This window comes from Rhinoderma darwinii, chromosome 3, assembly GCF_050947455.1.
Source record: "Rhinoderma darwinii isolate aRhiDar2 chromosome 3, aRhiDar2.hap1, whole genome shotgun sequence".
In the NCBI taxonomy this organism is placed as follows: domain Eukaryota; kingdom Metazoa; phylum Chordata; class Amphibia; order Anura; family Rhinodermatidae; genus Rhinoderma; species Rhinoderma darwinii.
In genome coordinates, this window is record NC_134689.1 from 221,952,894 (window position 1) to 222,024,982 (window position 72,089).

The following is a 72,089-nucleotide window of genomic DNA, read 5'->3' on the forward strand; positions in this document are numbered from 1 at the left end:
TAAACTGCTGCTTGGATACACCGCAGGGCTCAGAATGGTAGGAGTGCTACTTGGCATGTAGATTTTGGTTGATTGTTTTTTGGGGGCCATGTCGCATTTGCAGAGCCCCTGAGGTACCTGTACAGTAGAAACGCCTGAGAAGTGACTCCATTTTGGAATCTTTACCCCTCAGGGTAATCATCTAGGGGTGTACTGAGCATTTTGATCCCACAGGTGTTTCATAGATTGTATTAGAATGAGGCAGTAAAAATGAAAAATTATTTTTTTTCCCAAAAATATGTAGTTTTGCACCAAATTTTTTTCCCCACAAGGGGTAATAGGAGAAAAAACAACACATAATTTGTTACCCAATTTCTCCCGAGTACGGCAATACCCCGTGTGTGGCCCTAAACTGCTGTTTGGGCACATGGCAGAGCTCAAAATGGAAGGAGTGCCATGTGGCTTTTAGAGCACAGATTTTGCTGGACTGGTGTAGGGGCGCCATGTCGCATTTGCAGAGCATTCTTAGGTACCAGAGTAGAGTGTAAAACCATGAGAAGTGACCCCATTTTGTAAACTACACCCCTCAAGGCATTTATCATTTGCCTGGACATATGACAGGGCTTAGGAGTGACAGGCGCATGTGAGACCTATTTTTGTGATTTTCGCAGCATTAGCCCACAATGGCAGGGCTCTGGGGTCAAATAGTAAAACAAACCCCCAAGTAGTGACCCCCATTTTGGAAACTACACCCCTCAAGGCATTTTGACCACACAGGTTTTTTTTTCTATTAGAAATGAATGCTCAGTGGATGGTGCAAAGTGAAAATTGCAAATTTCCACAGGTATGTGCCATTTTAGTGCACAATATTTTGTGCCCAGTTCGTGCCACTGAAGACAAATACCTCAAACTGTTAAGCGGGTTCTCCCGGGTATGGCGATGCCATATATGTGGACGTACACTGCTGCTTGGGCACGCTGCAGGGCGCACCATTTTGCTTTTGGAGCGTGGATTTTGCTCGCTAGTTGTTCTGTTTGGGGTTTTGCTGGTATTTCAGTTATGATGTGGGGCCATATGTAAGCTGTGCGGAGAACATCAGGGGTATAATAAGAGAGTATAATAATGGGGTAAATAAATAATTATCCACAGATCTGTGGCCAGTGTCACACTGATAAATGGCGCCCGATCTTATCCGCTTTTGGACACTTTGCACATTTTGCATCGCCATATTCTAAGAGCCAAAACGTCTTTCTTTTTTCTCCCCCGGAGCCGTGTGAGGGCTTATTTGTTGCGGGACAATCTGTAGATTTCATTGGTACCATTTTGGGGTACATGCGATTTTTTGATCACTTTGTATTTCATTTTTTTGGCAAGCAAGGTGATCAAAAACCTGCAATTCTGATGTTTTTTATTATTTATTTTTTTACGGCGTTCGCCATGCGCTATGAATGACAATTTTACGTTATTCTGCGGGTCGGTACGATTACGGCGATACCAGATGTATATAGTTTTTCTTATGCTTTGCAGCGTCTGCACGATAAAATCACTTTTGTTTCAAATAATTTATTTTTGGTGTCACCATATTCTGAGAGCCATAACTTTTTTATTTTTACGTCAAAAAAGCGGTGGGAGAGCTTGTTTTTTGCGGGATGGGCTGCGTTTTTGAATGGTATAATTTTGGGGTACATGCAACTTTTACATCCCTTTTTTTATTCTGTTTTGCGAGGGGTTAGCGACTAACAAACAGCGATTCTGGAATTGTTTTTTATTAACATTTTTTACGGTGTTCGCCGTACGGGTAAAATAGCGTGATATTTTTATAGTTTGGGTCGTTAAGGACGCGGGGATACCACATATGTGTACTTTTTTAATGTTTTTTGGTTTTTCCTATAATAATAGACTTATTATAGGAAAAAAGGCTGTTATAGTGTTTTTTAACATGAAACTTATTTTTTTTTACTTTTTTACAACATTTCTATTAACTTGTTTTAACTTTTTTCTTTTGTCCCACTAGGGAACTTGAAGGCATGAAGCCCTGATCGCTATTCTAATACACTGCACTACCTACATAGTGCAGTGTATTAGAGCTGTCAGCTATTCACTGACAGCAAGCCTATTAGGCTTCGCCTCCCGGCGGGGCCTAATAGGCTTCCGTACTAGGAAGCGATTGTTAGGCTATGGTTGCCATAGCAACCATCGGAACACTCGCGGGTGCCGATGGTTGTCATTAGCAACCATAGGGTACGATGTAATCACTTAGATGCAGCGATAGCTGCATCTAAGGGGTTAATCGGCCGGATCGAAGCCTTGCTCCGGTCCTGGCCGTTAGGGCACGATGTCAGCTGTGACAAACAGCTGACACCCGCGCCCGTGGCAACCATCGTGGTTGCCGACAGGCTACAAGCCACTTCGATGCATCGATCACGTTGATCGATGCATCGAAGGGGTTAATCGGCCGGATCGGAGCCTAGCTCCGGTCCTGGCCGTTGCAGAGGGGCGTCGGACAGTGATTTCCCAGCGGTGATAACGCTGGCTCAGCTTCTGAGCCAGCGTCATCACATACACACGTCATAGAGCTGTGATTGGTCAGTCTGTCATAAACAGTTGACGGCACAGTTCTGTCACCTTGTCCTTTGACAGGGTGACAGTTTTTAGCCAGGACGCACCGGTACGTCCCTGTGCCTTAAAGCACTTCAATGCAGGACGTACCGGTGCGTCCTGGTGCGTTAAGGGGTTAAAAACACTAGTGTTTTTGTAAAGTTCTTTTTAAACTACCGGCGCTTTTGACGCGCAATCAGAACTTCCATTGACTATAGAAATTAGGTGCGATTTTCACGCGTTTTACATGCCTAAGAATTGACCTGACATTACTTTTTTTACGTGACACACTTTTTAACAAAACGTGTCGTATGCACTATACCATTGATGTCAATGGGACACTTAAACCAAGCATTTTTTACTTGTTTTTCGGCGTTACAAATGCACAAACAAAAGCACCAAATGCCGACAATACATAACAATGATAAATGGAGTGGGGGGCACCAAAGGGCAATTCCGCACAGGGCACCCTGTAGCCTAAGGCCGGCCCTGCTTATTGTCGATCAGTTTCAACCAAAATGCATTTAATTTCCAGCACCCCTGACCCCGTCCTGTCCTCCCCTCAGTCTCCACCTTTAGTATCATAGGAGAATGGTCCGACAATGCTCTCTGTAAATACTCTATCTGTGCAATAAAGGGTACCGCTGTAGGCGAGCATAATATCATATCTATTCTGGAAAGAGACTGATACGTGGAGGAAGCACATGAGTACTGACACAATCCTGGATGTTTATCTCTCCATATATCCCGCCAGTCTATCTCAGTAATAAGCATTCCAAACGCTATTATCCCTCCCCTCGTACTGCCATCCCCCCTTTGAAATGTATCTGATTCAGCATGGATCACTGCATTAAAATCCCCCATCAATATAAGTGGTACCTCCGGGAATTAAGACAATTCTTCCACAATTTTTCTAATACACACACTGGAAAAGGGAGGGGGAACATAGAGCACCACCTGTACGCATTCCCAATTATATAAGGAACAATGTACTCCCACATGCCGCCCCTCTCCATCAATAAAGGAAGAATGACAAATAAACGGGTAAGTGGTGTAAGTGGTGTGATATGAATGAAAACCATGTCCTATCTAGGCCCTGTGCAGTAAGGACACAGAGTCTCTAGTCACATGCGTCTGCTGCAACTTAACCACCCGCGCATCCTGTTGTCTATTAAATTCAAAAATAGCATGACGTTTCCCGGATTCACGCAGTCCACGAAAATTCCAGGACAAACAGTTAAGTGATCCCATCAAACACCAACATAAACCAATACATCCTACCCAGAATCATGAGTTGTGTAAATCTGGCCGGCTGAAGCGAACCCCCCCCCTTCCTCCCCCTCCCAATCCCCGGTGGTAAACCTAATAAACCTACCCCACCAAAAGGGTCAGGGCAACAGACAGTGTCTGTCTTAGCCCACGTTGGCGAGCATCGGCAGGCAATTACTGCAAACCTCAGAAACATTGATAACATACCAGAGATGTACAAAGCCATAATCATCTGACCGTTACTCCCACTGCCCTGTACGAATATTCATCCATCCCTTCAACACATTATAAACATATAACAGCCAAAAAAAAACTCCCCAAGTTCTTGGAAATCACTGCATGTTGTTCTCTAAAGGATACCAGGAAGTTCAGAAATAAAGCCCAACTAGAAATCATCCAGTCGTGCCAGTTATGCAGAAGTCCGCAACTCCCGCCACAGTCCCGCATCGCCGGCTTCTTCATCCAAGCCCGGGTATGCTGTGATCAACGCCCTCTCTCCTCTTCCTCATGTCGCAGTCAACTTTCATTGCTGTCTAGCCACCGGCTCGCCTCTCTAGGTTTCTCAAAAAAGGAAGTAGTTCCTAGGGCTACCACCCTAAGTCTGGCCGGATACATCATAGAATACTGAACTTGCAATGCCCAAAGGCGTTTCTTTATATTTCCACAAATTGCAACCATTTCCATTGCACTTCAATTGAAAAACCACGAAAGAAGGATACTCTCACCCCATTGAAGGAAATATCTTGACGTTCTCTCGCTTTCCGCAAAATCTTATCTCTATCCTTATAGTGATGGATCTCTATGAGGACTGGTCTCGGCGGTTGCCCTAGAGGGCCAGGTCTGGTTGGCACTCTGTGAGCCCTCTCCACTGCAAATAGAGGGGTCAATTCCTCTCTGCAATCAGCCATTTTTCAAAAAAGTCATCAGGGTTTGTGCCCTCCACTTTTTCCGGCACCCCCCCCTAGGCGGACATTGTTACGTTGCAGCCGATTTTCCATATCGTCCGCCTTCGCTTGTAAGGCAGCCACAGCCTGAGAGTGTGATTGTACATCAAGCCGAATGGCAGGAATAGCACTTTCCATGCCTGACACTCTCCCCTCAATAGCTGTGGTGCGCTCCGCCTCTTCCTGCAGGTAATTTCTCAGCAACAGAATGTCCTCTTTCAAACCCCCCTTCTGGCAGGTTAGTGTAGTGAGGAACAGTGAATTCTGTTTGACTGCCGCCAAAATGTCTGTTAAGGAGGGTTCTCCCTTCCTAGCGCTCATCTTCCCGCCAGTACCTGGCTGACCCAGCGTGATCCTCCGCCTCACTCCCCATGTCTTCCTCCAAGACAGAGTATCGAGACCCGTATGAGGAGCCGCCAGCAGCCTGTTCTCCAGCCGACCGAGATGTCTGTGTAGCCGAGCCTACCGATCTAGGCGTACGGGCGAACCGCTACAGCTTATCAGCTGCATCCTGGCGGAGGTCTCTGTTCTGGCCATCTTTCTCACGGGCGCCACCTTGGGAACCAGACCCGGGACTTGGCGGCGGCCTAATCCTCTGCTTCTTCGAGCGGGTCATCGTGGCAGGGCACTCCAGCACAACCGTCTCCAGTGTCAGACTGTACCTGGGAAGAGGTTTTCCCGGATTCAACGGGACATATAGGTACTGTCAGGATGGGCAAAGCAGGAGCTCCAGCCACACACGTCTCCTCATATTTGCCGCTGGGCCACACCCCCCGCCTATCCTCAAGATTAATTTATATTATTTATTATATGGAGGAGGGCGTAATGGCATCATGTTCTTATGCACCTTCAGGGGGCAGAAAACGACAACAGCGAGCCCCTTGTTTTCCCATTTTACCAGTTTTCTGACACTGGGGTGCTTGCCATAAACCCCCTCATTCATAGTTCTCCAGAAAAATCTCATTGGTGTGTAAATCCATGCATATCTGTGAGGCTGGGTTCACACGACCACATTAATGTCCGTAATGGACGGACGTATTTCGGCCGGAAGTCCCGGACCGAACTCCGTGCAGGGAGCCGGGCTCCTAGCATCATAGTTATGTACGACGCTAGGAGTCCCTGCCTCTCTGCAGGACAACTGTCCCGTACTGTAATCATGTTTTCAGTACGGGACAGTAGTTCCACGGAGAGGCAGGGACTCCTAGCATTGTACATAACTATGATGCTAGGAGCCCGGCTCCCTGCACTGAGTTCGGTCCGGGACTTCCGGCCGAAATACGTCCGTCCATTACGGACGTTAATGTGGTCGTGTGAACCCAGCCTGAGATGTATAGGAATGAACCTAGTCTTTTACATGTGATCAGTAGGCAGTAGGGAGCTCTATTATTTTTCTTAAAAGTAATAGTGGGCATTGCCTTGCAGGACCCGCTTTCACAAGGGCATAGTGCTATTGCATTCTGTACACCAATATTCTGTATCTAGACAAATTACGGAAACAATTCATTCTAAACTTATAACCAACAAATATTCACAAGTCTCAGGTGCTCAATTTATCTTGATTGATCACTAACCTCTAGTACTTTATTTTATTTTTCTTTATCAATACAAAATGAATACAGCAAATTTGTCTTTCTTTAATCTCTTTTCTGAGTGATGCTTCAGTGTTTCCTAAAGGTCCTTTTACACCAGCCAATATGGGCCGTAAAAAACTAGCACGATCAACGAGACAGCTCGTGCTCCTTTCACAAGGAGCAATGATTCGATTTGTATAGGGATGAGCGGTCGTTACTCTGATCTCTCGTCCACGTACATTATTATCATGTCGGCAGCACATCTCCCTACACAAAAGGAGATGTGCTGCCGACAACGATAGTATAGTTTATGCAGCACAAAATATTATCAGCCGATGAACGAGCGCTTCTCCTTCATCCACTGATCATTGCCCTGTTTACACATGGCAAGGATTCGGAACATGCGTTCATATTAACTCTCGTTTGGCCGATAATTGTAAAATGGCCTTACTTTTTTTTGCTCTATATAACTAACTTTTAATCCTTCTCTCCGCAATTCTTTTTTTTAACATGCGCTCTAGTGCTATATTATTGTCCGTGTCTGTCTTGTTTTTTTTTTTATAGAACAATAAATTCTCAAGTGCACAAGCGTATTACATATCTGTACAAGCTTTGAGTTGTACAGAGCCATAATATAACACCCATATTTGGTGTACAGGGCCATAGTGTACCACCACAAGCCTCCAATTTTGTACTGCGGTGTATAAGGACTTTCTTCTTTTGCTGGTTTCTGTCCAACAGAAAAAAAAAGTGCAATATTTAAATTTGAATGCTGTTTTACTAAGATATTCTCCCCTAGCCTCTAGCGCAATGGCCTATAACCTGGTGCCGTACGGACTGTATCTCTTTATGCCTACTATTTCATATGGAGACAAATATAATGGTAGTTTCTCTTGGCTCAAAAACCCACAATATATCTCTCAGACCGGAGCAGGTAAAACTAAATTGGGTATGATCCAACAAATACCCTAAATGACATATATAAAGTACAGTTAAGTTTACCGCTCAGACGGCACTGATAACAGTCCAATATCATTCAGTATGGACTCTCTCTCCCAGAAAAATGCAGTGGACAATCCGCAATCCAATGAGGGTGTGGATGGTAATTCTTATCCCTGTAGTCCCACAGAGCTCCCTATCATCTCTCTCCACATTCAAATAACTCCTGGTAGGAAAAGGATCTTATGTCTCTAATAGATAGAAAAAGGAAGACACAAAGTGCAACAGCCTCTGAAAAAAGATTGCTCCACGCCAAGTTTAATCCATACTCACAGAAGTAACAAGAAATAAAAGCATCAAAGTAAGTAAAAATCGTTAAAGAGGCTCTGTCACCAGATTTTGCAACCCCTATCTGCTATTGCAGCAGATAGACGCTGCAATGTAGATTACAGTAACGTTTTTATTTAAAAAAAACGAGCATTTTTTGCCAAGTTATGACCATTTTTGTAGTTATGCAAATGAGGCTTGCAAAAGTCCAAGTGGGTGTGTTTAAAAGTAAAAGTCCAAGTGGGCGTGTATTATGTGCGTACATCCGGGCGTTTTTAATACTTTTACTAGCTGGGCGCTCTGAAGAGAAGTAACATCCTCTTCTCTTCAGAACGCCCAGCTTCTGACAGTGCAGATCTGTGACGTCACTCACAGGTCCTGCATCGTGACGGCCACATCGGCACCAGAGGCTACAGTTGATTCTGCAGCAGCATCAGCGTTTGCAGGTAAGTCGATCTTACCTGCAAACGCTGATGCTGCTGCAGAATCAACTGTAGCCTCTGGTGCCGATGTGGCCGTCACGATGCAGGACCTGTGAGTGACGTCACAGATCTGCACTGTCAGAAGCTGGGCGTTCTGAAGAGAAGAGGATGTTACTTCTCTTCAGAGCGCCCAGCTAGTGAAAGTATTAAAAACGCCCCGATGTACGCACATAATACACGCCCACTTGGATTTTTACTTTTAAACACATCCACTTGGACTTTTGCAAGCCTCATTTGCATAACTACAAAAACGGTCATAACTTGGCCAAAAATTCTCGTTTTTTTAAAATAAAAACGTTACTGTAATCTACATTGCAGCGCCTATCTGCTGCAATAGCAGATAGGGGTTGCAAAATCTGGTGACAGAGCCTCTTTAACATTTCTAGGCGGCACGCCAAACACTCTCGTCCGACTCTGGGTTTCGCCCTTCTGGCTTCCTCTGGGGCATGTATTGTATTGGCATACCCCAGAGGAAGCCGGCAGGGTAAAACCCAGGGTCCGCCGAGAGTGTTTGGCGTGCCGCCTAGAAATTGTAAAGATTTTTACTGTCTTCCTTTTTCCATGTATTCGAGACATAAGATCCTTTTCCTACTAGGAGTTCTTTGAACGTCAAGAGACGATACGGCGCTCTGTGGGACTACAGGGATAAGAATTACCATCCACACCCTCATTGGATTGTGGATTGTCCACTGCATTTTTCTGTGAGAGAGTGTCCATACTGAATGATATTGGACTGTTACCAGTGTCGTCTAAGCGGTGAACTTAACTGTACTTTCCATTTCATATGGAGGTCTTTTCTTTTAGATTCTGTTTGAATCAAGTAGAAAAAAAATTGTGGTGTGCTCTTCAGATGTCATATTATGAAGCTATTCTACCCTGCTTCTAGGGTAAAGTATCTCCATGATACGGCGGCCTACAGATTACTTGTTACACGATCAACTCCCAACCATGTTAGCTGCTATTGTTTACTGCTGTGCTATTAGGTTGATATACATGTTGTTAGGTCATATATGTAGGTAGGGTCCAACCTAATAAAGGTTTATGTTTATATTTGAGAACTAAAGTTCTATCTACCACACTGCACATGCTCAGCCGGTATAAAAAGAAAACACAAGGCATTTTGTGCTGTCAACTGAGGAAATTAGAGGGGAATGGAGTTCATCTTTCTTAGATCCATAGGATTATCTGACAAATGCTTCAGGCTACACCATCCCAGATACATTCAATAAAGCATGACCATGTGTATTGTGGTGGCAGCAATTAGTAGAGGCGGGCATAAATCTCAGATTTGTGTCATTTCCATCAATATTGATTCATATATATATTATTTTGTTTTTAATCTTGTCCTTTGGAAATGGTTTATTGTAGCAGTAAATGTCATTGGAACTTTCAGCTGTTTAAATGCTTCATGCTGGCTGGCAGTATTGAATATTACTTCTCAGGGTGTTTTGGTAGCATTCTTCTGCTGTGTGCAACCTTTGTGTTTCACAATACAATCAAATCATGCTGGGATTTTGTTCTCCTACAGTGTATGAAATATGGATCTTGGATTTCAGAAAGGAAAAATGGCTTTGTTTTATTTTTTTTATATTATGAGATTACATTTATGATGGTACTTTTACAGAGGGCTAGTCTCAAATTCTTCATTTCCGAACAACTGAGTTGTTCACAACCTAAAGGGTATGAAAACTTTTGCAATTTTTTTGTATTGTTTCAATGCATTCAAATAAAAATGAGCCAACTTTGCAAAATTCCTTGATTTAAAAATAGCCTTCCATTTTGTGTTTACATCTCCTATGCATACCTAGGTGTCCCCATGGTTGCAGACTATAAACCAAACCCTATGAATTTAGAATTTCTCCAACTACCGACCCTTCTGCTATCTGCAGCTTAGCAAGAAGAGGGGGTAAATGGAAGGGAGTAACAAATAATTGCGGGATCAGACCACACATGGGGTTTGTTTTTAGTTTGCAACCATGGGGAACAAGACTGAGCTTTTTGGTCTTTTATAACTCCGTCTTTGGGTAAGTCAAACTCCACACACCACCAAATCACAAAAGCCCTACTATAAAGCATAGTAGCATTGTTAGACAAAACAGTCTCACAGGACATAAATGTAAGGGTGGGGAACAAAAGTAACAACCACCCACTTTATTGGAGATAAAGACTCCAAATTGTAAGTATATAAACAAGAGAAACAAGGAGTCCATAGATATAAAAAGAGAGTTGGAAATATAAAATCTTTATTACAAATCAAAAAACATAAGAATCTAAAACAGGTCTTTATAACTGGATCACAGTATGACACAATATATCACAGCTATAGGTAAACAAAATAGAGTATATCAAAAGACACATCTATCTTTAATCCTAAACTAGCAAGGTATGCACAGATAGAGAATGTGTCAGGTGAAACAGGCAGTAAAGTTAGTCTACACTAAATGAGCGTAAACAGTGTAAATAGAGTATAAATGACTTAACATATCCTCCATATTATGCTTACCCATATTTTCGTAGTGTAGTGGTATGACCCAGTGGATAAGGTATCGCCCCGACGTGCATTTCGCGTGTAGCTTTCTCAAGCATAGTAGCAGTAGCAGCAGTGGTACTTCTCTGCAGTAGGCTCTAGAATTCATGTGAAGATGGAGGGTAAAACTATAGTAAAAGACGGCAATCGCTAGAGGAAAATCTGCTGCATTCTGCAATAGCACTGTGACTAGGGCTAAGATTTATTGACCTTAAACAAAAAAAGCAAACTTGCACAAAAATGACTGAAAACAATGTTCTTGAGTGATCAAATCAGAGTACAAACCTCAATCCTATTGAGAATTCTTGTCTGGACTTTAAAATAGCTTGTGACTGGAAGAAGAATGAGGTATGCCCCATACCATACACTTAGGCCTTATTCAGACGAGCGTATTATGCATCCGTGTGCAGTGTTGGACTAGAGTACCTTGGGCCCACCAGAAGAAATAATTCCCAGGGGCCCACCCAAGCTCTGGGACCTGCACCTATATCTAGAACTGGCCGCAGCATCCAGGCGTAGACCAGTGGAGAGAGGGTTGTGCGTGTGCGCACAGCTCTCTTCATTCTGTTTTTGAGTTGCAGAAACAGCCTTGCAAGAGCTGCTTGAAAGGTTCCATAACAACCATACAACAGAATAGAGAGAGCTGCGTGCACATGCGACCTTCTCTCCACTGGTCTCCACCAAGACTCTGCGGCCAGTTCTTGATATAGGTGCAGGTCCCAGAGCTGGTGACCCACATCTATCAGACATTTTTGGCATTTCCTGTGGATATGCCATGAATGTCTAGGATGGGAAAACTCCTTTAATACAATACAGTGAAATCCAGCGACTTACTGGTGACGTCTTCTCAGATTGGAGTTGCTCACTTTTCCTTTTCTACTTCATCTGGACCAGATTGCCCTGACACCTACTCCCGACTACGAATCGCCTCTGCAGAATTTGCAACACAAACTTTGGTTTCTCGCTTTTCGAACACCTCCCCACCCTCTACAAAAACCTCACCATTTATAGTGCCCCAGATGAAAATAATGCTTTATCGGTGCCACACACTACAATAGTACCCCCTTTGGGCCCCACACAGTATAATAGTGCAACACACAGTCCCCTGTGTTAGATTTTGCCACACACAGCCCCCTGTGGTAGATATTGCCACACACAGCCCCCTCTGGTAGATAGTGCCAAACACAACAAAAAAACGGACAGCAGACGGATGTATGCAATTCAATGGGGCTATTCATAAGTCCGTGGTTTTTCACGAAGCGTGTGTCCGTTACGTGAAACTCATTGCATGTCCGATTTTGGTCAGTTTTTGTGAACCACATTGCCAATTGAAGTCAATGAGTGCGTGAAAAACACGGACAGCACATCGAAAACTGTGTTTTTCACGTACCAGTTGTTAAAGAAGTGATGAGAAATAAATAAAAAAAGAACAGGAACACTGATGCCATACGGAACGGAAACGCATGAAATACGGTCCGTTTTTTGCAGATGAAAAACGGACACGTTCGTCTGAATCAGGAATTAATGCTATAATGCTGGCTAAGATGTCTCGACTAAGTACTGACTGAAAAGAGTGAATAGTTACATAGGTGAAAAAAAGACATGTCCATCAAGTTCAACCCTTGTCAGATCAAATACATGTTATTCAATGCTAAATTAGTTATAACCCTCAATGCCATTTGTCATTAGATAAACATTTAGCCCTTGTTTGAATGTTGTCATTGTATCTGCCATTACTACCTCTCGGGTAGGGAATGACATTTTACTCTAACTTTGAAGAACCCTTTTCTATATTGATGTCTGAAACGCCTTTCCTCCACTTGTTTCCCAACTTCCAGTTTCACTGTGCTATATATGAAATTTTGTGTCAAATTTCATTGCATTTGGAGGAGTGTTGTTATTCTGATTCATAATGCCTTACGGTCAGGTTTTGACCCTAGAAAATCACAGCTGAAACCATTTCATAAACTATGTGCTAACAAAACAAGATGGAGTAGTTTTAAGTGGCATGGAGTGCTAGCATTTTCTCAAAGGAATTGCATTTCTTTTATTTTCTTTAGTAACAAAACATAATAGCACTTTGTAAAAACCTCTTACTTCAATAATGCTTTGTAAAAATGCCAAGCTTACATTCAGATGTGCTTGTGTCTTAATTTTCTTCTAGATATGGCTGTCATCCAAAAGGCACTGAAGAAAAAAAATAACAGCACTTGTCTGCTATACCTCCCTGCATGTGCAAATGTTTTACTTAGATCTGGTGTAATGTGCCGGTGAAAATACAGAATCTTCATGCTGAGGAACAAATTGAACTAGTGGTCTGGTGGCCTTGAATCTGTCAGTTGTTTGAAACCTATTTAAAGGAACACTGGGAAAAACTGATGAACTGTGTTATGCCTTATGCAGGACCTAAGGGGGCAGTGTATGACACCAAGGAGGGAGTCCCTGCATCATGCACTGCCTCTTCATTTTTATATTTTTATTTATTTACTAATAGAGTGAAGGGAGTGTCATCGTTCAGGTGGGTGGAGCGATCTATTTACATGTCCCCTGGCCGATACCACAAAACTGGCAGCCCAGTAGCGTACATGGAGTAGAGTTGTCCCCATAGCAAAAATCAAAATGCTGCCAACTGTTTACAGCATCACATCATGCCATCCCAGGACAGAGTGCTAGTTGTTGATCCTGCCACCTCGTACGTCCTAGGAAAGAAAGGTGGCGTGACTCTCTGGCTGTTTTGCACATGCACATTTTCACACAATCTACGAGAATGTTAGTCTAAATTGGGCCGCTTCCTCTCATGGGCCACAAAGCAGCTGTATGATAAGCCACCATGGCATGTATGGGCATGGGATAACGTATTCTTTAGATCGATATAACCCCTAGTCAAGGAACAAATCTGTTCTATCATCTTTCATGTATCATGATTGATAGATAGTTTAGAGCAAATGGAAGACTGGATGGAAAATGTCTTATTTCGCGAAAATCATGACATTTTCAATCCTAAGCCCTTCCCGCATTATTACGTACATGTATGTCACTGGAAGGATCCCCTTCCTGCCTCCCGACGTACACGATGGTGAATGCGTGGGCATTGTGACTGACAGCGAAGCACCCGCTGCAATGGCCAGGATCGGAGATGACTCAGAGTCCAGCCATTTAAAGGCTATCTAAACCCTTGAAAGGCATTTTTTTTAAATAAAAAGTTCAATCAGTGTGATTGGTGCAATTTGATAGTTTTTATTACAAATTATTTTTACTTTTTGATACAGCTGCCTTGTATCCTGTATAGAGAGCAGCTGGAGCAGCTCCGACACACAGGATCCACCTGTAATCTATCAGATCTAAGTTTATGACTTCATTTCTTCTTCATTACTTTTTTTTTGTCCAAAAGTGATTTTATTGTGCAAAAGCAGTAACCTATATATATATATTTAAAAAAAAACTATACATATTTAATATCGTACTGATCCATAAAATAAAGGTAATGTTATTTACTCTGCACAGTGAATGACGTAAATTGATAAACTTTAATCAATACAGAATATGTACTGCAAAATGGTGCCATTAAAAAATACAACTCATCCCACAACAAACAAGCCCTCATACGGTTATGTCGATAAAAAAAGTTGTGGCTCACCAACTGCCATATATTAGATCCTGGGAATAGGAATTAGATGTTAAGCTCGATCCATCAGTTGTTCTACAAATATATAAATCTAGTTGTGGGCTTTCTAGATGTATAAATCTGCAAGAAACAAGTTATAAACTTGTGAGTAGATGGTACAAAACACCAGTGTTGCTCCAAAAAATGGACAGTTCGATACCTTCAGAATGCTGAAGATGCCATGGACACAGGTACATATGTTCATATATGGTGGGAATGTGACTTAATTAAACCATAATGGCATAAAGTGGGTCAGATTATTGAAAATCTCTGTCTACAAGCCCCCTCCCTCTTGTCGACTGTCATATTTCTCAATATTTTGCAAGACAAGTCTTTTTCTCATAGAACACTATGGTCACATTTATTACTAGCTGCTAAGGCTATGATAGCCTCTTCTTTTCGCAGGTATAAAGGTATCTCAATAGCGCATTGGCTTAAAAAGATAGCCCAGATTTTGAGGTTAGAGGAGTTGAGCTTTCTTGCTCAAAGGAATATGGGCAAATATACACGAATTTGGATTCCTTGGTTTAACTTTCTTTCTGATCCTTCAGGTTATAGTAGCTATTTATCTTCATAAAGATATTTATTACGAGCCACATTCTTTTAGATTTAATATTGCATACCTTATATTGGTTCTTTCATTCCTTCCAACACTTTTAAGACTTTTAACAAGCAGCTGTATGACTCGCAAAGATTTGTATGACGTATTTCAAACTGTTTTTATATATACATATCTTAACCCCTTCAAGGCTGATAACTAACAAAACCTAAAAATTGGAGTCTGACACACCGGAATGAAATATAAAACCATGTAGCTTTATTGAAACATTAAAATAAAACACATTTAAAAACAGAGATGATTTCCACAGTGCGGAAAGACAACCAGATTGATACAATTAATACAAAGGGGATAGGTAATCCTAATGCCACAGTGCAGCCCCAAACAGTAAGATTACAATTACAGCATATACAGATGATAAATGACGAGGTAAGAGAACCTACTCAGCAAGCAAGTAGATAAATCGATAAATTCTCTCAGGGATTACTATACGATCAAACAAATAGTGGAGGGTGAAATGTAAACACTATAATAGTAGAAGAAATATGGCAAATATATGGCAAAGTATGGCTCAAAGGATGAATTAACCTATGAGACACTCAGGATAGTGCCTGTGCTTTTACAACAACATGGTGTCGAAATAGTTGCGCTATATAATCAACTAAGAGAAAAGACATTGTAAAACCTATACCAGGATTTACATGCTAGCAGGTAGTATATCCCATATATTAAATGCTGGAAAAGGAACTCTTACCCATCACTTCAGTCACCGTCTCTGGTGGGGTTGACACCATTTTGGAAACTACACCCCTCAAGGAATCTTTCTCAGGGTAAAGTTAGCATTTTGACCCCACAGTTGTTTTGCTGAATTCATTGGAATTAGTCTGTAATGGTAAAAATCTACTTTTTTTCAGAAAAAACTTCGACATTTTTAATTTTTACAAGGAATAAAGGAGAAAAAGCACCCCAACATTTGTAAAACAATTTCTCCCGATTACTGAAATATGCCATATGTTGTAATAAACTGCTGTTTGGACCCACAGCAGGGCTTAGAAGGGAAGGAGCGCGATTTGGCTTTTGGAGCTCAAATTTAGCTGAAATGGTTTACGGGTGCCATGTAGAATTTGCAAAGCCCCTGAGAGACCAAAACAGTGGAAACCACACAAAAGTGACACTATTTGGGAAACGACACCACTTAAGGAATCTATCTAGGGGTATAGTGAGAATTTTGACCCCCACAGGTCTTTTTCAGAATTTATTAGAATTTGGCTGTGAAAATAAATATCAACATTATTTCCACAAAAATGTTGCATTTTTTTCAATTTCACAAAGGATAATGGAGTAAAAAGCACCCCAACATTTGTTAAGCAATTTCTACCGAGTACGGCAATACCCCACATGTGGTCATAAATGTTTTTCATTAGAAATTAATTAACCCTTTCCAGACTGATCAATTTTTGCTTTTTCTTTTTCATTTTCCAAGAGCCATACATTTTTTATTTTTCCGTCAATAGAGTGGTGTGAGGGCTTATTTTTTGCAGAACGAGCTTTAGGTTTTATTGGTACCATTTTTTGGCACATACAACTTTTTGGCCACTTTTCATTACATTTTTTGCTAGAGCCAAGGTGACCAAAAAACTGCGATTTTGCTGTATTAAATTCTTTATTTTTCACGGCGTTCACCGTGTGAGTTAAATAATGGTATATTGTATTAGTTTGAACTTTTACAGACACAGCCATAATAATTTTGTATATTTTTTTACATTACTTTAGAGAAAAAAATGGAAAAAATGTTTTATTTTTGGACTTTAAATATTCATTTAATTTTTTTCACTAATAATAACTATTTACTTTTGTTTTTTCACATTTTATTGGTCCCCCTAGGGGACTTGAACCAGCAATCAGTAGATAGCTGGTACAATACACTGCAATACTAATGTATTGCAGTATATTGTAATTTTTACAGGCTCCTGTAACAGTTCAATCAATGTTCCTGTCCGCACGTAAGCCCGCTCCCTACATCACCACCCCCCCCACACCACGACATGCTATTAACTCGTGGTGCGCGAAGGGGTTAATGTGCAATGGATGGGGCGGAGTGAAAATTAAAATTTTCCGCTGATATGCCATTTTAGTGCACTATATGGTGTGCCAATGAAGACAAATACCTCATAAAATATTAACCGGTTCTCCCAGGTATGGCGATGTCATATCTGTGGACGTAAACTGCTGTTTCGGCACGCTGTAGGGCTCAGAAGGGAGGGAGTGGCATTTGGCTTTTGGAGTGCAGATTTTGCCTGGGACTAGTTCTGTTTGGGATTTTACTGGTATTTCAGTTTATAATCTAATGTTATATATATAATGCATATGTAATCTGTGCAGAGTTTATCAGGGCATAATAAGAGGGTATAATAATGGGGTAAATAAATAATAATCTGCAGATATGTGGCCAGTGTCGCACTGATAAATGGCACCAGGGGCATAACTAGGAAAGACTGGGCCCATAGCAAACTTTTGACTGGGGCCCCCCCTCCCCTGGGTGTCACACAACCCCCCCTTGTATATAGTGCCTTTTTTACAGCCCCCCTGTAGATAACATCATACATCCCCCTGTAGATAACGCCATACCGCCCCCCCTGTAGATAACGCCATACAGTCCCCCCTGTAGATAACGCCGTACAGCCCCCTCTGTAGATATCTACAAAGGGGGCTGTATGGCGTTATCTACAGGGGTACTGAATAGCGTTATCTACAGGGGGTCTGTATGGCGTTATCTACAGGGGGTGCTGTATGGCGTTATCTACAGGGGGACTGTATGGTGTTATCTACAGGGGGGACTGTACGGTGTTATCTACAGGGGGGACTGTATGGCGTTATCTACAGGGGGGACTGTATGGCGTTATCTACAGGGGGGACTGTATGGCATTATCTACAGGGGGGACTGTATGGCGTTCTCTACAGGGGGGACTGTATGGCGTTATCTACAGGGGGGACTGTATGGCGTTCTCTACAGAGGGGGCTGTATGGTGTCATCTACAGGGGGCTGTATGGCGTTATTTATAGGGGGACTGTATGGCGTTCCCTACAGGGGGGTCTTTTTTTTTACGGCATTCACCCTGGGCTATAAATGACCATTTTACTTTATTCTGTGGGTCGGTACGATTACGGCGATACCATTTGTATATAGTTTTTATATGTTTTGCAGCGTTTGCGCAATAAAATCACTTATTTATAAAATGATATATTTTCTGTGTCACCATATTCTGAGAGCCATAACTTTTTTATTTTTCAGTCAAAAAAAGCTGTGTAAGGGCTTGTTTTTTTTGCGGGACGGGTTATAGTTTTGATTGGTACAGTTTTGGCGTACATGCTACTTCTTGATCACTTTTTATTGTATATTTTGGGATGTGTGGTGACCAAAAAAGGGCATGACCACACGTGGCGGATTTCCTCCGCAACTGTCCGCATCAATGCCGCACAGAATCTGCGTTGCAGATTCTGCTGCGGATCTGCACAAAATGTGCAGTAAATTGATGCGGACTAGCTGCTGCGGACTGCGGGAAAAGTGCTTCCCTTCTCCCTATTCAGTGCAGGATAGAGAGAAGGGACAGCACTTTCCCTAGTGAAAGTAAACGAATTTCATACTTACCGCCCGTTGTCTTGGTGACGCGTCCCTCTTTCGGCATCCAGCCCGACCTCCCTGGATGACGCGCCAGTCCATGTGACCGCTGCAGCCTGTGCTTGGCCTATGATTGGCTGCAGCCGTCACTTAGACTGAAACGTCATCCTGGGAGGCCGGACTGGAGACAGAAGCAGGGAGTTCTCGGTAAGTATGAACTTATATTTTTTGACAGGTTGCTGTATATTGGGATCGGTAGTCACTATCCAGGGTGCAGAAACAGTTACTGCCGTTCGCTTAACTCTTTCAGCACCCTGGACAGTGACTATTTACAGACGTCTCCTAGCAACGCTCCCGTCATTACGGGAGCCCCATTGACTTCCTCAGTCTGGCTGTAGACCTAGAAATACATAGGTCCAGCCAGAATGAAGAAATGTCATGGCAAAAAAGCAAGACGGATCCGCAGCACACATAACATGTGCATGACAGCTGCGGACTTCATTGCGGAACTTAGAATCTCCATTGAAGTCAATGGAGAAATTCCGCCATGAGTCCGCCACTGCTCCGCAACAGACAGAGCATGCTGCGGACACCAAATTCCGCTCCGCAGCCTATGCTCCGCAGCGGAATGTTACGCATCGTCTAAACGAACACTTCTAAATAGAAGTGGAAGTCAATGCAGAAACGGCTCCGCTGCGGATTAACGCTGCGGAGTGTCCGCAGCGGAATTGAAGTGAAATTCCGCCACGTGTGAACCCAGCCAAATAGTGATTCCAGCATTGTTTTTTTACAATTTTTTTTTTGCAGTGTACATCGTGCGGGAAAAATAATATGATGTTTTATAGTTGGGGGTCGTTACGAACGCGGTGATACCAAATATGTGTACTTTTTTAACGAGTTCATTTTTTTCCTATAATAAAATACTTATTATAGGAAAAAAAGCATTTTTTGTTTATGTCACTTATAACATATTTTTACACTTTTTGAAAACATTTTTTTTTTAACTTTTTACACTTGTCCTACTAGGGGACATTTAGACTTGCAGCTCTGATCGCTGCTAGAATACATTACACTACCTACGTAGTGTTATGTGTTTTGTCATTGTGACGGGACAGTCAGTCACGCGCCATCTTGAAGATCCGGATCAGGTATGTAGGGGCGGATGGGGGGTTGATCGGGGGTGTAATAGGGGGGTGCTGGCCCTTAGTTAGACCATTTCTCTCTTCTCTCACAGAATATATTCTGTGAGAAGAGAGAGAACAAACCGCCGCTGTTTTTACAGCGAGCTCCATTATTCGTTGAATAACGGCGACCACGTGACCGGGGACCAGTCAAAACGGTCCTCGGTCTGTGCTCCGAGGCCTCAGCTACCGTGAAAACGCGTATAGACGGTCATTAAGGGGTTAAATTTGATTTCTGATATATGTGTACAACATAGGTGATTTGTTAAATGGATCCGTCATTTCACTGAAGAGTAAGGGTATGTTCACACGCTTAACCAAAAACGTCTGAAAATACGGAGCTGTTTTCAAGGGAAAACTGCTACTGATTTTCAGAGGTTTTTTTAAGCCACTCGCGTTTTTTGCTGCGTTTTTCAAGGCGTTTTTTATGGCCGTTTTTGGAGCGGTTTTCAATAGAGTCTATGAAAAAACAGCTCCAAAAACGTCCCAAGAAGTGACCTGCACTTCTTTTTCGCGGCCGTTTTTTGACGCGGCCGTTTTTCAAAAGGACCGCGTAAAAAAACGGCCCGTCGGAACAGAACGCTGTTTTTCCCATTGAAATCAATGGGCAGATTTTTGGAGACGCTCTGCATCCGCTTTTTCGGCCGTTTACGACCCGAAAAACTTCAGAAAATAAGCTGTGCGAACATACCCTAAGAGAGGTACTGATTTGTTGTATGAAGTATTTTTTTTTTCATTCAACATACTTTACATTATGCATATAATACTGTTTGAAGCGATAACACAAAATAAAAATAAAAAGTTGTAGCTCTTGAAATGCGACAATATAAAAACAAATGTTTGGTCTATAATGCCAAAATAAGCCTGCTTGTTAAGGGGTCTATCATTCCTATGGAGGCATCCACCAGTTCCACTCTTCAATTAACCGGTTAAGGACAAGGCTGTTTTACAGCTAAATGACCAGAGGAAATGTCACAATTTTGCTATGCGCTTATTTAGAGGACTATAACTCTGCAGGTGAATAAAGTTCATCTTTGAATTTTACACTCTTTTTAAAGGACAGATAGGGCTTTGTTTTAGTGGCATTTGTCAGTATATATCATTTAAATTTTTTTCTCTAAAGTGGGCAAAATTGGAAAAAAATACAAGAATTTAGCAATTGCGTTAGTTTATGCTAGCATTTTTCACACATGGTATAGACCACGGACAAAATTCAGCTCCTTTCACATTCTTCCACTTCTCCCGTGCATGGAGATACCAAATATGTGTGCTTTATTCACGGGCATGTGCCAGGGTTTGGCATAAAAGGAGGCTTTTTGGCCTTTTCGGTCCAGGAATTCTGCATTCGATTTTATAGAGGCATACGGTGTTCTGGGGGGTGCTGCTGAAACATTAGAATCACCCCATAAATGACTTCATTCACACAAGTAGACCCCACAAGATTTTCTTCAAGGGGTTAATCATATTTTTAGAAAGTCCAGTTTTCATCTGAAAGTTTCTTGAATAAGATGGAACAAAATATATTTTTTAACAAATGCGTCAGTTTATGCTAGCATTTTTCACACACAGTATAGACCACGGATAAAATTTATCTCCTTTCACATTCTGCCACTTCTCCTGTGCATGGGGATACCAAATATGTGTGCCTTATTTATCACATAGAGATGTAGGAGGGCGGACGATAGAAGAAGCTTATTTCACAAATCGCCTTTTTTCAAAGCTGGTTTTACAAAACTCAACAGAGTTTCTATAACACTTCCAAAATATCTGCTCAGAGATCCCAAAATATTCATCTAGGGGTATAATGGGAATTTATTTATTTGGGCTTTCTAAAATAAGAAATTGCAGGTTTTTACTCAAATGGAGCTCTCCAGCAGATGAACTTTAGAAAATATGCAAACATGACATCCACCCCCCACCCATTCCCTCCCTCACCCTTGGAGAAAAATCAGGGGAAAAATAAAAATGTAATGTAGGGCAAATATATTTTCAACTAATATCTAATAATTCAGAACAGTATGGTATTTTTTTAAAACATGGGTCAATGCACAGGCCTGGTTGCGAGGGACATGAGGGACACAAATATTGGGAATCTTTGCGGTGCCCGTCTTTTCTGCAGACGCGGCACTTTTCTGGGGGTTGCTTCTAGTTAGTGTTGGGGGAATTCGAGTGATGAAATGTCTTTCAGTCAGTCGCGTGACATCCTCAGACTGGGGGCATTCTCGGGTGTCCTGAACGTCAAAAATGAGGCCTTCAATAATTTTCTCCTAGAAATCCAGATATGTGTCTCTGCCTCTCTTTTTTTTTATAGAGCACAAATGAATTGTGGGTTGCCACCTGTAGAAGATAAATGGCCACTTTTTTGTACCAGGTTTTTGTTTTGCGTATTACTAAATACGGCTGTAAAACCTAGTCGCTTAAATCCACCCCCCCATGTACTTATTATATTCGTGCACACTCACTGGTTTGTGCTTGTCCGATGTTGCCCCTCTTTCCCTCATTACTACTGTTCCTGCGGTATGAATCGTGCTTAGCACATATACATCTTTGCAGGGGCGTAGCTAAAGGCTCATGGGCCCCGATGAAAAAGTTCTTATTGGGCCCCCCCCGCAAACTTCTCATGGCCGACGGTCCGCAGCTTTCAGCTGCATCGCTGGCTCTCCTAAGTGACCCAACAATGCAGCACTAGCAGCCGGGGCGTCACTAAGGCTGGGTTCACACACCCTATTTACGGACGTAATTCGGGCGTTTTAGCATTGAATTACGTCCGAAAAATCGGCTCAAAAGCGTCGGCAAACATCTGCCCATTCATTAGAATGGGTCTTACGATGTACTGTGCCGACGGTCATTTTTTTTTACGCGTCGCTGTCAAAAGGCGGCGCGTAAAAAAGACGCCCGTGTCAAAGAAGTGCCTGTCACTTCTTCAGACGTAAATGGAGCCATTTTCCATTGACACCATGGAAAAACAGCTCCAATTACGTCCGTAATGGACGCAGCGAAAGACGCCTGCACATGCCATTACGGCTGAAATTACGGTGCTGTTTTCTCCTGAAAACAGCACCGTAATTTCAGCCGTAATGGACGCTGCCGTGTGAACATACCCTCATGGCTTAAAATGTCAGGGGAAATAACCCCAATACATATGTGTCCGCCCCCAAAAAAATGTGTGTATAGGAGACAGCATAGCATATCTATAGCACTACGACTCTATAAACTATGGATAGGATTAGATACATTGGCTCAGCAGACAGTATCACACATGATAGGATTAGATACAGTGGCTGAGCAGACAGAATCACACATGATAGGATTCGATACAGTGGCTGAGCAGACAGTATCACACATGATAGGATTAGATACAGTGGCCCAGCAGACAGTATCACACATGATAGGATTAGATACAATGACTCAGCAGACAGTATCACACATGATAGGATTAGATGCAGTGGCCCAGCAGACAGTATCACACATGATAGGATTAGATACAATGACTCAGCAGACAGTATCACACATGATAGGATTAGATACAGTGGCTCAGAAGACAGTATCACACATGATCGGATTAGATACAGTGGCTCGGAAGGCAGTATCACACATGATAGGATTAGATACAGCGGCTCCGCAGACAGTATCACACATGATAGGATTAGAGATAGGGCCCAGCAGACAGTATCACACATGATTGGATTAGATCTAGGGCCCAGCAGACAGTATCACACATGATCGGATTAGATACAGTGGCTTGGAAGGCAGTATCACACATGATAGGATTAGATACAGCGGCTCCGCAGACAGTATCACACATGATAGGATTAGAGATAGGGCCCAGCAGACAGTATCACACATGATTGGATTAGATATAGGGCCCAGCAGACAGTATCACACATGATTGGATTAGATCTAGGGCCCAGCAGACAGTATCACACATGATCGGATTAGATACAGTGGCTCGGAAGGCAGTATCACACATGATAGGATTAGATACAGCGGCTCCGCAGACAGTATCACACATGATAGGATTAGAGATAGGGCCCAGCAGACAGTATCACACATGATTGGATTAGATATAGGGCCCAGCAGACAGTATCACACATGATAGGATTAGATACAGTGGCTCAGCAGACAGTATCACACATGATTGGATTAGATATAGGGCCCAGCAGACAGTATCACACATGATAGGATTAGATACAGTGGCTTAGCAGACAGTATCACCCATGATAGGATTAGATACAGCGGCTCAGCAGACAGTATCACACATGATGGGATTAGATACAGGGCTGAGCAGACAGTATCACACATGATGGGATAGATACAGGGCCCAGCAGACAGTATCACACATGATTGGATTAGATGCAGGGCTCAGCTCGCTGACATTGCGGCTCCAGCGCTGGACCCAGGAAAGGTAAGAATAATAGTTTTGCTTCTTTATGTGTTACTGATTTATTTTTGTGTGTTTGTGTTTTTTTTACAGGTTCGGTTGTTGGACTTCGGATTCGAGGACTTCAATGATGCCGTTTTTTTATTCTCAATAAAATGGTTAATGAGGGTTGTGTTTTTTTATTTCAATAAAATATTTTTTCTATGTGCTTGTATCTTTTTAAACTTTATTATCACCGCCTTCGTAATGGCCGCTGGCTGATTGACAACCTCCATTACTAAGGCGGGGCCTAATGTTAGCAGGTGCAGAGGCAAACACTAACCCCCATTATTACCACGGTACCCACCGCCACCAGGGGTGCTGGGAAGAGCCGGGTACGAACCAGTACCTGACCAACTGTAGTGATGGTCGGCCACTGGGGTGGCCGCAGGCTGGTATTATCAGGAGGGGAAAGGCCAGATACAGTGGCCCTTCCCACCCTGGTAATGCTAGGCTGCTGCTGCTTTATTGTATCTGGCTGGTTATGAAAAATGGGGGGGACCCTATTGATAATTAAAAAAAAGCCGTCATCGAAGTAGTCCTGGAATCCGCCGTAGTCCAACGACCGAACCTGTAAGAAAACACACAAGAAAAACGATTAGTAACACATGTGTTAGGCTTAGATACAGGGCCCATGTGTGATACTGTCTGTGGGACCCTGTATCTAAGCCTACCACAACGTAGGCTTAGATACAGGGTCCAGCAGACAGTAATCTTATACAGTATAAGATTACTGTGTGCTGGGGCCCTGTATCTAAACCTACAGTGTGGTAGGCTTATATACAGGGCCCAGCAGACAGGATCACGCATGGGCCATGTATCTAAGCCTACCATGTAATTTGGCTTATATACAGGGCCCAGCAGACAGGATCACGCATGGGCCATGTATCCAAGCCTACCATGTGATTGGCTTAGATACAGGGCCCAGCAGACAGCATCACACAATCTGTGATCCTGTCTCATGGGCCCCCTAAGCCTGCTACATCGTAGGCTTAGGGGTTGTGCAGTCCCTAAACATTGATGGCCTATCCACAGGATAGGCCATCAATAGCTGATGTGTCTCCCGCAAATCAGCTGTTTTGAAGGGGCCGCAGCACTCGTACGAGAGCTGCTTCCCCTTCATTTCACTACTCGCTCACACTGTGAATCGCCGACACCGATTCACAGTGTGACCGGAATGAAGGGGAGCAGCTCTCGTACGAGTGCTGCGGCCCCTTCAAAACAGCTGATTGGCGGGTCCCGGGAGTCGGACCCCGCCAGTCAGGGCTAATCTTACCTTCACCTTCAGCCGCAGCGGTAGTTCTGTCGTCTCGATGCTGTGCGCGGCGCATAGCGCTGTGACGTCATGCACTGCGCACAGCTCCTGACGTCAGGACCTCCGCTGCGATCCAGAACCAGGAAGGTAAGTACAGTCTGTTACTATAGTAACAGGGGCCCGCGGCCTGGGTTACTATAGTAACTTTTTATTGATGTGGTGCGGGGGGCTGTGGGCCCCCTGGCTTTGGAGCCCGGTCGCAATTGCGACCGCTGCGACCCCTATAGCTACGCCAGTGCATCTTTGCGATCCCTTTACTTGACCGCAAGCAATTCCTCAGATGCATAAGCACAGGGTCCCCCTTTACCATGCGCTTCCCCGCTAATTGCTGCAGAAAACCAATTCGGTTTTTGTACAAAATAAATGGAAGTAATCCATTTGGACAAAATTTGTATTGTCCACGGTTATGCCAGGAGTGGCAGTAAATCCGTGGATTCTAGGCCCAAAAGATGGAGCAGGTGCTCATACAAGAACCTGAACTGGAGGGACCAGGCTGTCCCGTGCTACAGCACTACTAGGCCCTGCGCTTCCATGTTCTGCAGTTTCAACTGCGTCAGGGACAACGTCCCCTGAAGATGAACCTGAAGTATCATCGTCACTACCTAAAACAGGTTCCAACTCTGACGCAATCACTGATGTGGTCTCAGACTCAGACCACAGCATGGCGTATGCCTCCTCAGCACTAAAAAACTTCCTCGCCATAACGTCACTAACACTAACTAAACAAACTTTTTTTTTACAAACACACAAATGAACTGGTGTAAATATATATATATATATATATATATATATATATATATATATACACACTACCGCTAACAAAAAAATAAACCGCTATTGCTATATATATTATATACATATTAGTGGATATATATAATTATATTTTCTCTACCTGCCTATTCTAATATAATAAAAGATAGAAAGGTAGATAGATAGATTGTATAGGATGATTGGTTGACACCGTGATCACATGTTCAGGGACCAAAAGATTTGCCTCTGACACTCTGCCCAGTGCCCATGGCTGTTAGCAACAGCCAGGGCACAGGGCTGTGTGCCCTCGATTGCGCGTGCACAGTCTATGAAGTGCCGCCGTAATTAGTCTATACGGCGGACTTCAGAGAGCCTGACCGCTGGCCGTATAAACACAGCCAGCGGTGGGGAACCTGTTAAGCAAAGTTTCAGCATTCAGCATGCCCCTCCCAAATTCCTTGGTGATATCTGGTAATTTGTATGACAAACTATGCGGCACAATATACCTGTAAACATCCCAAAGAACTGCCAACTTGATTTGTCACAACTAGAGATGAGCGAACCGGGACAACCGAACCCGGTTTCGGTCCGAACTTCCGGAAAAGTTCGGTTCGCAGCGAATCCGAACTTCACCGGGTTCGGCCGAACCCGTTTTGACCGAACCCGGTCAAAAATATTATACAAATCGGCAGCTACTTGTCTCTATCAATCACTGATAGAGAAAAGAGGCTGCTGATTAAAAATAAAATAAAAAGCATTTCATACGTACCTGGTCGTTGTCTTGCGGACCAGTCTCTCTTCTTCCTCCAGTCCGACCTTCTTTTCTGACGCGGCAGCCTGTGATTGGCTGCAGAGGCCTCTGCAGCCTGTGATTGGCTGCAGAGGTCTCTGCAGCCCGTGATTGGCTGCAGAGGCCTCTGCAGCCCGTGATTGGCTGCAGCGCTCACATGGGCTGCATCGTCATCAAGGAATGTCGGGCCGGATGTCGCGAGGGACGCGTCACCAAGGCAACGGCCAGGAGACCGGACTGGAGGAAGCAGGGAGTTCCCGGTAAGTGTGAACGTCTTTTTTTTTTTTACAGGTACTCTATATTGTGATCGGTAGTCACTGTCCAGGGTGCTGAAACAGTTACTGCCGATCAGTTAACTCTTTCAGCACCCTGAAGAGTGACTATTTACTGACGTCGCCTAGCAACGCTGCCGTAATGACGGGTGCACACATGTAGCCACCCGTCATTACGGGGCCTCATGCACACGACCGTAAAAACACCCGTTATTAAGGGTCGTAATTACGACCCGAAATAGCGGGCCCATAGACTTGTTAGCCACGGGTACCTTCCCGTTTTCTCACGGGAAGGTGCCCGTGCCGTTAAAAAGATAGAACATGTTCTATTTTTTTATTTTACGGGTCGTGCTCGTAATTACGACTCGTAATTACGAGCACGGCCGGCCGCTTTTACGAGCCGTGCTGTCATTATAAGGGTATGTTCACACGACAGCGTCCGTTACGGCTGAAATTACGGGGATGTTTCCGCCTGAAAACATCCCCGTAATTTCAGCCGTTATGGCATATGCAGGCGCTTGAACGCCGCGTCCATTACGGACGTAATTGGCGCTGCTATTCATTGGAGTCAATGAATAACGGCTCCAATTACGGCCAAAGAAGTGACAGGTCACTTCTTTGACGCGGGCGTCTATTTACGCGCCGTCATTTGACAGCGGCGCGTAAATTACGCCTCGTGTGAACAGACAAACGTCTGCCCATTGCTTTCAATGGGCAGATGTTTGTCAGCGCTATCGAGGCGCTATTTTTGGACGTAATTCGGGGCAAAAACGCCCGATTTACGTCCGTAATTAGTGAGTGTGAACATACCCTGTGTTCACACGCACTAATTACGGATGTAATTCGGGATTTTTTGCCCCGAATTATGCCCGAAAATAGCGCCTCGATAGCGCTGACAAACATCTGCCCATTGAAAGCAATGGGCAGACGTTTGTCTGTTCACGCGAGGCGTATATTTACGCGCCGCTGTCAAATGACGGCGCGTCAAAGAAGTGACCTGTCACTTCTTTGGCCGTAATTGGAGCCGTTATTCATTGACTCCAATGAATAGCAGCGCCAATTACGTCCGTAATGGACGCCGCGTTCAAGCGCCTGCACTTGCCGTTTCGGCTGAAATTACGGGGATGTTTTCAGACGGAAACATCCCCGTAATTTCAGCCGTTACGGACGCTGTCGTGTGAACATACCCTAAATTTTATAGCAGCACGGCCCGTAAAATAGACAAATAGAACATGTTCTATTTTTTTAACGGCACGGGCACCTTCCCGTGAGAAAACGGGAAGGTACCCATGGGTAACAGAAGTCTATGAGCCCGTTATTGCGGGTCGTAATTACGACCCACAATAACAGGTGTTTTTACGGTCGTGTGCATAATGGGAGCACGGCTTGGAAAAACGACCGGCTGCCTGTGGCCGGCCGTGCTCCTCTCCTGAAATACTCTGTGCTGCCTTAAACTCTGTGGACAGGTCAGGATCCTGTTTCTTTTAAATGCTGCTAGGGAACCCGCTCGATCCACTATATAAGGCTGCGCTACAGTGCAGCATTTAAAAGAAACAGGATCCTGACCTGTCCACAGAGTTTAAGGCAGCACAGAGTATTTCAGGAGATGAGCGTGCAGATTCAGTGCTGCTGTGAACTCTGCTCTTACCATTACGTAGCTCTCAGTCTGTTACCTCTCCTCCACTCCTGTCCTCAATAACACCTTCACATGATTGGCAAGTCACCACCCCGCACAAGATCCGCACGCTCATCTCCTGAAATACTCTGTGCAGCTGTGAACTCTACTCTTACCATTACGTGGTGACTTGCCAATCATGTGAAGGTGTTCTTGAGGACAGGAGTGGAGGAGAGGTAACAGACTGAGAGCTACGTAATGGTAGGAGCAGAGTTCACAGCAGCACTGAATCTGCACGCTCATCTCCTGAAATACTCTGTGCTGCCTTAAACTCTATGGACAGGTCAGGATCCTGTTTCTTTTAAATGCTGCACTATAGCGCAGCCTTATATAGTGGATCGAGCGGGTTCCCCAGCAGCATTTAAAAGAAACAGTGTGTGTGTTTGGGTATGTGTCTTTGTCTGTTTTTGTTTTTATATGTGTGTTTGTGTTTATGTGTGTTTGTGTATATATGGGTGTGTTTGTGTATATATATGGGTGTATGTGTATATGTTTGTGTGTAGATGTTTGTGTGTGTGTGTTTTTGTATATGTGTGTGTTTGTGTATATGTGTGTATATGGGTGTGTTTATGTGTGTGTTTGTGTATATATGGGTGTGTTTGTGTATATATATGGGTGTATTTGTATATATGTTTGTGTGTAGATGTTTGTGTGTGTGTGTGTTTATATATGTGTGTGTTTGTGTATATGGGTGTGTGTATATGTGTGTGTTTGTGTATGGTTGTTTGTGTGTGCGTGCGTGTATATATGTGTGTAGGTGAGTAGAAGTATTGTTATTGTTCACATTGATAACTGTTTTTTTATGTTGTTGCAGATTTTGATGTACCGATTGGACTACATCTTCGATTCGTTGGACTACTGCGTAGATCTACGTTTTTTTTAAATTTTAATAAAATGGTTAACGAGGGTTTTGTTGGGGATTTCTTATTTCAATAAAAAAGAATTGTCTTTGTGTTTTTTTTTAAACTTTATTAGTGCCTAGATAATGGCAGTTGGCTGATTGACAGCATCCATTATTAAGGCGGTACTTAGTGTTAGCCGGTGCAGAGGCTAGCACTAACCACCCATTATTACCCCGGTACCCACCACCACCAGGGGTGCCGGGAAGAGCTTGGTACGATCCAGTACCCGACCATCTGTTGTGATGGTCGGGTACTGGGGCGGCCGTAGGCTGGTATTATGAGGCTGGGAAGGGCCAAAAACAGTGGACCTTCCCACCCTTGTAATGCTAGGCTGCTGCTGCTGTGTTGTATCGGGCTGGTTATAAAAATGGGGGGGACCCCACGTCGTTTTTTTTGGGGAATTTAACAAATTTAACAATAGACGTTGGGTCCCCCACATTTTTAATAACCAGCCATATACAAGGCCGCAGCAGTCTGGCATTACATGGGTGGGAAGGGCCACTGGTTTTGTCCATTCCCAGGCTAATAACACTGTGTTGTATGTGGCTGGTTATGATAAATTGGGTGGAACCCCATGTCTTTTTAAAAAAAAATTAAAAATAAATAAATAATAAAAAAAAAATGACGTGGGGTCCCCCCCACTTTTATAACCAGCCAGATACAACACAGCAGCAGCAGCCTAGCATTACAAGGGTGGGAAGGTCCACTGTTTTTGGCCCTTCCCAGCCTCATAATACCAGCCTGCGGCCGCCCCAGAGCCCGACCATCACAACAGATGGTCGGGTACTGGATCGTACCTGGCTCTTCCCGGCACCCCTGGTGGTGGTGGGTACCGGGGTAATAATGGTGGTTAGTGTTAGCCTCTGTACCGGCTAACGCTAAGCCTCGCCTTAGTAATGGATGTTGTCACTCAGACAGCGGCCATTACTAAAGTGGTAGTAATAAAATTTGAAAAGAAAAAGACAAAGATATAGATAAAATATTTTATTGAAATAAAGCACCCCCAACACAACCCTCATTAACCATTTTATTGTAGAAAAAAAAAAACGTAATCGAAGTAGTCCTCGAAACCGACGTAGTCCAAACACCAAACCTGTAAAAAAAAGAAAAAATGAAATAAAACATGTTGTAAGCTTAGATTCAGTTTAATGTGTGATACTGACTGTTATACCATGTATAGAAGCCTGCCGTGAAGTTGACTTAGATACAGGGCGCCAGCAGACAGTATCATACATGGCCATACAGACATGTATACAAACAAACATACATACATGCAAACTATCATACATACATGCATACACACACACATGAAACCATACATACAAACATGCAAAGATACATACATATATACAAGCATGCACAAATATACATGCAAACATAAATAAATGCAAACATAATTACATACATGCACATATATATAAACATACATGCAAAAATAAAAACATGCAAACATACATGACAACATACATACATGCAAACATACATACATACATACAAACATGTATACATACATGACAACATACATACATGACTACATACATACATACATACATGCAAATATACATTCATGCAAACATACATAAATGCAAACATACATACATGCAAATATATACATGCAAATATACATACAAACATGCACATATATACATACATACATGACGACATACATACATATATAAAATGCAAACATACATACATACATTCATGCAAACATACATGCAAATATATACATACATGCCAACATACATACATACATACATACATGACAACATACATACATGCAAACATACATTCATGCAAACATACATTCATGCAAACATACATACATACATGCAAACATACATTCATGCAAACATACATACATGCAAACATACATGCAAATATATACATGCAAATATACATACACATATATACATACATGCCAACATACATGCACATATATACATACATACATGACAACATACATACATACATACATACATACATGCCAACATACATACATGCCAAAAAAAATAATAATACGTTCATACTTACTTTCCTCCTGTCCGGGCTCCAGCGATGACGTTTCATCCATGTCGCCGCTGCAGCCTGTGATTGGCTGCAGAGGCGGTCACGTGGGATGAAGCGTCATCCTGACGTGCGTGACCGCCACTACAGCCTGTGATTGGCTGCAGCGGCGAAAGGGATGAAACGTCATCGCTGGAGGCCGGACAGGAGGAAAGTAAGTACGAACGTATAATTTTTATTTTTTTATTACATTTAAATTGTATTTTCCGCGCGCCAAGCATGTACTGTGAAGGTTGCTGAAAGAGTTAGTGCAGCCCATTAACTCTATCAGCACCCGAGACAGTAGCATGCTCGGCGCACGTAAGTGACAGGTTCGGTCCGAACAGGTTCGGTCCGAATCGAACTTTTTTGTGAAATTCGGCGAACTAGCCGAACCGAACTTTTGAAAAGTTCGCTCATCTCTAGTCACAACCATACAAACAGTTTCTTTATTTTGTATTTTTTCACTAAAACATTTTCCGATTCCATTTGACATAGGCAAATCTATTTCAATCTATTCTACTGCAATATTGATCCAGAGGAACGCAAAAAACTACATGAGGCAAAAGCTGATTCCTTTCAGACTTCAAATATGTCAATCAAAATAAGTTCCTCGATCAACAACCCATTGGTAATACAGTACATATAATTTATGACATTTTACCTTTCAAGAAAGGCATCCAGGCCTATTTTAAAATCTTGAATTAACCGTGACAACATTCTCTGGCAAAGTTCAAAAGTCTCACTATATCCTTTTATGTCGGTGTAGAACTTTTTTTTCCCTCCAGACCAGGGGTCAGCAATCTGTGGCACCGGTGCCACAGCCGACACATGCGGCATGATTTTCTGGCATACTTCCCTCTCCCGGTGTCCAGTGCCATTGTGTGCTTGGCGGCGCCGAGGACTGGGAAAGAGAGCAGAGCTTTATTATGCTCTTGGCAGCGCTGCTCATCAGGTGAGACTGCAGTGCTTCATTGTGTTTGTTGCTGCAGAACACTTGGCAAGTACAGAATGCAGCACCGCTCTCTCTCCTGGTGTTCAGCATCACCAAGCGTATAATGAAACGCTGCTCTCTCCTGGTGATCTGTGCCGCAAGGCCAGACTTATGTAGCCACTCTGTAAAAGAAGAAGTGCTCCTATGTGAAACCCACCTAATCTGGTGTTCAGTAGTCGCTCTCTCTCCTGTGTGCAACATCCCCAATTTGGTATTTAGCAGCTGTGTTTCCTCCTGTGTGCAGCGCCCCCCAGGCTTGTGTTCAGTAGCTGCAGTCTCTCTTATGTGCACCCCCCAGACTGGTGTTCAGTAGCCTTGTATGCACCACAGATGGATCATCTTTGCAAAGAAAGTCAGGGACGAGGGTTAGGCTACATTCGCACGAAACGGCCGTCTGACGGACAGGTTTTTTTTCCGGCATATATGGACAGAGACGTCAGGAGCTCCGTCTAGGAACGGAATCCCGGTTAGAGGGATGCCACTCCTAAAGGGAGCTACAGTGGCGCTATTTACATGGGGGGGGGTGCTATCTACAGGGGAGGTGATGCTATCTACAGGAGGGGTTGGGGCTATCTACAGGGGGTGTGGCGCTATCTACTTCGGCACTCAGGCACTATATTGGGGGTGTGGCACTATCTACAGGGGACACTGGTGCTAGCTACATGTGTACTGTGGCACTATGTAAACTCTGGCGCTTTATATGTGGACAATAAGGCACTGTCACTTTATATGTGGACACGTATTATATGGGAACTGTGGCACTATCTGTAGTGGCCACTGGCACTATGTGGGCATCGGCACTTTATATTTGGGCACTATGGCACTATGCCACTTTGTATGTGGCACTCTCTACAGTGGGCACTGTGGGCACGGTGGTACTATATGAGCACTGGCCCTATGTGGGCATTATCTACAGTGCACACTGTGGCACTATCTACTTGTGCACCATGTTTTTTTTGGGTTGGGACAAAAAAAAAAATAACATTAAATCCATCTGTTTTTTTAACGGCCATGAAAAGCGGACAGACTGGCTGGTAATGAATGAATGAAATTTTAGAGACACACTGATGCAAAATGGCCACGAAAAACAGTTGATCAGTTTTTAATGGCCGTTTTTTTTCCACTACGGTGTGAATGTTGCCCTACACTGAAATGTAAGTTTAAAAAACGGATTGTTTGGTTGATGTCACACACGTGCTAACACTTTGTTATTCTTATATGATTTTTATATATGCATGGCACACTGAGTACTTCATTACTGATTTTTATTTTTTTTGTCTGCACGCAATACAAAAAAGTTTGCCTACCCCTGCTCTAGACGTAGAGGATGTCCCCTTGTTAGGGTGAAGTCACAGACGCAGGGCTGGCCCTAGGTTAGATAGCGCCCTGTGCGAAATTATCTTTTGGCGCCCCCCCCCCATCATTAAAAAAAAAATGCCCCATAAAATAATTATAATGCCCCTTTAGTGCCCCCATACAGTATAATAATAATAATATTTAATAATATATTACAACCCCTTCAAGGACACAGTACTTTGTCCTCCAATTGTGCCCACAGTATTATGCCACCTGTAGTACCCCTACACAGTTTAATGTCCACTTAGTGGCCCCCTGTAGATTTTGCCATATAGCCTCCCTGTAGACAGTGCCATAATCCCCCACCTCCTTTTTTGTAGATCGTGCCATACAGCCCCCCCCACCTCCCCCTTGTAGACAGTGCCATACAGTCCCCCACCTCCCCCTTGTAGACAGTACCATACAGTCTCCCACCTCCCCCTTGTAGACAGTGCCATACAGTCTTCCACCTCACCCCTGTAGACCGTGCCCCCAAACAAAAACAAAAATTGTACTCACCTAGGCCCCGTTCCCATGACGAACTGAGCTGCTCCATGACGGGATCCTGTAGCCTAGTACAGAGTTTCCCAATCTTTTCAGGCTCGAGGCAGGACTGGAAAAATTAAATTTCCTCAGGGCCCCCCTACCAAAAATTTTTATGGTATGTTCACACACATTTTTTGTAAGGCAAAAAAAATCTGCCTCAAAATTCCTGCAGCAACTGACATCGTTGTTTGACCTTTTTTTTCTTTCTGTTTTTTCTTAAGCTGTTGAAGCGAATGCAAAAGACGCAGGCAAAAAAGCTCCAAACGAGCGCCGCAGGTATTTTCTGCCTCCTATTAATTTCAATTGGAGGTCAGAGGCTGAAACCACTTGAATACCATCAGCCCCCCACTCACAGTAAAATGACCATCAGCCCACCACTCACAGTAAAATGACCATTAGCCCACCACTCACAGACTCCCCCTGTAGGTAGCGCCACACAGCCCCTTGTAGGTAGCGCCACACAGCACCTTGTGGGTAGCGCCACACAGCCTCCTTGTGGGTAGCACCACACAGCCCCCTTGTGGGTAGCACCACACAGCCCCCTTGTAGGTAGCACCAGACAGCCCCATTGTAGGTAGCGCCAGACAGCCCCCTTGTAGGTAGCACCGCACAGCCCCCTTGTAGGTAGCGCCGCACAGCCCCCTTGTAGGTAGCGCCGCACAGCCCCCTTGTAGGTAGCGCCGCACAGCCCCCTTGTAGGAAGCGCCGCACAGCCCAATGTAGGGAGCGCCGCACAGCCCCCTGCTAGGGAGCGCCGCACAGCCCCCTGCTAGGGAGCGCCGCACAGTCCGCTGGTAGGGAGCGCCGCATAGACCCCTGGTAGGGGGCGCCGCAGAGACCCCTGGTAGGTGGTGCCGCAAAGACACCTGGTAGGGAGTGCCACACAGCCCACAGCCCCCTAGTGGGGAGTGCCCCACAGCCCCTTGGTTGGTAGTGCCCCACAGCCCCTGGTTGGTAGTGCCACACAGCCCACAGCCCCCTGGTTGGTAGTGCCACACAGCCTACAGCCGCCTGGTTGGTAGTGCCACACTGCCCACAGCTCCCTTGTAGTGCAAGGAGTACGGAATGACCCTGATAGCTGGCAGGCAATAGACATTCAAAAAAGGACAACTGTGCAGGAGCACACAAAATACCCAGCTTTCCCGGCTATCTAATAAATGTGTGGAAATAAACTAAGATATAACTTTTATATGGGTATTTTGTGTGCTCCTGCACAGTTGTCCTTTTTTTGTAGGTAGTGCCACACAGCCCACAGCCCTTGTAGATAGAACCCCCCCTTCCAGTATAGATAGCGCCACTGTAGCTCCCTGAAGGAGCGGAATCCCCATGTGGCCGGTGATTCCGCTCCTGGAGCGCTCCTTGATGTCTCTGTCCATATATGGACAGTGACATCAGGGGAAACTCCTGAAGCAGAATCCCCGTCCACAGCATTGCCGACGCTGTGACCTTCGATTCGACTCCAGGAGAAGATCCTGTCATCTGTGTCCATGACGTCATTGGCTTCTCCTGGAGGGGAATCCCCGGTCATAGCGTCTGCAACACTGTGACCGGGGATTCCGCTTCAGGAGCTTCCCCTGATGTCACTGTCCATATATGGACAGAGACATCAAGCAGCGCTCCAGGAGCTGAATCCCCGGCCACATGGGGATTCCGCTCCTTCAGGGAGCTACAGTGGCGCTAGTAGATAGCAGAGCAGGGAGATAACTCCCTGCTCTGCTATAGTGCCGTCGCTACCGCTAGCCGCAGCAGCTGCTAGCGGCACCACCGCCCTCATGCCCGGTGTCGCCGCTAGCAGCCGCTATGGCTGCTACAGCGGTAGCGACGGCCGCTAAGTTAAGAAGCGCCGGGGCAGAATGGCGACTGCAGTTAGTGTGTGTATCCCCGCTGGTAGTTGCAACGGCACGGGGATACACACACCCGCTTGGGCCCCTCTTGCAGTGTGGCGGCTGGCGTCCTGTGCGACCGCACTGGTCGAGCGTATCTAAGGCCGGCCATGCACACACATCAAATTTTGTTGCAGAGAATTTCTGTGATTTCAAATCGGTTCCATTCAGCTGAATGGAACTTGTACAAATTCATGTGCGTGCTGCAGAAATAACTCCCTTCAGATAAATGGAACAGACATTCAGTTGAAGACATTTGGCACCAAAATCTGCTGCATGTGACCTGCACCCTGACAGTTTCAGTCCTGGGTATAAATAGATCATTAGACTGATCTCTGTATTGATCTATTTATACACAGTAGTTGTGTTGTTCCTCAGCTGTCTTTTTTTGATCATCTTTCTGGGTACTGCAGTCCACCCATTCCATTTATTATATTGGTTGCCCGCCTTTGAACTCGCTCAAGCTGTACTATGTCTTTCTAGTGCACTGGTGGCAAAAACAGTTCAATATTTCATGTGCTGGCTGATGAGTTACATAGTTAGTACGGCTGAAAAAAGACACATGTCCATCAAGTTCAACCAAGGGACGGGAAAAGGGAAGTAAAAATTTCTACACATAGGAGCTAATATTTTTTTGTTCTAGGAAATTATCTAACCCTTTTTTAAAGCCATCTACTGTCCCTGCTGTGACCAGCTCCTGCGGTAGGCTATTCCATAGATTCACAGTTCTCACGGTAAAGAAGCCTTGTCGCCTCTGCAGCTTGAACCTTTTTTTCTCCAGACGGAGGGAGTGCCCCCTTGTTTTTTGAGGGGGTTTTACATGGAACAGGATTTCACCATGTTTTTTGTATGTGCCATTAATATATTTATATAAGTTAATCATGTCCCCCCTTAGTCGTCTTTTTTCAAGGCTAAATAGGTTTAATTCTTTCAATCTTTCCTCATAACTTAAATTCTACATGCCCCTAATTAGCTTCGTTGCTCTTCTTTGTATTTTTTCCAACTCCAGGGCATCCTTTCTATGAACTGGAGCCCAGAACTGAACTGCATATTCTAGATGAGGCCTCACTAATGCTTTGTAAAGTGGCAATATTACATCCCTGTCCCGTGAGTCCATGCCTCTTTTAATACACGACAATATCCTGCTGGCCTTTGAAGCAGCTGATTGACACTGCATGCTGTTATTGAGTTTATGATTTACAAGTACACCCAGATCCTTCTCAACAAGTGAATCCGCCAGTGTAGCTCCCCCTAGGACATATGATGCATGCAGGTTTGTTGGTACCCAGATGCATAACTTTACATTTATCTACATTAAACTTCATCTGCCAAGTGGAGGCCCAAACACTTAGTTTGTTTAAATCTGCCTGCAATTCATGAACATCTTCCATAGACTGAACTATATTACATAGCTTGGTGTCATCTGCAAAAATAGAAATAGTGCTATTAATCCCATCTTCTATATCATTAATAAATAAGTTGAATAATAGTGGTCCCAACACTGAAACCTGGGGTACACCACTTATTACCGGGGACCATTCAGAGTAGGAATCATTGACCACAACTCTCTGGATACGGTCATTGAGCCAATTCGCAATCCAATTACAAACTATATTTTCTAAACCTATAGTCCTTAATTTACCCATTAGGCGTCTATGGGGGACAGTGTCAAATGCCTTTGCAAAGTCCAAAAACACTAAATCCACAGCGGCCCCTCTGTCTAGAGTTCTGCTCACCTCTTCATAAAAACAGATTAGGTTGGTTTGACAACTTCTGTCCTTAGTAAAACCGTGCTGGCTGTCACTTATAATGCTATTTATTGTCACATAATCCTGTATATAGTCCCTCAATAGCCCCTCAAACATTTTCCCCATGATGGATGTTAAGCTTACTGGTCTATAATTACCTGGGGAAGACCTAGAGCCCTTTTTGAAAATAGGCACCACATTTGCGCTGCGCCAGTCCCTTGGCACTATACCAGTCACTAGAGATTCTCTGAATATTATGAAAAGGGAGACAGAAATAACTGAACTAAGCTCTTTAACAATTCTAGGGTGTAACCCATCTGGTCCCGGGGCCATGTGCACATTTATTTTATTTAATTTAGCTTGGACCATATCTACATTCATCCAATTCAGTATATCAACTGATATATTAACAGCACTGGCACCGGCTACATCAGCTGCTCTTTCTTCTGTTGTATATACAGAGCTAAAGAACCCATTTAGTAACTCTGCCTTCTCTTGATCCCCTGTGATCAACTCCCCATTACCATTATCTAGGGGTCCTACATGTTCAGACCTTGGCTTTTTAGCATTTATATACTTGAAGAATTTTTGGGGATTTGTTTTACTATCCTTGGCCACCTGCCTTTCATTTTGTATTTTTGCTAATTTTGTTACATTTTTACAGATTTTATTAAGCTCTTTATATTTTACAAAGGCTACAGCTGTACCCTCAGATTTTGTATTTTTTTTTTGTCGTGTATTGCCCCTTTCACAGAAGGTGTAAGCCATGTGGGGTTTAATTTGAGTCGTTTATATTTGTTACCTATAGGAATAAATTTTGCACTATAATAACTCAAAGTAGATTTGAAAATCTCCCATTTATCATTTGTTCCATTATTGGACATTAGTTCTTCCCAGTCCATATCCTGAATTGCAGCCCTCATCCTGGGGAAATTGGCTTTCTTAAAATTAAATGTTTTTGCCCTCCCAGCCTGCGTTTGTTTTTTACAGTATAGGTAAAATGTAACTATATTATGATCACTGTTACCGAGGTTTTCACGAACATTGACATTCCCAACAAGATCTGTATTATTAGAAATGACCAGATCCAACAGAGCTTCACCTCTAGTCGGGTCTTCCACAAACTGGCCCATAAAATTTTCCTGCAACAGGTTGAGGAAATGTCTCCCCTTTGCAGTTGAAGCTGAACCATGACACCAATTAATATCCCGGAAATTAAAATCTCCCATTATCACTACAGTACCCGCCTGTGCAGCCCGCTCCATCTGTTTATATAGCTGAACTTCCATCTCCTCAGTTATATTGGGGGGTCTATAGATTACACCAAAAGTAATTTTTTCAGTGTTTACCTCCCTTTCTAGTTCCACCCACAAGGTTTCAACCTCCTCACAGTATTCACCCACTATTGTCTCTTTCACACTCGCCTTCATATCATTTCTCACATACAGACATACACCACCACCTTTCCTATTTGTCCTGTCTTTCCGAAAAAGTGTAAAACCCTGTAGATTTACAGCCCAGTCATGTGAAGAGTCCAGCCATGTTTCAGCAACACCAACTATATCTATATTTTCTTCCAGTATCAAGGCCTCCAGCTCCCCCATTTTGCTTGTTAGACTTCTGGCATTTGTGAACATACACTTTAACTTGCCTGTCAGTTTTTCACTTTTATTATCAGAAATGTGATTTGACATTAATTGGGCCTTTTTATTTACACTGATGTTTTGTAACGAAAGGATCTCCTTATCTTGTTGTCTAGTCCTCTCCCCACATTCTGTTTCTCCCCCGACCAATATAGTCTGACCCCTCTCTAACCTGGCTACCCCTTTTTTTTTCTACACTGACCTCCCTCCTCAGCCCTAGTTTAAATACTCCGCCACCCCAGCTAGAATTCTCTCCCCCAGCACAGCGGACCCGCTTCCATTTAGGTGCAAATCATCTGCAGAATACAGTTTGTACCCCAATGAAAAGTCAGCCCAGTGCTCTAGGAACCCAAATCCTTCTCCTCTACACCAAGACTTAAGCCATGCATTTAACTCCCTGAGCTCCCGCTGTCTTTCCTGTGATGCACATGGCACAGGCAGTATTCCTGAGAATACTACTTTGGAGGTCCTTCCCTTATGCTTGTAGCCTAGTTGTAGCCTAGAGTGATTTGTAAAATGGTAAAATTATGTTTTCATCCTGTGCATCTATGCGCCTTTTTTGGTGCTTATTTGCCTTGGCGTCCCCAGAATTAGATACTTCGCTCCTGACTGATGCATTAGTACATTTTATTAAAGCAGCATGATAAATATCGCTAAGGATCAGGATTTTGCGGGATCTCAATTAAAGGACCCTCAATTATGTGCAGAGTAAACTTCATATGTGGAACCTCTTCTTTACCACTCTAGTTACCTTATTAACTTGTTTTTGTTGTTTTTTTTTGGAAGAAAATATTCTAAATGACAAACAATCTCAAAATGACTTTTGAAACTAGAATTGCAAAGTAATCTGTGCAATGGAAATGCACAATTCTATACGTGACCTTCCGTCCTTGGAACAATGATCATTGTACTCTGCTTGGCACTACAGAGAGACATAAGCACGCTGTTTAGAATGGCAGTTCAGCCTGTAGAAATACATTTGCTATAGTCTCAATACAGGTTCTTCTCTTGGAACGACTAAACTTCACAATACCTTTAGAACTGCATCGCTCAGAACAGTACTTCACTGTACATGAAAGCCATAATCTGCATTTGTACGTGCCCAGAAATCAAGGTCTTTTGTAATGTTTTATAACACTCCATCACTTACAAAACAGTTCTACTGATTGATATCTGAACAGTGTCACCAAGTTCTAGCCAGTGTGTGAATAGGAGCAATTTACTGAAGAGCATATTCAATGCCTAGCACCGTATTGGCATGAACACGAATTACTCAGTATGCACTGTCATTTCCCCCTTTCCCATGTTAGATAGAACTATAGGGAGCATAATTTATGAATATAAATGGAAATCTGATCATGTGGCTACAGCGTTTAAATAGAAAAACATTTGAAACAATTGAAGTAGTAAGAAAGTTGTTTCTGGGGTGTATTTGTTCAGAGAAACAGAGAGAGCAAATAGTGTTAGCTTTGCATCCAAAAATGCAAAAACATTTAGTAAAAATGCAGTATTGTGTATTTCTGTAATGGTTGAAATGTAGAGTAACATAAAATATAAAAGTTTAGAGAAGACATTATGAGACTGAAAACGTTGGCCCACATTTACTAATGCCATCTTATAGACAGGTGCAAAATGCTCCAAATTTATCCCAGTGGTGTGTGCTGCATGATCATTTTGGCGGAAGTTAAAAAAAATTCTTACTCATACCATTTTTGATTTGGCTTATTTTGTGACACTTTTATGACACATTTTTTGTGCAACTCATGCCACTCCCCCTTTCCCTCAAAACCATGTTCCCTTTTTGGAACACTTTTAAAAAGGGCCTAGTGAGCTGCAAACCTCAAAATGGAGCCAATTTTTGACAAAATTTGCTGAATTTTTTTCACTTTATAGACTGTTTTCCATTTTGTAAGATTGGGAATGTTTTTGGGTAAATATTTTACAGCATAAAAGCAGAGCCACGCTGCTCAACTTCTCTTCTCGGCATAGTGACCTCTGCACATGACACACTCTCACATATAAATCACTAGATAGTTTTGTAACTTAGTTTTCATGTCCAGATATCTGCTGTAAAGTATAACCCTTGAAACTGGGATCTGTATAGTAAGAAGGGTGTTGATGTAAGACTTCTATCACTGTGATTGATTGTTTGCCATGGATAACTTAGCGAGCAAACATAGAAAACCCCCTTGTGTGACAGATGACAAAAATAGCAGCCCCATGAGAGTTAATCACAACGGCAGCTAGCAGACAGCTACTTCCTGTCCCAGACACTGAAGGCCCAAACTAGGGAAATATTGCATACAGTATAGATGCTGAAATTGATATTCTATTCTCCCAGGCTTACTTTAGTATTTGGGTTGGTAAAATTACTTTGTTTCACATGAATGGTTGAGTCCTTTAGGAAAATGTATAAATACTGTTTGATGGGTCACAAATTAATAACTATTAGATTTTGGTAGAGATGTTCTACAGATGCGGATTCCCAAATAGTTATGATGGCAGACCATTGCCAGTAGGGCAAAATCACAAAAGATCAGCAATCTTTGGTTATTTTGTGATTTATCTTCAGTGAAAATCATGAGAAAATAGCTGCATATTATAGTTGCGATCTAGATGAACATCTTGTAGAAGAATACGTTTTGCAGCCATATAGTGTATATGCATTATGTAAAGATAATGAGATGTTTTCAGGAGTGATCTTGTTATTCCTGGTGAGCATTTTTTTTTTCTATTGTGATGTGCAGAGGTTGTTGTGCTTAGTGATGCAAACCATTTTCATAGCTGTACTCTAGAGATTTATTATCCTATAAAATAGATTTGAAATGGTTACTGGCATTCACACATGAGCACATGTAGATACAGTATTTGTGAGTAAAATAAGAAAAAGCAAGGTTTGCACTGAACAAAAATGAGTTAAGTATATTAACCCATTTTATACACAATATTTATCTTAGTCTTTACATGAACTTTGCCTTTTGATGTTTTAAGGCTGCTCTCACATCTGCATCAGGTCTCCGTTCCGACATTCCGTTAAAATTTCTAAAAAAGATTCTAGTAGTTTTTTTCCTCTTTTCTTATCCATCCTGTCCAGAGCTCATGACGACTTCTCCTGGCCATGACCCATTTCTGCAGAATCTGCCACTCAGATGTCTGCGGCTCCTCACTTTTTCAACATTTCCACACCTATAAACGAAAATAAAATGATCATGGTGCCACATACTGTGCCCCTAAATATAATAGCACCAAAGACTGCACGCCTGAATATAATAATGTACATAGTGCCACACACAGCTCCCTGTACATAGTGCCACACACAGCCCCCTGTACATAGTGCCACACATAGCCCCCTGTACATAGTGCCACACACAGCCCCTGTAGATATTACACACCCCCACAGATAGCGCCACACACAGCCCCTGTAGATATTACACACCCCCTATAGCTAGCACCACACACATCACCCCTGTAGAGCGTTACACACAGCCCCCTATAGAAAGCGCCATACAACCCTCACCCTCTTGTAAATAGCGCCACAGAGTCCCCCCTGTAAAGAGTGCAACACACATACCGCTGTGGATAGCACCACACTTGTATATAGTGTCACACAGAGCTCCCCCTTGCATATAGGGCCACAAAGCTCTCCACCTTGTATATAAGGCCACATACCGCTCTCCCTTGTATATAGGGCAACTTAGCGCTCCCCCCTTGTATATAGGGCCACATAGCGCTCCCCCCTTGTATATAGTGCACACAGTGCTCCCCCTTTGTATATAGTGCCACACAGCGCTCCCCTCCCCCTTGTATATAGTGTAACAGGGAACCCCCCTTGTATATAGTGTCACAGAGCACTCCCCCCCTTTGTATATAGTGTTACACAGCGCTCCCCTCCCTCTTGTGTATAGGCCCACACAGCGCTACCCTCCCCCTTGTATATAGGGCCACCCAGCACTACCCCCTTGTATATAGGGCCACCCAGCACTCCCCCCTTGTATATAGTGTCACGGAGAACTCCCCCCCTTGTATATAGTGTCACGGAGCACTCCCCCCCCCCTTGAATATATGCACAGCGCTACCCCAACTAAAAAAATAAATATATATTTTACTTACCTTGCTGCGTTCTCGTGGCAGCCGCTCAAGATGGATGCATGTAAAGCCTCCGAACTAGACGCATGCGCAGACCGGTGTGATGCAGTACCTCATCACGCCGGCCTGCGCAGGGAGTCTTCCCAGCGCCTGATAGGCTGCAAGCCTAATGTGGCCGGCAGCTTATAATATTCGTTTGTATCTGAAGACTCAGATACAAATGAATGTGGATGCCGCTAGCACCGGGGCCCCCTCCGGTGCTAGCGACGCCACTAGGCATGAGGGGGCCCATGCGGTCTTGTGCGGTTAGAGCGGCCATGGGCCCCCTGGAACCGCCCTAATGATAATCCGCCACTGAATAGAAATGATTAAAGATTACAGCGGACGCTCCACCTCTATTTGCCTTCCGCACAATGGCTGACGGGCTGCTGCGTATCACGATGTGAAAGTGATAAGTGGGATTCAATATTTACACAATAGCCCTCGCTTCATGGGACACCATGGCCAGAGACACTCTTGTTGATGAAAAGTTTCATACTTTGTCTATATGGCTCACGGACACACCACTACCTTATAACATTTTACAACAAGGGTAAAAAATAAACCAGGTTTATTTCTCGATCATATAGACTCTTTTATGCCAACCATGGTGATGGGTCATCAAATTGCTTACCATGGTTATCCAATTCTCTATATAACAGAGAACTAAAATCTGCTTTATTTTTAAGCTTTGTTAGGGTAGTTTATAGAGCAATGCAGTGAGGAGTCTTATTAAAGGAGGACACCAGTGTATGAGCCTCTCCTTGTTAGGATACTATATGTGACTCACAATGCTCTGATCTATAATATAAGCTTACCCAACATGGGCTAAAAAGAAAATAGATTTTAATTCTCTATTATGTCAAGTAATTTTTGCTAAAAATGACTCCTTGACATTTAAGGCTCTGTACTTAGACCTGAAAAGTATAAAATGCCTTAAAAATAATGGAGACCTAAGTAGCAAATAAAAACTATGTGAAGCCATGCCCCCTAATACTTCTAATTCAATACGAAATTGGTGAATTTAATGTAGGAAAATAAAAATTTTAGATAATTTTTTTGTTGACCATGTATGTGGAGTAACAAAGATCATTTATACTATAAGGACAAAATATATTGTGCTAGAACTCCTGAAAACAAGATTAGGAGAGATTGTTAAAACACTGTTTTCTGAAAGGAAAACGCGATGTTCGGCTTCACAGTGCCAGCACAAGGAACATTCCACTAGGTTTTTGAGATGGTCTGAAAAGAACCCTTTTCATGAAAATACTTCTTTATAAATATCATCAAGGTAAATTTCTTCTCTTTATAATTTATGAGCAAGGCGTACACAATTGCTCTTTAACCATTTCCTTCTCAAGCAGCCAACATTTTACTTATTATGTAGTAGAAAATATAGAAAGGTGGTCCAAAAAAACACCAGATAACTATTGAGAGGACTGGGATAGAGAAGAAGAGGACTGTTCAGCTTCCTGCTGGATTACAAAAGGGGTCTGCTAATTTTTCCAGAAACAGCACTGCTCTTTTCTATGGACTGTATTTGGTATTGCAGCTCATCCTTATTAACTTAAATGGTGCTGAACTGCAATACCAAACACAGCTCATAGACAAGATTGGTTCTATTTGCCATACAACTTCTTTAAATAACAGCAAAAAAGTCCTTTCTATTCTTGCTTTGCTCCGATATCCATAATCTGCCTTGTATTGTCTGGATGCTTTATAAAACTATCTGGATAATGTTTGACACTGTATCTGCCTGCTCAATGGCTAAATATTTGGGCACCATGCACTTTTTTTCTGGTGGTGTTTAGGATTGTCTGTCTATATTTTACACTCCATAGGTAAGTACAATTTTGGTCATTTAATTTGTTAGGTTTTTGGAGGAGAGAAAAGCGGAGTATTTCAAGTAAATCTATGCAAGCACAGCATGTAGTTTAATGCAGATCTTGTCATGATCAGATTCAAATATATTGCCATAGTGCTGTGTGAAAGTGATTAAAATAATGTTTAAATGAATCCATATTGTGCAGTAGCCATCTTGTCTGGTGTCCCCATCTTGGTTCTTTTGTAGTGAATAAGAAAGTCATTGCTCCTTTAAGACAAGTTTGTATGTTTCTAAGTTAAGTTATCTTTGACCTTGGTTCCCATACGAGGCTTGGAAAGAAGGAAAGGGGAGGGAGCGAGCGAGATGGGAGAGGGAGACACATATGCATGTGGGTATGTTCTCCCCATCTTAAAAGAACGATCTATTATATTTTTGCCAAGAGAGATAAGCCAGCTGCAAACCCTGATGTATGAAGAATAATAATGCATTTGAAATGTATCATATCTCTGTAATTGGCTAAATTTGAAATATTGTCACATTGCCTCTGATTGGTTAACCTCAAGCCTACACCCCTTTTGAATGGTATTATTGTAATTGAGTTTGGCAATAAACCTCAGAGGAGTATTTTGAGCATACCAGCAGCATCTGTGTGTTATTCCTCTCTCTCGATATATCGATAAAACATGATTTGAAACTGGATAAATCACTAGAAGGCGGGTATCGGTTGACATACCCATTACAAATTTCAGTCTAATATATTTTTGCTCTGTTGTTGCGTCAACAGTTTTGGTGCTCTAAACGTGGGTGATTGCTCGTCTGATAAGCTGTCACTGGAGGCCGGGCATTGCATCAGTGAATATTAAAAACTGGCCAGTAGGTAAGAAGCTTATTCTTACCAAACCTTTTTCGCTCATTCATTGCCGAGGCTGGAATTAGCTCTCATGACGTCACATCTCCTGAATGCAGTAATTTATCCAGAAGTATGAGGTATGTTGAAAGCTTTTTGTGTGATGAATGATTGCAGATACATACGTTATCTTGAATAGTTGTTACAGAATGTATATCTTGAAGTTCATGTTATGAGAGAATTTTTGCCGGCATTGAACATTGAAATTGTTAAGATTGTATGAAACAGAAGCTGTGAGGAGTGAGTGCATGACCCCCTCCTTTGGAATGTGACGACGTAGCAGACTGTTATAAAAAAACTTTTAAAGTGACAGTAATAATACTTGTGCAGAGGTAGTGTGAATACATTGCGTACATTTGTCTGTGTGTAAGATGAGAAATCTGAATGCTGTGTAGTGAACCTGCGATGAACTGTGCTGTTTGGATTTATGTATTGTTATAGGTCTGTTGGAAATTTAATTTAAAATTTGGCTGTTGTGTAGAAACTGTTAAGGATTAAGGGAAATGTTATCCTGTTGCCCGCTTGCACTGAGAGAGCCGAGTGTCAGGGACGCCTGACTCGGCAACTGTCCGAATAGACAGACTGCGCGAGTATAGCAGAGAGTCGCAAACATCATAAGACTGTGCGTTTATAGCAAAGAGTTAGTGGATAGACAGGCTGGCATGTGCTATAGTACTGCCTAAATGTTATTTTTGAAAATGTATGATGTTTTAAAAGTAAATGGTTGCAAGTTATCTCAAATTAAAATGTAGTTTTGGCATGAAAAAGTCATTTTTATTCCAGGCTATTGCATATTACAGGGGGCCAAACTAGTGTGCCCAGACAGAGTGCCCAATCTTATTATGTTGGGATATGTCATTTTGAACCCGGCTACATTACTTCTGCAGAGTCCAAAAAGGGGGGAGTAGTGATGAAACTGATCAGGTACAATTTTGTTTTGTTTTGAATTCATGAATTTGGTTCTAGGAGGTCTACAAAATGTGTATGAGACCCCAATGAGTAATTCAGATTAAATGTGTAAGAGATTAACCCAGATTTTTAGCTTTTCTGTGTAGATGGTTCCAGATCCTTCCAGAATGGTAAATATGGCACTGGGTATGCTGTGCTGTAGTCTTCACCCAATATGAGGTATTGTGTAAGATATCACTCCCCTCCAGCAAATCTGCACAGGAGGCCGATGGTGACGTCACTCACAGATGAGTCTTTACAGATTTCGTTTTGAAGGAGGTGAAAATTAACTGAAGATTAATATTATTTTTTTTAAATTAGTTTTATTCAAAATATTGCATACAAAGTATTACGGTAACTGGATAATACATTACAAAACAATAACAGTGTGTAAATAAAGAGAAATATCAGCAAGAATACACAGCCAAAGATTTAACAAGTAGAGATTATCCAGTCGCTAAATCATACAATGAAGTACAGGGATATTCCAAAACATTTCACAAATGTTGAAAATAAACAAGTAAAGAAAACAAGTCACCTATGTCGCAATTCAAAGTCATGAATGATTACATCATACTGTCCCGACGCCCGCAGCCATGGATCTGTGAGCGCTGGCCTCCGTCTCCCTCCTAGGAGATACCAGCGCTCACTTCCGCTCCGTCCGGCTGGGTCCCGTAGGGTGCGCGCGCGCGCGCTCGCGCCCGGCCTTAAAGGGCCAGAGCGCGCAATTAGGAAATCATCATCATCAACTGCCACGATTTCCTGGTCTATAAGAAGGCCCCTGGCCTTCTAATCCTTGCCTGAGCGTTGTTAGTCTTTCCCAGTCTGTCTCGCAAATGGTCCCTTAGTGTCTCCCGTTCCAGCTGTTATCCGTGCCCTGTTACCGTTCCTGTATTCCGTATTGTTCCTATGCCTACCCGCGTTCAAGTGTCTTCTGCCACGTCAAGTGTCTTCTGCCACGTCAAGTGCCATCTGCCACGTCAAGTGCCATCTCCCACGTCAAGTGCCATCTGCCACATCAAGTATCTTCTGCCACGTCAAGTGCCATCTGCCACGTCAAGTGCCATCTGCCACGTCAAGTGCCATCTGCCACATCAAGTATCTTCTGCCACGTCAAGTGCCATCTGCCACATCAAGTGCAATCTGCCACGTGAAGTGTCTACCGCTCATCGGATCCTGCCCACCACGTCTGGCGCCACTTGCCGCACCTGCCTCCATCCGTGCTGAAACCACAGCCACCGCCCGGACTATTTCAGGTACCCAAGCATTACTGTCTGCCATTTTACTTTCACATAGACTGTGACCTGGTCAGCTGCCTCCCCGCTACGGCGGAGCGGCCTAGTGGGTCCACAAACCCAGTGTTCGTGACACATACCTTATCAAGAGAACAAAGAATCGGAATGGAATCACAGGAGGGGGGGGGCATCATCCATGGTAGCCAACCACTGACCCCACACCTTTTGAAATTTATCAGGGCATCCTCTGTGATAATATACCAGCTGTTCATAAGTAATAACCATATTAACAAGCGATTTCCATGATGCGATCGATTTAGCTGTATCTGCCATCCAGTTAATGGCTATAGTTTTTCTAGCCAGAAATAAAGATTCTTTTAAAAAAAATACCAGTGTGGTGTGTCCATTGCTCCTCATCCATAAGTTCCGATAAGGCTATTTTCGGGCAAAATAACAAAGGACTTGGCAACAATGGAATAATGACATCATATAACTTTTCCCAAAATATCGATATAAACGAACATTCCCAAATGAGATGCCAAAAGTCTGCCTCTCGTTGATAACATCTATGGCAGTGTAATGTCCGTGGCTGCGGGCTGTCCGCTCCAACATCCCCCTGACAGCCGCAGCAACGAGTCGGCAAGCGCTGGCCCCAGCCTCCTCCTCAGGAGACGCCAGCGCTCGTGTCCACTCACATCTGCCGGATCCCGTAGGGTGCCCGCTCTTAAAGGGGCAGCGCACACACCGGACCTCATGGACGAACTTTACCCATGAGTACCTTGGACTATAGGAGGGGTTCAGCCCCCTAGTTCTATGCCCGAGCGTTGTTGTGTTCCCTATAGTTTCTTTGTGATGGCCTCCTAGTGTGTTTCCTGTTCCAGTCCCTGTACCTATACCTGTTTCCAGTTCCTGTTCCTAGCAATCCATACCTTCCTGGTCTAGCACCGAGCTGTGCCAAAGTCGTGCCGTGCTGCATCCACGTCTGACCTGCTTCACCTTGCCTGACGTCCGCCTGCTACCTAAGTCCCAGCCGAGCCTGCCCTGCTGTTGTCTGAGCTGCCACAGGTACCTATAGAACTATAGACATTCACCTGCTCCCTGTTGGCCAGCTGCCTTACCGCCGAGGCGGTAAGGCCCAGTGGATCCACAGACCCTTCGTGACAGTACTCTCAGGCCATGGACCCCGCTGGTCGATTCAAGACCATGACGACGTCACAGGAGATGCGAGTGGATATGCTGGACCTCCGGTCTCGACAGGACCAACTCCTCCAGGCGTTGAAAATTCTTGCACGTCGGCAGGAGGCACAAGCTGCCATTCCTCCTACTACACCTCCTGGCAATGTGGATCCTCAGTCTCCACCTCTTGGCAGTATTGACCCACGTGTTTCTTTACCACTTCCTAACCGCTATGATGGAGAACCTCAATGCCCCTACTCTTCTGAAGAAGTTTCTCTCTCGCTCTGGTCCCAAGAAGAGGGGGCGTAAGAGGAGGGATACTGTAATGTCCGTTTCTGCGGGTTGTCCGCTCCAACATCCCCCTGACAGCCACGAGTCGGCAAGCAATGGCCCCAGACTCCTCCTCAGGAGACGCCAGCGCTCGCGTCCACTCACCTCTGCCAGATCCCGTAGGGTGCGCGCGCGCACGTTCGCACCCGCTCTTAAAGGGGCAGCGCGCGCACCGGACCTCATGGACGAACTTTACCCATGAGTACTATAAGAGGGGTCCAGCCCCCTAGTTCTATGCCTGAGTGGTGTTGTGTTCCCTATAGTTTGTCTTTGTGATGGCCTCCTAGTGTGTTTCCCGTTCCAGTCCCTGTTCCAGTCCCTGTCCCTGTACCTATACCTGTTTCCAGTTCCTGTTCCTAGCAATCGATACCTTCCTGGTCTAGCACCGAGCTGTGCCAAAGTCGTGCCGTGCTGCATCCACGTCTGACCTGCTTCACCTCGCCTGACGTCCGCCTGCTACCTAAGTCCCAGCCGAGCCTGCCCTGCTGCTGTCTGAGCTGCCACAGGTACCTATAGAACTATAGACATTCACCTGCTCCCTGTTGGCCAGCTGCCTTACCGCCAAGGCGGTATGGCCCAGTGGGTCCACAGACCCTTCGTGACAGGCAGACTGATGTGGGCACTCTGCCCATACGATGCAGTCACATAGGGGTCAGATAAGTTTGGTGTATAATATATAATTGAATAAGCTTATTATTTATAGCTGGGGATACTGCCAAGTGCAAGCAGAAAATGTCAACCAGATCTTCAGGAGAAAGGTCTGGTATCTGCGACTTTCACTTAGTCAAGACCGGAAGCGGAGCAGAATTGATTTTGGCTGAAATCATATGGGTATATAGAGCTGAAAAAAGACCCTTAGGGCCTTGAGACTTTAGTATGCCAATAAGAGGGTATGCAGATATGAGTGAGGTGGGAATTGTGTCTGTAGGGCATGGCGTAATTGTAAGTATTTAAACCACTGTAATTCCGGAACTTGATGTGTCTCCTTAATCTGTAAGAAAGTAAAAATCAAGCCATTGTCATACATATCTCCTAGTCCGGTGATACCTAGATCCTGCCAAATCTGTGTATCCGTCAATGATTGAATGTATGGTAATGTAGGGTTGTGCCATAAAGGAAGCTCCGGAACTGTATCTGTATATGCAAGTAATTTTTTGGGATGTGCGCCAAACCGCCAGTGCTAGGACATGCATAGGAAGTAAATCAGTACAGGTAGTGAATCTGGGTTATTCTAGGAAACTAAGCAAACTACGTCCTGCAACCAGTGAAGCCATATAATAGTCTGTGTCAGAGAGAGGAGCATCCCGTATTCAGTCCCGGATATTACAGAGCTGACCCGCTAGGTAATACAAATGAAAATCTGATAAAGCCATCACCCCATCAAGTTTAGGGCGTTGTAAACTAGCTAATTGAGTTTAGACCAAGAAGAGCCCCATATAAATCGTGTTATTAAGGAATTAAGGATCTAAAGAACGACATGGTAACCATAACAGGCATATGTTGTAAAATATAGGTACACTGAGGCTGAATCACCATTTTGACCAAATTAATACGACCCGCCACAGATAACGGGAGTTTGGACCATGTCCTAAATTTTTCCCCAATCTGTGTTAATAACGGAACTATAGAAGTTGCACGAGTCTGTTCATGATCTAGAACAATATTAATGCCAAGATATTTAAAACTGGAGATGGTTTCAAGACCATATTGCAACATTAACATTAACTTATCAGGAGTTGGACGCCTGGCCATATATAAAATGGCTGACTGGTTAACTTTCAATCCGGAATATTTGGAGAATGTATCAAGCAACCCTGCAGCCACATGAAACGAGGAAGTTGGGTTGTCTAAAAAAAGGACCATATCATCTGCGTATAGGCCTACTACAGATGTTTTACCCCTCCATCGTATGCCAGTAAGTTCCGGGGAGGCTCAAAGTCTGATCGCCAGTGCTTCTATGGCAATGGCAAAAAGAGCGGGTGATAAGGGACAGCCCTGTTGAGTACCTCTAAAAAGAGAAAAAGGTAGAGAAGGAACATTGTTAACCACTACACTGGCCTTAGAGGATTCATAGATCAATATGATCCATTGGCGAAACTGAGGACCAAAGCCAAAGCGTTCCAAACAGGTCCATAAAAATGGCCACTCCGCAGAGTCAAAAGCCTTCATGGTGTCTGTAAAGGGAAGTGTTTTATATATTTATATCTATATACATGTTAGTGTAGATATATATAGATTTGTCCCTCCAGAAAGGTGTATACCCATTCACCTACTAGATAATGGTATTCCATGAGGCCCAGGCCCCTCCCTTTCACATGCATGAGCCTGTGAGGTCACACAGGTGTGCACGGGGATGTTTAAAAGGACAAATGTTCCCAAAGCGCACTCTCTTTTGTTCCTGCTACCTGGCTCCACTAAGGGTCTCCTCTTCCCTCCTGGCCTGCTCTTGGCTCATGGCCCTTCCTGAGAGACCACATGGACTGCTAAGTATCCACGTGTAGCAGCAGCTACACGTTATGTTCTCCCCCTTCTTACTTTAACCCTTTCCTGAGTTAACCCTTTATCCTCATGCTGTCCCTGGTAACCCTTGCTATTAACCCTTAGAGTATAGGGAACGTTATATTAGTAGGGAGTGATACAGAAATAGTGAGCGTGTATTGGATTGTAACATAACTGTATTCATATGTATGTTTAGGTATGTGGGTGGAGGCATAACATAGGATACCGTGTTTATACTGTACTACGTATAGTGTGAGTATACTCAGTATATATTAACGTGTTATGTGTATTGGGGTATACTGATACTATACTGTGATCAGTTACTGTGTTCTGTGTTTGGTTTGTGTATTTTATATGTAAGTGTGATTATTGTTAGTAATAAATATTACCCTTTATTTACTATACAATTGTATTTATTGTACGGTCTTATTCCGTAGAAGCAAAGCAAAGCAAGTAGACATTAGTATAAGGAAAAGGTAGGGGAACTAGGCATAACCCTAGTGACCCTGATTATAAAGGGGGTAGTAATAGTGGGCGACCAAGTAGGTGAAACCCAGCTATTATACCAGCCCTTGTACACACGTGGATGAGTGTGTAGTAAGTGAGCATATATATATATATATATATATATATATATATATATATATATTATAGTTATATGTATATAGCCCTTTTACATTTGGCGAGCCAGCCAGGAGGCTATATATGTATATGTATATATATATGTAACCGCCCTTTTACATTTGGCGAGCCAAGGCCCGAACTGGTTTCAATTTATTTCTGTGTTTTGTACAATAAAATTGTTATAACGTGAACTAAGATAGGCGGAGAGGCGTGGACTGATAACATATGTACACAGTGAAGTGTTATGTTATGCTGTGCGCCCAGACCTTGAAGTTTAGACGAGTAACACAATTTTATTTAAGGCTTAATACAGGATACAACTGAGAACAGCGAACCTATTGTTTTTTGTTTTGTTTTTCTAAGGTATTAACGTTTTTATTTTGCTTTGCGGTGTGCTGATCTACGGCGACAAATCGTCGGGCGATCGAGCAATACATTAGAGTCTTATGCAGTAACCAAGAGGACTTCTGATAGAGTAAGTATGGATTTCTCCACACTTAAAAAACTTTCTAAACATAGTTCATTCAAGCCAGTACCCCCCTCTGCATACAAGTCAGCAGGAATGCTGTGGTCCACTCTGCTGGACGAGGCTTATGCGCATGATAAGATGTGCATAAGCAAGAGGAGTGTTTTTAACAAAACCTCCAAAAGGCTTCACATGCTTGCTAAACTAATATGTGTTTATGAAGAGACGTGGAAGCCTGATCACTCAGAAAAGAGTGATTCCCCAAATCTTCACTGCCAGTGTTGTGTCAACAATGTGAAGCAGGTTTCTGCTTTGCAGACACAACTGGCAGAGAATGCTCAATGTAACATTGATCGAGATAAGCAAATTTACATGCTGGAATCGCAGGTGATAGATTTGAGAAATCGTGGTGATGATATTGATGCACAGCTGACTGGGTCTTATGCTGTGATCAATGCGTTTAAGGATAAGGCGGCATATACGGATGCCATCATTGCCAAGTTGAATGATGAGCTTGCTGCTAGGTCACAATTGGTTGCCAGTATGCAAAACATCATAAAAGATTTCTCAAAAAGGTTACCGGCCTTGTCTTTTTCAAGGCCTGATTCTGCTGTAAGTTTGCCCTCTACAGGGCAAAAAGGGGGGAGCAGAAAGAGTGATGGATCAGATGTCCCAAATCGTGATCCCATCCAGAAACCTGAAGGTAACATTGTTACAAAAGTGTTACGCAAATGTAAGCGTACGATAGTCAGAAGTGCGTCCCTAGCCATGCAGAACTTTAAGAGATCATGCACTGGTGACTGCCCTAAGTCCAGCAGAGCATGTACTGTTAAATATTTTGCATGTGCCGGCTCAGGCCATATTGCGAAGTACTGCAAGTCTTTGGGTACTAAGCAATGTTGTCCTGTTAAATGTTTTAAATGTGGTCAGATGGGACATATTGCTAGAAACTGCCATGGTATAAGCAACCGTGGAAAGCCTAGTAATGAAGCAATAGAAAATGGCCACATTACATCAAATTGTGACTATAGGAAAGGACAAAATGGCTACATGAGAATCTCCTCCACACATTTGCTAAACCATGTGTTCAAAGAACTGAATAACGAACCACAACTGGTTTGGAATTCAGCTGTGAATTTTAAGTAGGCCATAATTTACATGTCCATAGTTAAGTGTTATCTCTTTGTCTGTAAGGTGTGTTTATGGTCTCCCTTTTCCTGTATGCTCTGTTTGTTCACAGTTCTTTTGTTGTCATTGTGTTTTCTTTTGTGGCTCCTTCACAGATTCTATTGTGGTATATTCCTTGTTATCAGTAGTTATACTATATGGGTGTTGCCTGTATTTATAATGCATATTTAGAAAACCACTCCAGGAATACAACTGAAGAACCAGCCAATGAATAGTGATGTATTTGCTTGTTCTGTGAACTTATATTAGGTATAGAGGTACAGACAGGTAACTTAAGTTCACTTATAGTGTTATGTTATGCTGCGCACCTAGACCTTGAAATTCAAGATGATAATACATTTACATCTATAATCGCAAAATGTTTTAATTGCTCTCTATTAGGATAACGTTGAAGTTGTTATTATACTGTGAACTCCGGTTGAGCAGTGCGAACAGATAACATAAGTTCACAGTGTAGTGATTTATGTTATTCTGTGCACCTAGACCTGGGGGGTTCAGACAGGTATCACAACTCCATCTGAGGTCTAATGCGAGTGCAATTAAAAACAGCGAACAACAGTATGGCTGATTCTTTTGTGTTTAACTGGAGTGGTCCTTTAGGAAAGGTTGACAGGGGGAGGTTACCCTGGCATTACACCCATATCTTGATTTTAAGATAATGGGTTTGGTAATATGGGGATATAGTTCCACAAATATGAGAATTGTGAAGATCCACAAAATGGTACATCATCTACAGCTCCCCTCAGATATCCTAACCTGTAAGGGCAGCCATCCATATCTGTCTGTACAGATGGATGTTGGAAGGAGGAGGATGCGATCCTCTGCCAAGGTAGTTAGGACCGGGTGCTTAGACACCAGTGTTGAGATACCGTGGGGACCTGTGAGATGAAGGTACACCCAATACCCTCTTCAAGCTTAAGATACATGGGTCAAGGGTATTGGGGTTGGTACCGAGTGCAATATGTTTACCACACCATCTGTGCGACTAATTGCACCGGAAGAGGAATACTCCTCCAAGGAGCATTGTACCTTTTTGATTTATCACAGGTATCGATGTAGCAGAACAGAAGAACTCCAGTCCCCCCTGAGTAGAGGCTCGATATCCGCTCAGATGCTCCTATAAGACTCCAGATGATCCTGAGTTCAGTAAGGAAGAGGATATCGTGGAGGAGCTTAAAGAGTCTGAGAATCGAGCCTCCATCCCATTCCCTGAAAAGAGACTCAGAGGTGTCCTGATGGGAGAGCCTGTTTGGCTACAACCCCAAAGAAATTTTCTTCTTCAACCTGCTCATCCACCCTGTGATAGTACTGATGGGTGAAAGGACTTGCCGACCAAGTAAATTAGGTCAGGCGTAAAAGCATGAACTTGGACTAAGGACATAACAGCAATACTGTCCTGTGACCCGTAATCGTCAAGTTTATGTATATATATATTTGTGTAATGTAATATGTATCAATGTGTCGTACAAAAACTTTCAAGGTGTACATATAGACATTCTAGGTGTAGATATGTGTCCGCAACATAGGTATACTCAGTGAGGACGTGCCCGTCCCACAGCGAGTGAGTATGTACGTGTAGGCGGACATATATTTACAGCCTGTAGTCACACATGTGTTCCTTTCACGTGTTTATGGAGGAGTAGTGAGAGATGCTGGCTGAGCATGAATCTCTATATGTACATATACCTATGGTTTGGGGGGGAATATTTTTGTATGTTTGATTATTTTACATTTTGTATGTATGAGTGGGTAGTGTGTAGGATAAAGAGAAAAGAACCACGGCGCCACTTGGTGTGAATCAAAGAAGGTGGAGGTGAGAAATGGAGGAGATATATATGCTCACCGTGAGGTTAGGAGAGTTCAACGCTGGGGTCCACGGGGTAGCTGCTGCCAGATCCGAGCCGGTTACCGAGGTGACCGCTTGGGTACGAGAGATGCAGGTAAAAACAAAAGGATCTATGTTGGCGCTGCTGCTTAATGTGGACAAGGTAAAGATCCAGAGGTCAGATTTGAGTTTTGTAAACTGTTTAAGCAGCAGCGCCAACATAGATCCTTTTGTTTTTACCTGCATCTGGGTAGTGTGTAGGAACCCTTAGGGACAGGTAAGGTACACACACACCCTGGTAGGTATTTGCTACCTCAACCTGAGAACTGGTATGGTCAATACGATGATGGATTGAATGTCAGAGGGGAAATGGAAGGCGATGCTCCACCCCACAGTAGATTCCTGGGTACTAAGACATCATCTCCTTCTCGGGGATGTTCACCTGCCATGATAGAGACATGGATATCGGCCCACAAAGATTGTTTTGTCTTCAATCAAGATACTGAAAGGATTTAGAAAGATAACGGATTGCGTACAAAGGTTGTTGAAAGGCGGGCTAAGCCATTCCAAGGCTGACCGTGTGAGGGCACAAGTAGCCTTACACGGTTTGGCATGCTCAAATGGGATCGGCCGCTAAAAGACCTGCTGACGCCGCTAAAGTGGAAAAGATTTATAAGACAGATCAAGATCCAAGAAAGAAGATCAAGGATAGAGACTTGGAGTTTCAATCGACTTTGAGACTGAGTTCTATGGACTGTGAAGGTTTTGTTTCAACCTCGTTCTATGGACCTTGAGGCTTCGTTCTATGGACTAAGAGATTTCATTTCAACTTCATTCTATGAACTGTGAGGTTTCTTTTATTTTGACACTAGACTCCAGAGTCGGAGGATTGGCGGGAAAGTGTCCTTGAGGAGATAGCTGATGTCACGTATCTAGGTCCAATAGTATACTTCATTCCATCTCCGACCATTACCAGTAACAAGGTTGAGGGGGTAATACAGAACAAACACTTCCACAAATTTCATTGTCGTGTTCCCGACAACAGGGGGATTGTAAAGGGAAGTGTTTTATATATTTATATCTATATACATGTTTGTGTAGATATATATAGATTTGTCCCTCCAGAAAGGTGTATACCCATTCACCTACTAGATAATGGTATTCCATGAGGCCCAGGCCCCTCCCTTTCACGTGCATGAGCCTGTGAGGTCACACAGGTGTGCACGGGGATGTTTAAAAGGACAAACGTTCCCAAAGCTCACTCTCTTTTGTTCCTGCTACCTGGCTCCACTAAGGGTCTCCTCTTCCCTCCTGGCCTGCTCTTGGCTCATGGCCCTTCCTGAGAGACCACATGGACTGCTAAGTATCCACGTGTAGCAGCAGCTACACGTTATGTTCTCCCCCTCCTTACTTTAACCCTTTCCTGAGTTAACCCTTTATCCTCATGCTGTCCCTGGTAACCCTTGCTATTAACCCTTAGAGTATAGGGAACGTTATATTAGGAGGGAGTGATACAGAAATAGTGAGCGTGTATTGGATTGTAACATAACTGTATTCATATGTATGTTTAGGTATGTGGGTGGAGGCATAACATAGGATACCGTGTTTATACTGTACTACATATAGTGTGAGTATACTCAGTATATATTAACGTGTTATGTGTATTGGGGTATACTGATACTATACTGTGATCAGTTACTGTGTTCTGTGTTTGGTTTGTGTATTTTATATGTAAGTGTGATTATTGTTAGTAATAAATATTACCCTTTATTTACTATACAATTGTATTTATTGTACGGTCTTATTCCGTAGAAGCAAAGCAAAGCAAGTAGACGTTAGTATAAGGAAAAGGTAGGGGAACTATGCATAACCCTAGTGACCCTGATTATAAAGGGGGTAGTAATAGTGGGCGACCAAGTAGGTGAAACCCAGCTATTATACCAGCCCTTGTACACACGTGGATGAGTGTGTAGTAAGTGAGCATATATATATATATATATATATATATATATTATAGTTATATGTTTATAGCCCTTTTACAGTGTCTAAAGAAGCAATCGCCCACTGCATATCATGCGCCCTGCCTAACTGTGTAATGGCCTGAACCTTTCTAATATTGATAGTAGTAGATTTTCCTGGCATAAATCCAGTTTGATCTGAATGAATTATTGAGAGGATAACCCCATTCAATCGCTTGGCTAATATTTTTGTCAATATTTTATAATCTACATTGCCAGCGATATAGGTCTATATGATCCACAATCAAGGGGGCCTTTGCCAGGTTTTAACAGTACTAAAATGGTAGCATCATAAAATGTGGAGGGAAGAGAGTATAATTGGGAAGCCTGGCCAAGGGTATCTAGAAGAAATGGGGCTATGTTAGCCATATATCTGTTATAAATTTCTATCGGAAGGCCATCTGGGCCAGGGGATTTATTTAAAGCCATATCTCGGATGGCGTCTTGTACTTCTTCAAGTGTAAATGTGGCATCTAACATGGATATTTGTTCAGGTGAAAAAGTCGGAAATGTGAGATCCCGTAAATAAGTTAAAGCATCAGCCACAGAGTAAGAGTTAGAGGAACTATACAACCCAGTATAATAATCTTTAAATCGAGATGTAATATGCTCAGCCTCTAATAACGGACCCATCAGAATCTCGAATTCCCAACATCGAGTTGCTACCATTTGCTTGTTTAATGAGGTGGGCCAGCAACTGACTAGATTGATTCCCCATTTCAAAATAATATTGACGTGTAAAAAATAATTTGCGTTTAGATTTAAGATGAAGCTGTCTCTTATATAATTGAGTTAGGTTTAACCAGGCAGTTTTATCTGTGGGATCAGTAACATATTCTGTCTCTGCAGCCAATACCTGCTCTTCCAACTCCCTATCCAGCCGAGCAGAGTTTCTCTCAATATAAGATATGGTTGACCTCATACAACCTCGGAGATACGCCTAGAATGAGTCCCAGCGTAAAGTATGCGACAGTGGCGAGTAATTTATCTGTAGAAATTGATCAATCTGATCCGGTATGCGATCAGACGCACCGATTAACTTCAACCAGAAGGGATGTAATTTCCAGTTGGCCAACACACATCTACCAGGGAAGGTCAAGCGGAGTATTAGCGGGCTATGATCAGACATTCCCCTGCGATCATGTGTCACCAAAGATACATATATAGATACATTAGGGGAGCCAAAACAATAATAAATCCTAGATAAAGTATGTCGCCCCGTCGAGTGACAAGTGTATTCCACCTCTCCCTGGTGGTGAGTTCTCCAGAGGTCGATCCACCCCACACTACTCATCAGCTGACACAAGGGAGTAGGATTGGAAGTGGGCAGGGACAAGGAAGCACCAAATCTATGAAGAGATGAATGCATAACTTGATTAAAATCACCCATACACACTATAAAGGAGGTTGGAAATTGATGAGCAAAGGTGATAGCCGCCTGAACGACATATAGATTGGCTTGTGGGGGATTCTAAAAGCATAAAAGTACATAGGGCTTGGTATCAATTTCTGCATAAACAAATACAAATCTGCCTTAAGGGTCTCTACAGGTTTGAATAGGGTTCCAACATATAGATCTATGTATAAGAATAGACACCCCCCTGGAGTAAGAGGTTTGGTAGGAATGGCAGGACCATTGAATCCAAGGTTTCCGTAAATAATCGGACTTGTCAGAAGTGAGGTGAGTCTCTTGTAAAGCAATGATATGGGGACTGGTTCGCCTCAAGTGAGAGAACACCGATAGTCATTTATGGGGGGTACCCAAACCACATACATTCCATGACACACATTTTAAGGTCAGAGCCATAAGGAGACACAAATACGGTAAGTGCATATATAGAAGGCATGAGAAGGACTACAATAGGTAGTAAGAAGACTTGCAACATAGGCTGAGAACATAAGAACAATATACCATATCATGGCAATAATTAAGAACAAAAACAAAATAGCCCTGAAAAGGTGTAGAAACAGGGCTAAGTATAATATAAATGGGGAATGCCCGACTAATTTGTTGTCAGGCATGTGACAAAGCATACCTAGTGAAGGTAACTACTAGACCATATCACAGAAGGGTTAAGCATAGGTCCAAAATATATACAACTAGTAGGTTATATAGAAAATTATACAGGAAGGCAAGATATGTATAACACATAAGCTTAAGTAGGAGATACACACCTAAATGTAAATTAACATTCCACCTATAGTCTCCCCATAAAATCAATTAAGTTCAGAAGAAAAGAAAACCGGCATAGAATGGGTTAGTGGTAAAACAATCCAGTATTACACATGTAAAGGCAAAACATCACCTAACGTCCAAATTAAGTTTGAAGTGGATGCATCTGGAGCCATTCAGTAGCCTCTCCTGGGTTATGCAAGAAAATCACCTTGACGTCAGCCACAATTCGAAGACGAGCAGGATAAGACATAGAATAAGGAATGCCACGATCCCTAAACTTCTTCTTTACTTCAATAAATGTGGCACGTTGCTTCTGCAAATCTGCGGGGAAGTCAGGAAATATGGATATGATGGAGTTGTTGTGCTTTCGTGGCCCTTTCAACCGGGCAAGACGGAGAACGGTATCACGGTTCTTTAAAATTCAACAGTTTAGCCAAAAATGGTCGAGGATTTGCACCTGGAGGAGGGGGTTTGGCTGGAACTCTGTGCGTTCTTTCCACTACAAAGCAGGATGAAAAAGAAGTGTCCTCCAATGTATTTTTAAGCCAAGTTTCAACAAATGACGAACATTATTAATTTTATGCCAGATTTTTGTAAAAATAATTTCTGTTTGTTTTTGTATTGATCAGGTATTTACAGGACCTGATAAGGGTGGGATTTATAAGTGTTCTGGATTATCAGATGAATGTGGAAAAATAAGACTCCACCATTTTGAAATAGTTTATCTATATGCAACATGAGTTTCCAATGTAAATTTGTAATGTAGAGATACTTCATCATATATAATATGTACAAGACAGGATACACGGTAGTCACGGTGCACAAGGTAAATCATACAGAAACCACTCTCACCTTCTTGTTCATCTCAAGAAGCGGAGCTGGAGGTGCTCGCTGAGGCTTGTAACCTGGCAAAAGGTAAGACGGCCGACATTTACACTGACTCTAGGTACGCTTTTGGCATCGCCCACGATTATGGGCCCAGTGGTGGTAGGACCTTTGTTGGATCATCCGGTATAAATCAATTGAGAGCGTAAGTGATGACACACCTGGCAAAGAGAGTATGTGCAATCACGTAACAGAAAATTGGCTTGTCCCTGGATTCAATAATGCTGCCACCTAAGTTTGTAGTAGCCTGCATGATATGCTCATGGCATGAAATAGGTAAAACAGCAAAGGTACCTATGAGACGTGCACCCCGACCAGATTACCCATTCCAGCGACTGCAGGACATACAACTCCCCGAGGTAGGTGTGTATGAAAATGTGTTTGTATGTGTAGACCTGTTCTCAGGGTGGGCTGAAGCTGGCTAGTGTTTTCCCCACTGCAAGGAATACGGCCAAGAAAATTTTCAGTGAAGTTGTGTGTAGTGACAGGGGAATAGTTTTCTCCCAAGTATTGAACTGGTGTTTGTACAATGACTAAGATATCAGCAGTTCTCCAGATGCTATCCCAAAGTTAGTTTGTTTGATAACGGTATTCAAGAAGTGTAGGGGGAATATTAACTACTGAGGTTAAGTTTTATGTAAAGTTCTAGATCAGTGTGTCTTAGCGTTGGACTATTGAAGGCATGTGTCAGATAAAAGGTACAGCAGCGGGAAATTCCCATTTGAAAACTTTTTTTTGTTGTGAAAGGAAAATTTTAGAGCAAATTTTAGAGCAAAAATTCTGTGCCGTATATATAAAAAGAAGAAAAATCAGTTTTATGTATCACTTTTAGTTACTGCCCAATGTGAATGTTTAATGTAAAGATGCCATTGTTAATGTTTTTCTTCAACTGAATTATCTGATTAAGATCAATTAATGATTATGCGATGAAAAGATCGTTCTCCACAGGAAGTGTCCAACTGGGAGCAGGAGGCGTGAAAACCAGATTCTAACAGAATGTGGACGGATGAAGGAAGGTAAAGCGGTAGCACCCAAGGCACTCTGATGGCGCTTGCATTGATGGTATGTGGCCTCACATATGCCCCCAAGACAGCAAGGATCGATTTGTCTACGAGGGAACCCCAGGCTCAAAGTATGAGGTGCTGTGTACAGCCCGGTGAGTTATACTAACAAGGGATGATGACTGACAGATGAGAAGGACCAAACCAAGTCCTGATGACATCAGCAATTGTCAAAGTAAAGTAAAGGCCAAAGACCTGAGTGAGCCCGTCAGCAGCATCCAAGTGTTTTAATAAGTAAGTGACCAGGAGCAGGGTAATAATAAATCCTCCACTGGACACCACCGTACAGTCTGACTCCATAATTGTGTTGGTGACAGTCAGTGAAAAGCAGAAGACAAAAGAAGAAGAGGACGATGATGTACAGGACTTGTCAATGAACTGATGGGACCCAAACCTGAGGGGTGATAGCATGAGATTGCTGATAGCGTTATTTTATTAATTGAGGCGCTATTGTTTATATTTACTGAGGTTTATAATTATAATGTATGTAAATATGCCACAGTACTGCAAATTACAATCTAAGGTGTTTTATTATGTGGAGTTATGAGGTGAAGGTCACTGGTTGTTGTCACTCATAAGTCATAAGTACATGGCAGCAATGAGAGCCCTGAGGTGATGTTACCTGGCTGTCTTTAGGTTTGAGAAAGATGCTGCACACGACCTGTTATATCTGCAGGGGTAAAAGTCCTATTAGGACAGTAAGTGACAGTGCAACAAAATTATTATGACCAATACATGTGCCGTGGCAGGAGATGTTTGGATTATTGCCAACATTAGTAGGTTTAACAGTAAAGGAGGCATATAATACAGAGAATTAAACGGAAACATTTGACAATGTTAAATATTATTTGTTTGATGTTTTGAATGTAACTTCTGCAGTTGTTAGATAATTCATATACAATAGTGTGAGATGGTTTGAATGCTGCCCAAGGGGGCATATGCCAAGTAGTTGACCCATCGTGTTGCCATTATATAGAAATTTGGCAATATTCAAGTCAAGTATGACATAGAGCAAGAGTGCCCAGATTGTTCGCCATGCCTAGACCCCTCTAACTGGTTTGAGGTTATTGGTGGATGGATAATGGGTTGCTCCAAAGTGTCCTGCAGGTTGTTTTTTGAGGCCTGCCAAAACTCTTGCAATGCTTTGCAGCAAAGGCTCAAATAATTACCCACCAGCCTGGATTCTTTGATCGAGTATATTTTATGAGTGACATGAATATGGGTTAAGTAAGTCCACAAGGCAGGGATAAGCCCTTCTTTAAATACCTGGTTTGGATACAAAATGTCCTCAAATAAACAAAAGGTGGGAAATGTGAAAGTGATTAAAATAATGTTTAAATTAATACATTTTGTGCAGCAGCCATCTTGTCTGGAGTCCCCATCTTGGTTCTCTTGTAGTAAATAAGAAAGTCATTGCTTCTTTAAGACAAGATTGTATGTTTCTAAGTTAAGTTATCTTTGACCTTGGTTCCCATATGAGGCTTGGAAAGAAGGAACAGGGGGGGGGGAGTGAGATGGGAGAGGGAAACACATTCACCTATGAATGTGGTTATGTCTCCCCATCTTAAAAGAACGATCTATTATATTCTTGGCAAGAGAGATCCTGCACCTGCAAACCCTGATGTACGAAGCATTCTAATAATGCATTTGAAATGTATCGTATGTCTGTAATTGGCTGAATTTGAAATATTGTCACATTGCCTCTGATTGGTTAACCTCAAGCTTACACCCCTTTTGAATGATATTATTGTAATTGAGTTTGGCAAAAAGGAAGAGTATTTTGAGCATATCGGCAACGTTGGTGTGTTATTCCGCTCTCAATATATCGATAAAACATGATTTGAAACTGGATGACATACCCTATAACGTTTCTCACCGGTTTGTTCATGGATCCTCGGTGTCGTCTGGGAGATGGTGCTTGGAACCCAGGCAACGCTTGGCACAGCGGGTAGAGGCGGTCGGATGGAAAGGCAGAAGTCAGGACAAGCAGCAGACGTCGTAACGGGTATGCAAGCAATAGGTCAAGGCAGGCGTTGTAATGGGTATGCAAGCAATAGGTCAAGGCAGGCGGCAGGCAAGGGTAGTCAAGTTCAGGCAGAGGTCAGCAATGGGAAATCCAGACAAAGGCAGAAGGGAAGGAAAAAAAGAACCAGGGCACAGGGAAACTCACGGGGAACTTGGTTGAACAAGCATGGATGAAAGGAAGGAGGAACCTTAAATAGGAAGTCTTTTAGAATTAAGGCGAGCGCTGGCCCTTTAAGATAGAACGAGTCAGCCTAGCGCCCTCTAGTGACTGCAGCCGCACATCGAGGATGACTGCCGTGGAGGGAGGTAAGGGATGCACTTACCTGACACCGCCCAGGGCCAGCAGAGCGTCCGGATCGGGTAAGTGGAGCTCGGGATGAGCATGCGGTAATGGAGGGTGCAGGAACCAGAGCAGATGCTGTGGGGAAGGCGGGGAACGGCGCGGCAGCCGTTACATACCCATTACAAATTTTAGTCTAATATATTTTGGCTCCGTTGTTGCGTCAACATGCTGCAAAATAACATTATCAGTTACTGTGCCTCTGTGGCTCCGATAATTAAAGGGATTGTTCATGACACATACATTTTGGAAAGCCCCTTAATTGTGCTGGTTAAAGGAAATTACAAATCTTTTAAACATACTTCTTGCAAAAAAAAAGTTACAAAAAATTAACTGTTTTCAACCGCTGAGGCATTCTGCTACTCCCACTGCTGGCACACTGGGTAGTGATGTCTTGTTCTTTGAGACATTGACCATTCTAGCCAATAATGACATGGCACTGTGACATTGCAGGTAGACTGCATGCATATATAATATAAGCCGCAACCTGCTAGAACAATGTGTAAATGATGAAAGAAAAGGGAATATTTAAACAACAGTTTGTGCAAGCTGAGTCTCCGGTTCATATGCATCAATATAATTAGCCCAATAGAAATTATTCATTGACATTTCTAGTACTAATGTTTGGCTATGTGTAGCTCTATGTAGCGCATTATATTGGCACTAAATAAAGAAGGACAGTATTAGTAATCACCTTTAAATTGCTTCCTCCATTTCATGCTTATTGCTTCCATATTTCTCTTTTCGCTGTTCCACATTTTACCAGACAAGAATATATTTCTGGTAATTATTTGCTGAAATAAAGTAAGAACATGAAGTAGACTGACTATATTCTGTTAAAAATAGCCCTAACATCAATTCTATCCAGAATTGCCTGATGATCTGGTATGTTAAAGGTTCCACATACAGAGAGAAATGCTTTGGGAGTAATTGGAATACTTCACCCTAGAAAAAGCATAAGCTGCAATGTATTTTTCCTTGTTGCACCTAACCAACAATATTGTTAGAATTTCTCACACTCAACAACCAATACTCAGAAAATGTAACGTTTAGCATCCTAGTAAAGTATATGTTACCAACTTTATGCATAAATGGAGATCATTATCAGAAAAACTAAATGCAGTTGCCATAAGCACTGCAAGACATGGGTGGTTCACATTTACATAAATTACCCTTTCTCCTATGGTTTTAAATACTACAAAATTATGACAATTAAAATTGAAATATGATTTGCTGCCAGATTTCTACACTGTATATGTGTTTTTGCTTTCCTTTTAAATCTTCTTTTTTTTTAAAAAAAAAAAATTAATTTATACAAATGATGAGTCAGATGTTTTTAATTTTTTTTATATGAAATAACATAAATACAGAATGCTGGCAGGAGAATTATTGCTACCTAGTGTAATTACTTAGTGCATTAAGTTTTCATTTGGGTAAAAAAAAAAATTAAAGATGTCGTCAACTACTAAATAGTTGATCTCCTTTTTTCTCCACATCTTTAATCAGCTTTTATTTTTAGACTGGGACAGCATAAGTAGAGTCATCTCATTATTGTTAGAGGTTGGCTGAGTTAATGACAGCCTTTATTGTACTGCTGGAGGCCTAGATAAGGCAGGATACTAACACTATACATTATACACACAGCTAAAGCTCTGTATGCATCTCCCCTTTCACCAGAGGCGTAGCTAGGTTCTCCAGCACCCGGGGCAAAGATTCAGTTTGGCGCCCCCCCCCAACCTCTTTCCCGACATCTCCTTCCCCCTCGCCGTGTTTGTTTTCTTTACCAATCAATGACGTGTCATTTCTTTTCCACATTTCTTTTTATGTAACTCGAGCATAAAAACATTTGCACATTTTACAAGCAATATAGTTCTATACACAGCAACAGAACCAAGCCCATTACATATATACAGCACCAGCACAAATACAGCTCAATTTAGTGTAACTCCTGCCGTATAGGTATGTACGGCGTTAAACTACAGCTCCCAGCATGGCCCGAACAATGATAAGGATATGCTGGGAGTTGCTGTTTCACAAAAAATAAATCATATCATAATCATCTCGCTGCAGATGACACAGTGACTACAGTAATGATTAGAGGCAGAATTAGGGTATGTTCACACGGCGGGGGTCCGTAACGGCTGAAATTACGGGGATGTTTCAGCCTGAAAACATCCCCGTAATTTCAGCCGTACCGGCATGTGCAGGCGCTTGAACGCCGCGTCAATTACGGCCGTAATTAGCGCTGCTATTCATTGGAGTCAATGAATAGCGGCTCCAATTACGGCCAAAGAAGTGACAGGTCACTTCTTTGACGCGGGCGTCTAGTTACGCGCCGTCATTTGACAGCGGCGCGTAAATATACGCCTCGTGTGAACAGACAAACGTCTGCCCATTGCTTTCAATGGGCAGATGTTTGTCAGCGCTATTGAGGCGCTATTTTCGGGCGTAATTCGGGGCAAAAACGCCCGATTTACGTCCGTAAATAGGCCGTGTGAACATACCCTAAACATTTACATTAAGTGACTCAGCAGTGACATCTCAGATTCTAGTTCTTTTTCTCCATCCGGTCCAGACCTCTATGATGACTTCTCCCGGTCACAGCCCATTTCTGCAGTTTATCCCTCAGATGTCTTCAGCTTCTCACTTTTCCAACATTTCTACACCTATAAGCATAGATAAAGTTCTCATTATACCACACACTACGCCCCTAAATATAATAGCACCATACACTGCACCTCTAATTATAATAGCACCATACACCATGTCACACACACACACACACACACACACACACACACACACACACACACACACACACACACACACACACACACACACACACACTGTGCCCCCTGTAGATAGTGCCCCCCATAGAGCCCCCTGTAGACAGTGCCCCCATATATCCCACCCCTGTATATAGTGTCCCACAAATAGCTCCCCCTATAGTGCTCCACAGATAGCCCACCCCTGTATATAGCCCCCTGTAGATATAGCCCACCCCTGTATATAGTGCTCCACAGATAGCCCACCCCTGTATATAGCCCCACGGTAGATATAGCCCACCCCTGTATATAGTGCTCCATAGATAGCTCACCCCTGTATATAGCCCCCTGTAGCTATAGCCCACCTCTGTATATAGTGCTCCATATATAGCCCACCCCTGTATATAGCCCCCCTGTAGATAGAGCCCACCCCTGTATATAGTGCTCCATAGATAGCCCACCCCTGTATATAGCCCCCCTGTAGATATAGCCCACCCCTGTATATAGTGCTCCATAGATATCCCATCCCTGTATATAGCCCCCCTGTAGATATAGCCCACCCCTGTATATAGTGCTCCATAGATATCCCACCCCTGTATATAGCCCCCTGTAGATAAAGCCCCCCTGTAGATAAAGCCCCCCTGTAGATAAAGCCCCCCGTAGATAAAGCGCCCCCCCCATAGATAAAGCCCCCCCGTAGATAAAGCACCCCCCCATAGATAAAGCCCCCTGTAGATAAGGCCCCCCCTGTTGATAAAGCCACACACTTTTTATTACAATAAAATAAACTATTTCAACTCACCTTAATCCCGTTCCCACACCGTTCGGCAGCAATGGAGACCTGCTCTCTTCTGAGCAGGTCTCCTGGGGGTTGAACGAAGCATCTATGAAAGGCGCTGATTGGCTGGGCAGGATGACTTTCCCTGTCAGTCAGCGCCTTTCATCGACGGAAGCGCGATGACGCTTCACTGGTTCAAAAGAGCTGAATAGCCGGGCACGGAACGTACCCGGCCATTCATTGCTTCTAATTGTACCTGTGTCCTATAGACACAGGTACAATTATAGTGCAGGAGGAGGTGGCGCTGGCTCCCTCCTCTAAGTTGCGCCCGGGGCACATGCCCCGCCTGCCCCCCCTAGCTACGCCCGTGTGGATCACTCCCTGGTCTTTTGGGAAGGGGCCGTGTTCCATCACTTCCTGAAGATCTATATTAGTCTATGGATGCTTTTCTATCCATTAACTCCAATTCATTTCAGCTACCATAAAGCACACACTCCCTACTGTACTGTCTATATATACGTTAGACAATATAGGAAGGAAGTGTGATCCATAGCTAACCCATAAATAAATAAAAAAATAGCTACAACATTTAATTATACAAAATTGTTGTGTAAATCTAAGAACAAATGTGGTAATATGTGGAAAGTATCTGCAACAAGTAGCAAATATATTTTGTAATAGGGCAAAAGATCATTTTCTATTCATTGTTTTTCCTATTTTGTTGGTGGCGTTATGGATGGTGGTTTGTTTTTGTTTTCTAGAGTTTGACATTACTTCTTAAAAAACACTGCTCCTCGGAATATTGACGTGTCATCTATAGGAACGATATATCACGTGACCATGGCAGCCAATCGCTGCCCTCAAAAACAGAAAGATTGGTCTACGTAAAAATGTTTATTGTTTTGTATTATGTTTGAGAAATATTTCCCTAAGCAAAGAATCTATTTAACCCCTTAACGACCAAGGACGAAAATGAACGTCATGGTCGGCTGCTAGTTCCCGCACCATGACGTTCATTTTCGTCCGCATTTCAAACTGTCACTCTGTGTAAACACAGAGTGACAGACCCGCGCTTACAGTTGTCCCCGACAGCTGAGACATCAGTCTTGCCGGACAGCGGACCATCGCCGCTGATTTAGGCAGTTAACCCCTTAAGTGCGGCGACGGATTGCCGTCGCCGCATTTAAGTGGTTTGAAGCACATCAGCAGCCCCCACGAAGTGATCGTGGGGGCTACCGATGCTTGTCACGGCAATCGGAGGTCAGATAATGACCTCCGGGTTGCCATGCACGGAAGCCTCGGAGGAACAGCCTCCGGCCGTTCCTCCTCTGCTTCCTGTCAGTGTGACAGTCACGTCACAATGACAGTTAGAGTACATTACACTACGTGTGTAGTGTAATGTACTCTAGCAGCGATCAAAGCTGCAAGTCTAAGTGTCCCCTAGTGGGACAAGTTAAAAAAGTAAAAAAAGTAATAAAAATGTTTTAAAAAAAGTGTAAAAATAAAAGCTAGAAGTTCTATAAACACTAAATGCTTTTTTTCCTATAATAAGACTTTTATTATAGAAAAAAAATGAACACGTTAAAAAAGTACACATATCTGGTATCACCGCGTTCGTAACGAACCCAACTATAAAACTATAATGTTATTTTTCCCGCACGATGAACACCCCAAAAAAAATCAATAAAAAACTACGACAGAATCGCAATTTTTTGGGTCACCACCGCTCCCTAAATAAAGAATAAAAAGTGATCAAAAAGTCGCATGTACCCGAAAATAGTACCAATAAAAACTTCTATCCGTCCCGCAAAAAACAAGCCCTTACACAGCTTTTTTGACTAAAAAATTAAAAAATTATGGCTCTCAGAATATGGTGACACAGAATTTTTTTTTTTATAAATAAGTCATTTTATTGCGCAAACGCTAAAAAAAAGGACCAAACCTATATACATATGGTATCGCCGTAATCGTACCAACCCGCAGAATAAAGTAAAAATGTCATTTATAGCGTACGGTGAGCGCCGCAAAAAGAATGAAAGTGATCAAAAAAAATCGCATGTACCCCAAAATGGTACCAATGAAAACTACAGATTGTCCCGCAACAAATAAGCCCTCACACTGCTCTATTGATGGAAAAATTAAAAAGTTATGGCTCTTGGAAAGCGGGGAGTGAAAATCTAAAATATGAAATAAAAAAATGGATCAGTCCTGAAAGGGTTAATTCATTTCTAATGAAAAAACGTATGACAACATGTTGGGTATTTCCGTACTCGGGAGAAATTGCTTTATAAAAAAATGGTTGTTTTTTTCCTCCTTTATCCCTTGTGAAAATGAGAAAATGCAACATTTTAGTGGAAAAAATGTTGATATTAATTTTCGCGCCCTAATTCTAATAAACTCTGCAAAAGACCCGTGGGGTCTAAATGCTCACTATACCCCTAGAAAAATTCCTTGAAGGTTTTTCCAAAATGGGGTCACTTTTGGTGGGTTTCCACTGTTTTGGTCCCTCCAGTGCATTGCAAATGCGACATGGCACCGAAAACCATTCCAGCAATATCATAAATCCAAATGGCGCTCCTTCCCTTCTGAGCCCTGCTGTGGGTCCAAACAGCAGTTTATTACCACATATGGGGTATTGTCGTAATCGGGAGACATTGCTTTATAAATGTTGGGGTGCATTTTCTTCGTTATTCCTTGTAAATAATAAAAATTTATATGTTGTTTCAGAAAAAAAGTACATTTTAATTCTTACAGACTAATTTTCAATATATTTAGCGAAAAACCTGTGTGGTCAAAATGCTAACTATACCCCTAGATAAATACCTTAAGGGGTCTAGTTTTCGAAATGGGGTCGTTTATGGGGAGTTTCTATCATTCTGGCAGCTCAAAGCTTCTCCAAATGTACATTGGGGCCT